We start from the raw sequence: 70,179 nt of genomic DNA on the forward strand, positions 1-70,179 counted from the left end.
TCCCCTTTTCAGTAGAATCACAACCATCTGGAAGAATCTCAAATACCAGGTCAAACATAAGCTCTCTCAGGCACAGGATAAAAAGAGTGAATCATGTCATATATGAGAGTAGAACAGGTAAACACCAATCTGCCTCTGGGTCCTGAATATCTCTAATATTATTAACATAAAAACATCCAGTTGTCATGACTTTGATGTTTTTATCCAGATGCATATGTTTTATATCTCTGTAACCTAAGCAAAGATTTATCAGTAATGCAAGAAACTTGCATGGAAGGACTATAAATCAGCCCCATGGAGCAGTTGTGGTCTCCAAATCATGTGGTTAATTTAACACAGAGACACACAGTGCCTGGTACAGAGTAGGCACTTGATAATTGTTAAATGTATAAGTCACGTGCTTGGAAGGCAGAGACAGGAGGATTGCGCAGGTTCGAAGCCAGCCTCGCTGGCTTAAGAGACCCTGTTTCCAAATAGAGTATAAAATAGGTCTGGGAGTGTAGCCCAGAGGTAGAAGGGTTTCCAGGAACCCCAGTACAACCAAAAAAATAAATGTATGACCTTTGAGTGTCACAAATCAGAGCTGTGTCTATGCAGCCCAAATGAGCTTTACTATAGATTCAACTCTTATGTTAATAGACAAACCTGATCATGGAGTCCAGATGAAGCATTGCAAAAGGTATTTTTTTTTTTATTATTTATCTACAGAGATGCAGTGAACTCCATCCTGTCCATATTGCCCCTTGCCCCTTTCTTGGAGCTGTGCAGACACTGTCTTTCCTCTGTACCCCTTCACCTCTCAAGGGCATTATAACTGCTATATGCACCCCTTGTGAGACTCTGGCTACAACTGTTAGCATCCTAACTTTCTGGTGGTTAGCTATACTTACGGTGAAAAAGCCTCTGGATTTATGACCAAAGCAAATTAATGTACCAGTAATGGCAATTGTGGTGGACTTATGGGGAAAAATTAGGACTATAATGTTTATGTGTTTATGTGTTTTTAATGTTTATAGGTTTGATGTTACAGTCCTTGTCCTATGAGAATAGGTGTGTCTGGGTTAGCTCATTCTTATGGAGGTTATAGGCATGAAGAGTTTCTGCTAACTACCCAAGCTCATAAATGCCTTCAAATGGCTTTTTCCATTTTTATGGGGCCAATCCTCAGATACCCACACACATAAAAGAGGTGAGAGGGACCCACTAGCCTCAGAGGGACTCCCAGCTCCTGCTCACCCACTCCAGTGATCACCGCTCTGCGCTCACCCAGGAAGCCGTCATGTCCTGCCGCTCCTACCGAGTCAGCTCCGGTTGCCGGGTGGGCAACTTCAGCTCTTGCTCAGCAGTGAACCCCCAGAACCTGAGCCGCTTCCGGGTCAGCTCTGCCTCCTGCAGAAGTGGGCCTGGCTTCTGGGGCCTTGGTGGCTTTGGTAGTCGGAGCGCTGCCAACTTTGGATCGTGCCTACCCCGGAAAGCAGCTGTAGGCCCTCCTCCCACCCGCTGCGGAGCCGGGTTTGGTGCTGGCAGTGGGGTGGCCTTTGGCTTTGGTGACAGGAGCAGCGTTGGTCTGGGGCTTAGGGCCAGCAGTGGCCTTGGCTGTGGTCTCGGTGGCCCTGGTTTTGGCTACAGGATTGGAGGAATCGGAGGCCCAGCAGCCCCGTCTATCACAGCTGTGACTGTAAACCAGAGCCTGCTGACCCCCCTCAACCTGGAGATTGACCCCAATGCCCAGAGGGTGAAGAAGGATGAGAAAGAGCAAATCAAGACCCTCAACAACAAGTTTGCTTCCTTCATTGATAAGGTATCTATGAAAAGCAGATCACGGGTACACTGGGGGCATGGTCTCTTTCTCTTTGAAAGCCATAGTCTAGGTCTGGGGCATTGCCTTCGACCCTGGTTCCTTCTGGTGTCTACTAAAGGCATTGAGGTATGATTTCTGGGAGGCTTCCCTGCATGGGGAGATAGACTAAGAGCTTGGTCCCGGGACCATCCAGACAAAGCTAAGTGATCCAGGACCTACTATCAGGTAACTTAGAAACATTTCCCAAACTAGCCATGAACATTAGGACTTTTCCCAGGTGTTGGATGGTGTATGTTCTAGAGGTGTTATCCTTTGAGATTGCTGTACTCTTTTAATGAGATTTTCAGTTACTGGGGCTGAGTGGCCTCATCTCTCCAGGCTTAGGAAAGTGGGAAATGAGGTTGAGTAATTTTCATTTAAAAAGCAAAGCATCTCGACCCTCCACAGTGAATACTACTATTCAGCCAAGTAGCCCAGGTGGAGGGAAATTGGGGACAGCACCCGTGATGCAGAGGAACAGTGATGTGGAGCATTCAAAGAGCTAACATCCCACGGACCATGTTACCGTGGAGAAAGAGGCCAGGGCCATGTCCGAGAATAGAAAAGAAGCTCCGCATGCTCCAGTTTTTCCATTTCTAATACAGGGAGCTGGAGAGGATGAGCTATAAGTTTTCTCTTCTGGGCCTACACATCTCAGCTACAGAATATCCCAGATGGTGGGGATAGCTTACGACCCCAGAATTCCATCTTCTACTACCATGCCCACCCAAAATGTACTTTCCTCTTTCCTCTGCCCTTGATGCTCTGCCGTGGATGACTGACATCTGTTTTCAGATATAGACAAACTCCAGCTTAGGTAGAATCAGTCTTTCTAACTTCCCAATGAAGTTACACTTCTCTTAGGATGGAAAGGGAAATGGCCTGAAAACACCTTTACTTATAGCCAAGCCTGGCTGAGCTTGAGGAAGGGGCCACAGACACCCTTCCAGTGTCTACGCCACTCAAGGGGGAATGGAAGTCAACGGGGGAGAGAACACTGTCGACACACAGTGGAGAGTCGCCATTAGCCATCTGAAGAACTGGCCAGCGTGTGCTGATGTTCTCAAGCCCTTCCAATGCCATTTCTTTGCCCGTATGAGTTTAGGTGCGGTTCCTAGAGCAACAGAATAAGCTCCTTGAGACCAAGTGGAGCTTCCTTCAGGAGCAGAAATGTGCCAAGAGCAACCTGGACCCTGTCTTGGACAACTACATCCAGAGCCTGGGCAGGCAGCTGGAGGCACTGGCCAGAGACCAGGCCCGGCTGCAGGCTGAGAGGAACCACATGCAAGACGCGGTCGAGGGCTTTAAGAAAAAGTGAGTGGTGCCTGGGCAATACACACCAAGGACAGGTGTGGCTGCTCCCAAAAGTGGCAGCCCTGCTTAAATGAGAGCAGCTGGAAGGATGGAGATAAAATGCCGGTTACACTACCCAGCCTGGAGGTGGGACTGGGGACAGGAATATGTGAAGGGGGAGGAAGATGACCTCCATAGGTCTTGAGGAAAAAGAAATACTGAATTTGGACATGGTTTGTCTCTAATACTGCCAGTGAGAAGGGTAAGTTTTCCAGGTAAAGGAGTAGCTCCAAAAGAAAGGAGCCCTCTGGTTTTGAAAACAATGTTTACATTCAGCTTTGACTTGGTTGGACCCTACTTCCTCTAGAGTCAGGTGCAATGACCCTAAGTCAATTCTAATGGAAGAGCATAGCAATGGTTCATGTCTTCAGAACCCAAATCCAAGTTGAAAGTAAGAGAGATTTGGAGGAACTGAGGGCCACCTGCTCATAAAAGGTATTAGAGATGGGACCAATAGTACATGGTCTTAAGAGGCTCACTGGGGACGTGGGAGGAGCTGGCTCACTTCAGAGTGGGCACTCAACCCCTTCATCTTTATCATCTCAGGTATGAAGAGGAAGTGGGACTCCGAGCCAATGCTGAAAACGAATTTGTGGCTCTGAAGAAGGTAAGGGAGAAGATAGATCCAGATAAACTTCTCCTCCAGAGGGGCAAGTGTTCTCAAGGTTCCTGGAAATGGCCCAGGCAGCCCTGTGATGTCTGGGACTATTCACACAAAGACAGCAGGACTGCCAAAGATCACATCACATTCCTGTCAAATCTCTGATCTTGCCTAGATTATTAGATTATTTAACATTGGTTGCATGAGAGCAGAGGTCTGAACAGATGATCTCTTAAGTGTCTCAAATTATCTAGATTTTTCTTTACTTTCAAATAAACCCTGGACTGCCAGATGTGGTGGCACACGCTTGCAATCCTAGTACTTGGGAGGTTGAGACAGGAGGATCACAGGTTCTGAGACAGCCTCAGCTACTTAGTGAGGCCCTCTGAAACTTAGTGAGACCCTATTTCAAAAATAAGAAGAATAAAAAATAGGAATGGAGGTGTATCTTAGAATGCTCTTGAGTTCAATCCCCAGTACCACAAAAAAAGGGGGAAAAAAATAAATAAAGCAAGCAAGCTAGCACAGGACCATTTCCATCAGCCACTGGAAAGTCGCCATGTTGTGATGAGGAGAAATAATAATCACTAAGCCTCACTTCCCACCGTTCCCAAAAGCCCGTGAGGACTGGCCCTGTGGGAACTGACTAGACCTTCCCACCCATCCCCAGACCCTGTCTAGATGGGAAAGGAAAACATCCCATAGATAATGAGTAACCATTCTCTCTTTTATGCAGGATGTGGACGCAGCTTTCTTGAATAGATCTGATTTGGAAGCCAATGCGGACACCCTAACTCAGGAAATTGAGTTCCTGAAAGCCCTGTATGCGGAGGTGAGGGTTAATCTTGTTTAAGGCCTCCAGGGGATCAGTGCTCTGACTCAACTCTTTGGTGGCTTAGTCTGAGCTGGTGTGTTCCAAACATTGGTACCAAACATCTTTGCTCTTATCAAATCTATGTGCTCACTCTGTCAATGTATCTGCAAGTGGAGCAGGCCAGGAAAAGAGGCTTCCCAGCAGCCTGGCTCAAGCCCACTAAGGACTCCCTTGCATCTATAACTCAGATCTTCATGGATCGATATAAGGACTAGAGTGTAGAAATGTCACTTCCTATCTACTGACTCTGGGACTCTGGAAAATTTACTTGCTAGGAGTTGTAAGAAAGATTGTGTTTGATCTACTTAGCCAATTAGCTATCTTTTGCTTCATAAGTGCCTGTTTGGCCTGGAGTCATGATCTGTTTGGCCAGAGCTGAGTTTCAAGCCCAAAGAAAGAGTGAAAGTTCCCGTTGAGGTCCCACCTTGTGGGCCAGCTCTGGCCTCCCAGTTCTGTGAAGGACTTGGGATACTGTGTTTTATAAAATCGTTAGCTCTCATTGGACCCTGACCAGCACAACCACTTTGTGGATGAATCAAAGAAAGCCTTACACCTCAGCATGGCTCCCACTCCTCCCAACAAGTCTCTAGACCCCAGGGCTTTAATATTTACTAAGCAAGATAGGGCACTGGAGGGATGTCTTCAAGCATGGGTTCCAAAGTCAATCTATATGGTTCCCAGACATGTCTCTTTCCTCCTCTTATATCCACAGAATCTTTCTTTGTCCTAAGCCAATAAGCATTGCTTTCTTCCCTTGGAGCCATATCTTTTTTTAAATTGTATTTATACATCATAATGAAGGATAAAAAAACTTGTGTAGACATAAATGCACACATCACCCAGCCAGCCCCCACCCAGTCCCCACCTCACTCCCTCCCGTTCCCTCCCACCCATGCTTGGCTTAGTGGTTGACTACGATATGAATAAGTACATCGTGTGTTTTAAAGAGTTTCCTTCTCCCCCAATTCCATCTCCACAGTTAGGTTGTCTTATTTGCTCCTCTACAGGATCTCCTTTTTCACCTGGAGCTCCTCCTATGACCCCTTTCTCCTTAGCTTTCACATATTAGGGAAAGCATCTGATTCCTTACTTTTTGTGACTGACTAATCTCGCTCAGCATAATGTCCTCAAGATCCATCCATTTCCCTGTAAATGCTGCAATTGTGTGTTTTTTATGGCTGAGTAAAATTCCATTGTGTACATATCCCACAGTTTTGTAATCCATTCATCTGTTGATGGACATCTTGGCTGGTTCCATAGTTTGACTATGGTGAATTGTGCAGCTATGAACATAGATACACATGCATTAGTTTGGTAGTTTGGTTTCTTTCTTTTGGGTAGATACCCAGAAGTGGTATTACTGGATCGAATGGTAAATTTGTTCCCATTCTTCTGAGGATCCTCCATACTGTTTTCCAAAGTAGTTGCACTAATTTGCAATCCCACCAACAACGTCTTAGAGTCCCCACTTCTCCACATCCTCACCAGCATCTGTTGTTGTTAGTGTTTTGAATGGTTGCCATTCTAGTTGGAGTTAGGTGAAATCTCAGGATAGTTTTGATTTGCATCTCTCTGATTGCCAGTGATGTTGAGCATTTTTTTCATGCATTTTTTGCCATTTGAATGTCTTCTTTAATGAAGTGTCTATTTAGTTCTCTTACCTTGGCGCCATATCTTGAGGAAGCTGTGTCAGTGTCTGAGCCACTGTTGGGACTCTTGAGCCCATCTGTCTCCCTGCTCCTCCCACACAGGAGATCCAGTTGCTGCAGTCACACATCTCAGAAACATCAGTCATCGTGCAGATGGACAACAGCCGGGAACTGAACCTTGACGGGATCATCGCTGAAGTCAAGGCCCAGTATGAGGAAGTGGCCAGGCGTAGCCGTGCTGATGCTGAGACCTGGTACCAGAACAAGGTGGGCAAGAGGAGGCTGGGATGGGATGCAGGCAGCCCGGGGGTGGGAGGAGGGGCTCATGTACAATGGATTATGCCCAGGGGAGGTCTGAGGCCCCTAGTCTTGACCTGCCCTTTGAATCTCCAAAACCCACCCTGATGACCCCAGTATGAGGAGATGCGGGTCACGGCTGGCCAACACTGCGACAACCTACGCAACACCAGGGACGAGATCAATGACCTAACCCGGCTGATCCAGAGGCTGAAGGCCGAGATTGAGCATGCCAAGGCTCAGGTGGGTAAAGGAAATGAGAGAAACACAGAGGGAGACAAGGCAGAGCCCCTCCCCACTTGAGGGAAGCCCAAGTCCAATGAGATAAGGGACACACTGAGACCCAGAAACAGAGGAATGGAGGCGGGGAATACAGAAGTGAGAGAGAGCACCTCCCATATAGAAGGAAAGGCCCGGGGCAGACTCAGAGCAGGAGGGGAGGGAGAGGACCCCAGGGTCTCAGGGCAGCACCATCAGGAAGGGCAAAGCTGGGGATGGGGGGTGTGGACACTTAGGTGAAACATCCCGCCCCCTGGTGGCAGCAAACTACAGGATCACCCTTTCTGGGACAGCAGCTACCAGAGGCCCCATCCCAGGCTGGGCATCAGGCTATATCACCATCAACAGGAGACAGTGTTTCTAACCCCACATGGGGTCCCTGGGCCCTTGCAAAACCACCTGCAAATTGCCCTCCCCACAGCGTGCCAAACTGGAGGAAGCGGTGGCCGAGGCAGAGCAGCAGGGCGAGGCGGCCCTCAGCGATGCCAAGTGCAAGCTGGCAGATCTGGAGGGCGCCCTGCAGCAGGCAAAGCAGGACATGGCGCGGCAGCTTCGTGAGTACCAGGAGCTCATGAACGCCAAGCTGGGACTGGACATCGAGATCGCCACCTACAGGCGGCTGCTGGAGGGCGAGGAGATCCGGTGAGTGTGCTCAGAGGAGGGGTGAGGCCAGACTTCTGCACCTAGAAAGATTAACCAAGTGCTTGTACTCCTAGCGCTTGGGAAGCTGAGACAGGAGAATCACACAGGTTTGAAACCAGCCTCAGCTACTCAGAGAGGCTCTCAGCAACTTAGTGAGACCTTGTTTCCAAATAAAGTATAAAATAGGTCTGGGAACAGATGGGGTTGGGGAAAAAAAAAAACAACCCACAATTGCAGCATTTACAGGGAAATAGATGGAACTGGAAGAAATTATGCTAAGTGAGATTAGTCAGTGGCAAAAAGTAAGAAACCGGATGCTTCCCCTAATATGTGGAAGCTAAGGTGAAATGGGTCTTCGGAGGAGCTCCAGGTGAAACAGGAGATCCTATAGAGGAGCAAATAAGGCAACCTGACTGTGGGGATGGGAGGGGGAAGAAGGAAGCTCTTTAAAGCACACGATGTACTTATTCATATCACAGTCATCCACTAAGCCAAGCATGGGAGGGAGGGGTGGGGAGGGAGTAGGGTGGGGACTGGGCGGGGGCTGGCTGGTGATGTGTGCATTTGTGTCTACACAAGTTTTTTTACCCCATTATGATGTATAAATAAATACATGAACCAATAAAAAGTTTAAAACATAGGTCTGGGAGTGTAGCCCAGAGATAGAAAAGCCCCTGGGTTCCACCCCCAATAACACACACACACACACACACACACACACACACACACACACACACACGACCACAAAAAAGAAAGATTAACCAAGGAGGGGGAGGGAACAGTGGAGGAATGCTGGCATGAGCAGTCTCTAGAGGTGACAGGACAGTTTCTGCAAACATGAGTGGGTGAAATGGGTCTTTGGGTCTTCGGAGGAACTTGTCTAGGGATTAGAAGAAGGCTCCAGATCTGTGCTGTCAAATATAAAGTTTGTAGACTAGCTGTACCATGTCTTAGGGAGTTTCACTTGGTTGGTTTGTTAAAACTAACAATAATAACACATATCCTCAAAAAAATTTTTTTGCAGTACTGAGGATTGAACCCAGGAACATTCTACCTCTGAGCTACACCCCCAGCCCTATTTTTTATTCTTTATTTTGAAACAGGGCCTCACTGAGTTGCAAAAGCCTCCCTAAATGGGTGAGGCTGTCCGTGAACCTAGGATCCTCCTGTCTCAGCCTCCTAAGTACTGGGATTAAAAGAGTGCACACCACGTCTGGCCCTCAAATGTTTTAATTTAATAGTTTTGGGGTAGGCTCTAGGATGTGTGGGGTTTTTAAGTTCCTTAGATGCTGTACAGCCAGGGCTGAGAAACTCTGGTCCTCTGGTCCACTCAGAAGAGTGGTCTTTGCAGAGCAAGCAGGTTTGGGGGACAGGTGCCTATGAACTGATTTCTTTCTTTCTCTCTCCAGGATCTGTGAAGGTGTTGGACCAGTAAACATATGTAAGTGCCTTAAGTCTTTGCCTCTTCATATGTCTCTCCCCTCCAGGTTTCCTTTAAATAGTCTCACACTGGGGCCAGGGGCTCCTGAGAAGACTGGAGTGGCCAGGACAGTCAGGCTAGCAGGGGCCATCTGACCCTTGGACTGGGAGCATGTACTCAGCTGAGGTCAGAGGTCACCCCAGAGCCCAGATCTTCTCTAGAGCAAAGTACTGACAAGGACTTGCGGGGCCTTCGAGGTGGGAGAGGATTCTAGAAGACAGACTTTTTGCCTTGAGTGTCTTCATCCTTTAAGGGAACCCTCTCAGAGAGAGAAAGAAAGAAAAGGCAGTGCCAGGGAGGTCTCTCATTTCCCCATGGCAGGGATGGGACAAGGCCCAGTGGAAGTCCCCTTCCTGCCAGATAGCCAGGCATCGGCTATACCCAAAGCACACAGGACACTGCGCTGGGTGCCATGGGTGGAGCAGGGCCAGCCCCTGCTCCTTAGAACTTCAATCTCCATGAGAAAGGGAGTCCTAGCCACTGCCACTCTAGTCCTAGAAGAACCCTGCAAGGAAGAGCTGGCATTGGCATAACAGCTTTGCTCACTCAGAGAAAATGTGATTTACTGGATGTCACAAGACTCGGCAGAAGAATCCAAACCCAGATTTCTGATTCCCAAATCACAGATGTACATTGATGGGTACCTGGTGGGTCAGATGCTCAGAGCTACCTATGCTCTGAAGAGGGTGCCCAAGGAGGCTGGACAAGTTTCAATAAGTGATAGCCTTCTGGAGGAGGCCAAGCTTGAGTGAGGATCACAGATGGCAGGAAGGACTCTGGGGAGAGGAGACGGCAGAAAAGAGCATCGTGTGCATGGGTGAGGGCTGGTCTAATCAAGGGGTAGTTGGGTTCAAGTCCTGGGGCATACCCAGAGGACCCAGTGGAGCCACCTTGGGGCAGAAGAGATCTGGAAAGAGATTCATGTTGACAAAGTTTCTTGTGTGCAGGTTCAGGGAAAATGTGGGGGCTAGCAAGGGCACCGCATAACGGAAGAGAAAAACCCACGACTTTATGAGACTACTGATCCAGTTGCCTGGGCCATGCAGCCCTCCACCCCACCCACGCGGACCACATATAATTAACAGTCAACTGATAAATATATGCAAACATCCAGGGGAACTGACTGCATTCTTCCACTTAATCTGGATGTTTGGATTTAGTGTAGTCAGAATCTTTGGAACACCCAGGCAAGAGAAAGAAGGTGGACTGTGGTGGGAGCCGGCCCCTCTGATGGTTTCTTCTCTCGCAGCTGTGAGCAGCACCAGGGGCGGTGTGCTGTGTGGCCCAGAGACCTTGTTCTCCGGCTCCACCCTTTCCCGCTGCGGAGTCTCCTTCTCTGGTGGCAGCAGCAGTCGTGCCACGCCCACTGGAGGGATCCAGACTTCCTGCGGCTCCAGCCTGGGTGGGGCCTGCACCCCCAATGTCTCCTGCCAGCTGCCCCCTGAGAGTGGCTTCAGCAGCTGCAGTGGTGGCCGTGGCCACCGCAGCTCCAGCGTCCGCTTCTCGTCCACCACCACCTGCCACCGAACCAAGTACTGAGAGCCGGGCCCAGGTGTCGCCCCCACCCAGAGGAAAATCCAGCTCAAGAATGTCCCCTGCTTCTGTCCCCTGAGACGCGGGCTCTGGGTCTGAGGGGTCTCCAGCCTCCCTCCTGCTAAGTTGCCAACCCTTGGCTCTCCCCCAGGGCTGCTGGGCCTGGGCCACTCTTCTTGGAAGATTTTGCACTGTGTAGATGTCTTATCCACAGCCAGAGCCAGGCTGGCTTCTCTCTGACTCTCAGCATCCTTCCTTGGGCTCCATCCTCACACTCAGCTGTGGCCTGGGCACATGCAGATTCAGCACCATTACAGAAAGCAGTGCACTTGGGGAGGGAAGGGGCATTAAAACCAAAAGCAGGAGCCTGGGCTCCCTGGGCACCTGCATCTTGCAAGGAACTGGATGGAGACTACAGAGGGGACCGTGCTCTGCCCCCTCTACCCCCACTTCCTTCCTCTTCCCTTCCCTGGCAGCAGCCACTCTTTCCCTCTCTTCCCTGGCCCAGAAAGACATAGTCGTTGCTGGCCCAGGAACCCCCAAGGCCCCACAGTGGCTCTTCTCAGTTTCTTTTCCTGGCTTGTTGGTTTACCTCCTGCTGTGAGTTGGCCAGGTGGTGGGTGCAGGCAGAGAGGCGGGCTGTGGGCCCCTGCAGGGTTTGTGTTCACAAGCTCCGGGGAGGCCTGGCGGAGGGGGGAGGGGGCTGTTTGTACCGCTCTTTGTGTTCCTGGATTTTCAATAAACTTACCAAGTTAACTTCATGAGGACTCTGGCTTCTCTATCTGGTTCACACTGGGGATGGGGAGGCCACCAGCCCACCCTACTGAGGACTTGCCCATCTGACTGTGCTGGGCACGGGCAGGGCAGTGGGGAAGAGGGCATGGACTTTCCAGGAACAGGCTCACTGTTCTGCCAGGCAGAGGGGACGGGAGCTACCACCCTGGAAACAAGCGCCAAGTAGCCTGCCGGGAGTATGGCCTTACAGCTCCGGATGCCTCCTTCTGACAAGGTGAGCCCTTCCACCTACTCACCTCTTCCACAGCCCCCCCCCAACTGCCAGTGTTCTGGGATCACTGCAGGGACCTCCTAGTTCATCTCAGCTCCTGTCCCTATCCGATTATTAAAGAAGTCTTTCTCACAAAGAAGACTGATGATAGCTCTCCCCCACTGGTAGCCCTCAGTGGTTCCTCACTGCCTTCAGAAGTAGCCCATGCTCCTTAACTGGCATTCAAGCCCTGCATGATCTGCCCGCCCACTACCAAACCCTCCCACCCTCACTTTCAACCTGTTACCTCTCCTTCATTCACTCAACAAGCCTTTGATAAAGGTCTACTACATATTAGGCATGCTGCTGGGAAAACAAGGAAGAGCAAACTTAAATCCTTGCACCCAAAGAGCTTCCAGTCCAGTCTGATAGATGACAGGCTCACAAGCAGTTGACTCAGTATGCCAGATGCTCTGTGAGAGTACAGCCAGTGCTGCCAGGCCCAGGGGGGAGGCCCAGCGCAGGCCTGGGCATCATCGACACTTCCTAGCTGGATGAGGTGGCACATATTTGTAATCCCAGTACTCGAGAAGCTGAGATAGGAGAATCACAGGTTCGAGGACAGCCTCAGCAAGTAGTGGGACTCTCATCAACCTAGTGAGACCCTATTTCAAAATAAAAATAAAAGGGTTAGGGGTATAGCTCGGAGGTAGAATGCCCCTGGGTTGAATCTTTAGTGCCAAAAAATAAAATGCTTCCTGAATGATGTGAGATTCCAGCAGAGATTAAAAAAAAAAAAAGTGATGAACCAGCCCACTAAAAAAGAGCTGTTTCAACCAGAACACTTGTTTTGCCATATTGTGTGCAAAAACCAAGAGGTTCTAGAAGCATGGAAAGTTTGAGATTTGCCTGGCATTGAGTATAACTAACCATAGAGGGAAAGACAGCCCACACGGAGACAGGCTCAGCCCCCACAGATCAGGACCAGGAGGCAGGACAAAGCTCCGTCAGGGTCCATATCTCAGAGAAGGAATGGTTTGCTGGCTAGCCTCAGCCCAAAACAGTCCTTCTTAAAGAGCAGAAAGCCCATCTTTATAAACTCTGCCTCACCCAGGCCCCAGCCAGAAACTTGAGTCTATACAGGGTGCCCTGTTCACAGCTTCAAGCCTGCCCGGCTCTGGATTCACCAACCCCTGCCCAGGGCTCCCAGGGGCTCCTGACTCCTGACTTCCGGACTCACCTTTCATGTGCAGAGCTGCACGCACCCTTGGGGGAGGGCGGCAGCATTAGGCTTCTCCCATGTGGCCTAGGTGCCTCTCTCAGGCAGACCCACTTCTACCCTGTGCCTGTGGCCGATTCACTGCCTCAACATCAAGTTCAGCCTTGGCTACTTACTCTGTGAAAATGAATCTGAGCCCCTTAAGTATTTTCTTACGCAGCTGGCACCGTGGTATGCCTTGTCAGGAGGCATCTCAGCAAGCACTGGGGAGACACAGCAGGAGTGAAGGACTTCCCTTCCACATGCTTTCAGCAGGCCCCTGTTGGGTTTCTCCGGGGGAAGCTGCTGAGTGTTGTGTCCTCGCTACGCAGATGGCTTCTAGGGCGTCAGCACTCAGTGGCCAGCAGCACCCAGCACCCAGCAGCTTCACCCCAGGGAACCAACCTAGGCAGTTTCAAAGTCAAATGCCTCCATCCAGCAAGATGCCTCTTTCCGAAAAGCCTTCCCTAGCACCCAAGAACATGAATTTCAGGTGTACTCTAGATGGGAGGATGGAAGATTTTCCAGCAAGTCTCGCTGGTGTAGCCCCACAGTGACTTCTCTGGCCAGCGAGCAGCTGCTGTGCTCTTTCCAGCGAGGTCTGGATCCCAGCTGGGCACTCTCTTAGACCTTCCTGCATGGCCCTAGGGATGATAGCTGTTCCCTCAATATGCTGATTCTATACTTTGAGGTTTACTTCCTACTAGCCAGTCCCTCAGGACTCCAGTATTAAATCAACAGGTCCTAAGATCTCAGGACTTGGCATGCATGCAGGAAAGACCCGAGGCAACATTCCAAAGGCTTTGAGGACTGAAGTCAAACTTAAGCCTTTGCCCAAGTTTCAGACAAACTCCTGGGTGGCAAAGACACAAGGCAGACACAGAACAGCAGAACACGGGCTTGGGAAAGTGAACAGGGTGTGGAATCATGGCTCCCAAGAGAAGCAAAGCTTTTTATCTGAAACTAACAAGGCTGACTCCCTGCTAAAACCAAAGGAAGAAAAGCATGAAACTCAGCAGATTTTAGCAGAACCCAGAGTCTTGCAAAGTGGTCCTGCATCCTGATATTCAAATTTTCCAGTACAGACTAAAATTATTTTGACAACCTAGGAATCGGGAATATATAACCAGTTCTCAAAGGGAAAGAAAATCTAACAAAGATGTTAGAGTCATCATATAGAAGCTTATTCTTTTTTTTTTTTTTTTTTTTGTGCGTGTGGGTCTGGGGATGGAACCCAGGGGCATTCGACCTCTGAGCTACACCCCCTGCCCTATTTTTTATTCTTTATTTTGAGAACGGGTCTCACTGAGTTGCAGAGGGCCTCACTATGTAGCTGAAGCTGTCCGCGAACCGCGATCCTCCGATCTCAGCCTCCCAAATGCTGGGATTACAAACGTGTGCCACCACGCCCGGCTAGAAGTTTAAAGTGCTACTGTAACTGTACCTATCAGATAAAGGGAAACACAGTTGAAATGAATAAAAAGGTAGATGTTATCAGCAGAAAACAAAAACTATTAAAAAAAAAAACAAAATGTAATTTTTTGTGTGGTACTGGGGATGGAATCCAGGGGCATTCTACCTCCAAGCTACACCCCCAGCTCTATTTTTTATTCTTTATTTTGAAACAGGGTCTCACTGAGTTGCAAAGGGCCTCACTAAGTAGTAGCTGAGGCTGACCTTGAATCACGATCCTCCTGTCTCAGCCTCCCAATTTCTGGAATTACCAAGTGTGCACCACCATGCCCAGCTCAAAATGTAAATTTTAGAAATGAAAAATACAATATTTATAATTTAAAAAGAAAACATTGATGAGATCTATAGCAACAAGAAGTGGAAAAGGAAAGAGTTGATAACTTGAAGACAGATTAATAGAAATTCCTCAATTCAGATAACGAAAAGAAAAGAGAATATGGGCGTGGTGGCACATGCCTATAATCCTTGTACTTGGGAGGCTGAGACAGGAAGATCAGAGGTTCGAAGACAGCCTTAGCAAGTAGTGAGACTCTCATCAACCTAGTGAGATCCTGGTTTCAAAATAAAATAGGGCTGGGGGGGGATAGCTTAGAGGTAGAATGCCCCTGGGTTCAGTCCCCAGTACCAGAAAGCTGGAAAAATTTTAAGCTAGATAAAAACGACATGTTACATATAGAGGAATAGCGATTAGAATTGCCATAGATTTCTCATCAGAAAAATCAGAAATCACAGAGTGTAGAAAACAGTGGGCAAGGTAAACTGAATTTTTTTTTTTTTTTTCTGTTCTGGGGCTCGAACCTAGGCCTCATACGTGTAGGGGAACAAGCACTTTACCACTGAGTCTCGCCTCCAGCCCATATATACAGAAGTCTATAATAGCAAAAATATCCCGCAAAAGCAAAAAGAAAATGAAACAAAAGCAGACGCTTCCTTCTCAGATGAAGAAAATCTAACAAATGTGTCACCTGAAGACCTTCTCTGAAAGCGAGGCCAGGGTTCTTCAGAATGAAGGAGAGTGAAATTCTAAATGAGGGAGCGTGGGCAATTCTAGGAATGAAAGAGAACAACAGAAGTAGGAAATACCTGGAGAAATGTAAGTCTATTTTGCTCCTCTTGTATTCTTTTTTTTATTATTTGTACCTCTGAGCTACACCCCTGGCCCTTCTCAGTTTTTATTTTGAAACAGGGTCTCACTAAGTTGCTGAGGCTGGCCTCGAACCTAGGGTCCTCCTGTCTCAGCCTCCCAAGTACATTACAGGTGTGCACCACCACTCCTGGCAGCTTCTCTTATATTCTTTATAACATATGTGACTAGGCCGGGTTTGTAATCCCAGCATTCGGGAGGCGGACACCGGAGGATCGCCGTTCGCGGACAGCCTCAGATACTTAGTGAGGCCCTTCGCAATTCAGTGAGACCCTATTTAAAAATAAACAATAAAAAGACTAAAAAATAGGACCAGGGGTGCAGCTTGGAGGTAGAATGCCCTGGGTTCTATCCCCATTACCGCCAATATAGATGATGATGATGATGATGATAGATAGATAGATAGATAGATAGATGATAGATATAGATAGATATATAGATATGACTATTGAAAACGAAAGTGATAACTTCATCAGGTGAGGATTTAGTTAATGTAGATGCATTATTTATGACAAATATAACACAAAGGATGATAAATATAAGTGATAAAATACTAGTTTTAAGTAGATTGGAGAACATTAGTTTATGTACTTTGTACCACTAAAAAACAGTACGGAATACACTCAAAAGTCAATAGACAAGCTAAAAGGAATGTTTTAAATTAAAGTAATTCAAAGAAAATAAGAAAGGGTATAGAAAAACAAATATCAGAAAGACCAAAAAGAAAACAAATGATTAAATAGCACATCTTGCCGGGCGTGATGGCGTACGCTTGTCATCCCCGCGCTTGGGAGGCGGAGACAGGAGGATCGTGCAGGTTCTAAGCCAGCAGCGCTGGCTTAAGAGACCCTATTTCCAAATAAAAATATAAAAATTGGTCTGGGAGTGTAGCCCAGAGATAGAAGGGTTTCCAGGAACCCTAGTACCACCAAAATAAATAAATAAATAAATAAATAAATAAATAAATAAATATCACATCTAAGTAGTGCCATACTAAAAATTACCCCTGCTATAGCCGGGCAAAGCACAAATCAAGGAATAAAATTTCCCTTATTTTCTCATTTGACAAATGACGAAACTGAGGCCCAGAGGGTTAAACAAGTGAAGCATAGTCCCCATCCCTCGGTACCTTTGCTCCTCGCCCGTGCCATCGTGCCCAGCACTTAGTCTCAGTAAGCCTTTGGTCTCGTCTGTAGAAATGGAAAAAAATATTTCCTACTGCAAAGAGTCATTGTGGAGATGGTGTATGCACAGTGCTTAACCCGAGCCTGGCACACAGTAGGCGCACAGTGAACATTGGCTATGGTGTGGGTGAGGGTGATGGTTTGTATCGCTCGTGGAGGATGGTCAGCAGACCAACCGCTCCCCGCCAGCCTGGATCAGGAGTCAGTGGGCGACCGTGGGGCTCAGCTGCCAGGAGGCTGGGCTGCCAGCGGCCCTTCCTGCTCCTGCCGCAGAGCCTCTGCCAGGCCAGCCGTGGAGGTTTGCTGCCCTCTGCTGGCTGCCAACCTCAGAGGAGCTGGTACAGGAGATTTCCAAGTACACAGGTCGGTGACTGCAAGACCCACTGTGTGACATAGTGTGTCGCGTGAGGAGAGGGGGCGGCTTAGAGTCTTTTTAATACTTTTCCGCCAAAGAAATTGCATTTTGACACAAACATTACAACTATTAGTAGAAACTTTCTCACCAGCCCTCTTTAACCGTCCTTTCTGTCTTTGTTTTTAAGGGTGTTTAAAAAAAACCATAGCCCTGAGTCAAGAAAGAGTTGGGAGGGAGTAAGTCCCATGGTTTCCAAGCTGGGCATGCTCCTTGGGGCTCAAGGGCTAAGGCTTCCTACAGGGTGGCATTTTGCCAAATCTTAAATATCTAAAGACTCTGAGATAGCCACTCACTTATACATGTAGACATTCAATCAGTCAACAAGTATTTACTAAGCACCTACTCTATTCCCAACACTGTTGTATGTTTACGATCCATCGAGGAACAAAGCAGACAAAACTCCTGTTCCCCTGGAGTTTATTTTTGGGGTGAGAGACGGACAATGATGGAAGAATAAAGAAGCAACTTCTAGCCGGGCGTGGTGGCGCACACTTGAAATCCCTGTGCTTGGGAGGCGGAGACAGGAGGATCGCGCAGGTTCGAAGCCAGCCTCACTGGCTTAAGAGACCCTGTTTCCAAAATATATATATATAATAGGTCTGGGAGTATAGCCCGGAAGTAGAAGGGTCTCCAGGAACCCCAGTACCACCAAAAAATAAAAAGTTAAAGAAGTAGATCAGAGCAAGATAGAACAGATGGAGACCGTCTTGGGGTCGGAAGGCAGATTCCCATTTGAAAAGAAGGTGAGAAAGACAATATTTGAGCAAAAACTTGCAGAAGGCAGCAGAGCGAGCCCTGTGGGTGAGAGGAGAAAGCAGCCCAGAAGAGGCAGCCGGTACCAAGGCCGAGATGGGAGGTTGTTTGAGGAGTAGGGTGGATGCTGAGAGCAGGGGACCAGAGCAAGGTGAGGAAGTGAGAATGGCAGCAACGAGGGCAGGCAGAGCGAGGTCGCACGGCCATGATCAGGACTCCGGTGAAAGGAGTGTCCCTGGGGCACCGAACAACCCGACCGAGCATGGTGAGGGCTCACTCTGCTGTGCTGAGAATGGAAGCCAGGGGCAAGGACAAGCTGCCAGCAGGGAGGCCTGTGAGACCATCTCATCTGTTTGGCAACTAAACACATATGCAGACACGGGCACCCATCGTGCTCCTGCTTCCACACATATAGACTCCATCCAAAGCAGAAGGGAGAGACTGCATTGGTACAGAGCATCACAGACTTATTTTCCTTAGCATTATTCCCTAAGTGCACAGAATAACTACTTAAAATTCATCTATTGATGACTTATAAGTATGTAGAATTGCATAAGTTATATGCAATTTTATAAAAAATTATATAATTATAAAATATATAATTTTTTTTAATTGCTACACCATTTTATAAAAGGGACTTGAGCATCTTCAATTTTTTTTTTCTGTACTGGGGATGGAGCCCAGGGGCATTCTTCCTTCGAGCAACACCCCCAGCCCTATTTTTTATTCTTTATGTTAAAACAGGGTCTCACTGAGTTGCAAAGGGCCTCACTAAGTAGCTGAAGCTGTCCTCAAACTGCGACCCTCCAGTCTCAGCCTCCCGGATGCTGAGATTACAAGCAGCCACCATGAGCATCTTCAAATTTTGATGTCCTCAGGCACCCTGGAACCAATTCCCCGTGGGCACCCAAGGGTGATTTTATGGCTTTATATGGCTACTGCTAAAATGAAAAGAAGAAAAGTTTCAAGATCATGAACACAAGTGCAATTCTGAAATCAGAGGCTGTGTTGACTGAGCATCTTCTCAGAGTAGGCAGAGGAACAACAAAGCCACTGGGGGAAACTACCCACAGGACGGTGCGTGGACAGAGTTGGGAGAAAAGTTCAGAGTTTCATGGAGTTCCTAGTGGGGAGGCCATGAGGGAAAAGGGGACACAGGCCAGGGAATGGTTGACCAGTTGGAAGAGGGACCAGCATGAGACACCCTGAAGAGGGGACAGCCATTCATCCAGCTCCAACCCTCATTCCTCCCACATGGGGTCTCTGAATCATGCCTGAGTCTCTAAAAGCCAAAGAAAGGGTCATGGGTCTAAAAAGTCCCTTTAAGTGTCATGTCCCTCCGCTGGCAATTGGCATAGATTTTCATATATAATGAAAGTGTGGCCCACAGAGCTAAAGGGCCGTGTACAACATGAATCTGCTGTGGGAGCTGCCGCCAACACCCTGAGTGGGACAGGCCCTGTCCATGGGGTCAACTCAAGAGATCCGGCCAGCCATCGAGGATGTAAAAGCCCAGGCAAATACAAATACGAAACTGGGAGAGTGAGCAGTCAGCGCTAAAGACGGGTGGGGCAGGGCCAGGAAGGTATCAGTGCTCTCCTACCTTTCACAAGTCCAGGAGGCCTCCCTGGAAGCAGAAGGGGCAGGTTGAGCACAGACAAAAGAGCAGAAGGGAAACCAGGCAGTGAGCCCCTGCTGGGGGGAGGACCTAGCTTCCCCAAAGCATCTGGCTTATGAAATGCAGGGGAAGATGGACCAGCCGGGAGTGGGACTGAGGCATGAGGACAAGGCCTCTGGGACCCTCTGGAGTGTGCTATGTGAAGGGGGCGGGGCAATTCAGAGGGGTCTTAGAAGTTGCCAGGGGCTCCCGGGTGAGGGAAGGAGCCTCTCTCTCCCAATTAGCCTTTGAAGACTTCCTGGGAGAAGCAGCCTCTTGGGAGCACTTTAAATTACAGGAGGATCATGGAGTCAGTAGACATTGGGTGGGGCTTCAAACGGTGCGAGGCCATCAGGGGACAGGATCAAAAGGGATGATGAGTGACAGCTCCCATTCAGAGTGTGTGGAAGGCGATGGTTGGAGTTACCCTGAAAGCCCCAGAGAGAGTGTTTTATGAGACATGAGGAGGAGAAGTCTCAGCTTCCCTCTGGCTGGTTTGTAGGCTTCCTGGAAAGGCAGCTATTTGGGGATATTCCAGGCAAAGGTGTGACTGGGGAGAAGGCATGGATGTAGAGAGAGGGGGTGCAGCACAGGGAGTTAGCCAGACACGAGGGGGAGGGGACAATAAAGGCAGACAAGACCCCCACTCCAGTCCCCAAAAGATCCTGGCCCTCAGGACAAGGGCTGGATCCCCAGCAGAGTGTCTGGGTGATAGGTAGTCATGGGCATGGGCTACAGGTCCCTTCACCATCCTAGGGGTAGAACCATACAGCAAAGACCCAGGTCCTTCCAGGACAGAGGTTCCAGACCACCTGACCTATGAGTTTCCCACTTATTCCCAGCCACCAGGGACCAGCCAGGAGGAGTGAGCCACCCTCTCCCCTTTGCCTCAGCCAGCCATCTCACCCAGAGACCTATCGGGACAGCCGTCCCAGGCAGCCATCAGCCCTGCGTTCAGCGCTGAGGCTGCAGCGAGGCCAGCTTCACCCAGCTCCCTCTGAAAACACCAGAAACGGGCTGGTCCTCACGCCCCACACACACTGTGGCTGCCTGCACCCTTGTTCCGAGCAGCCCTGCTGGTCCTGGATATGTGGCTTAGCCCTGACAGCAGCAGGGCTGCCCCCAGGTCTCCTGAACCCCCAGTTTCCCTTCCCCAGCCTCAGTGACCAGGTCCAGTTCCAGGAGGGATTGGGGTGGGAGAGAGAGAGGGAGATGGGGTTTAGGGGGAAGCTGACACAGCACCTCTATCCAAAGCCTCCCCTTCCTATTGTCCCTGTGGAGAGAGCAGTAGGGTCTGGTGCCATCATCTTCAGAAACTGGGAGGGTGGGGGCTTCTAGGAATTGGGGTCCTGGCTTTCAAGGTTTCCCTCCTTCCCATGCGAACCCCACCCACCTCCCCAATCCCTCTCGCCCTCAGCTGTCCTCAACTCGCTGTCCAAAGCACCTGCTGCCCAGAGTGAAGGCTGGGGGTCACTCCCCACATCCCCCAATATAGCCTTCTCCCTCTGCCCCCAGACTCCACCCCAAATTTTTATATGAGTGAAATCAGGCTAAAGAAGACATTAAACACAGCCTTGAAAGGGTAAAGGAGTCCTTGTAAATGTGCGGAGGAGGCAAAGACCATGGGTGGGCCGGAAGCAGACCCACTGTCCGGTGAGGGGGTGGAGGGGAAGCTTCTGGCCGGAAGCAATGGTTCCTTTCCTTATATAGAGTTTATGGCCCCCAAAGCACATTCTCATGTATTATTCACTTAAACCTCCCCACAACCCTGGAAGGTACGAAAGGATCCCACTTAACAGTCAAAGAACTCGCTCTGAGAGGTTAAGAACTGCCCCAAAGCCACAGAGTTAGGAAGAGTGCAAGCTAGAATTTGAATCGGGCCTTCAGCTTTGATTTCACTGCCCAGGTTGCTGAGCCCAGCTGCTTCCCAATGGGTGAAAGTCATCTAAATATACCAGGCAGCTGATGAGACGACCTGCTTGTCCCCCACCAGCTGCCCACAGTCTCACTGCCTTCCCTGAGGAACAGACATGGGGTGGGGGCTAGAACCCGATCAGCCTGGTCCTAGAAGAGGAGCCGAGGTCAGCTGGCCATGAAGGTGAGGACAGACCCATGACAATGCAGGGCACCTTCCAGAGCACTGGAGGGAGGGGTAAGGCTCGCATTTGGTTCTGGAAGGCTCCCTGGAGAAAGAGTTCCCCCATCAGCTCTTCTTCCCTAAGTTTTTGACACCTCAGGTGTCTGGCTTATCCTACCTGGGGGGCAGAGACCATGGCCCCAAGGTTTTGCTCAATAAACATGAAGTGTATAGCAATCATTATCCTAATAAGTGGCCCCAAGGACACACAGAGAAGGAGAGACGCCAGAAGTCCAAGGTTCCCAGAGGTCCCAGGAGCCAGGAACCATAACGTCTTCAGGCAAGTGTGAGCCAGAGTCCCGTTCCCATCTCTTCTCTGCACATTTCCCTAGGGTGACAAGTCGGCCTGGTGCACACAGTCAGCTCCTCCTTGGGCTGGTGGGCTTGGAAGGAAGAGGGACTCACAGGACCGGTTTCTCCCTAGAGTAAAAGGGAAGGTGCCCAGGACAAGTTTACAGCCACCAGGTAATTCCAAGATCAGGCTCTCCAATCCATTTGGCCTCACTGGAAGAAAGTGACTGAAGGAGAGTCTTCCCATTATCCACAAGTGGTCATTATTGTGGCCACTGAGAGTCCAGTGGTTTGCACTTTTGCTTGGTGAGAAACACAGGCTCTGAAACAGAGCCCTCTGGGCTGGAACCTAGAGGGTCCAAGGGGCCACCCACCCCAGCCTCCACCCTGGAGGGCATGTGGTCCAAATGGCCCCTCTGGTCCTGAGCAGCCTGGTGCATGTGGGTGCCTGTGGACGCACCCAACCAATCGGCTTCGGAGACGGTGGTGACTTACTCCTGAGTGTGTGCTACATGTAGCCATGTGGACAGAAGCCATGACCTCCCAGGCTCCCCCAGTCTGGGACCCCAGAGCCCCTCCCTGCGCTCATGGCCCCCACCCACATCCCACATCCAGCCACCCCCAGGCTGTTGTGGAGTTCGGATCCATCTCTGAGTGTGGGTTGGGGCCATCTCACAGAGAGACTGCGAGAAAATTAATTACTTAATGTGTGTAAACGAGCTTTGAAGATGAAAAGTGCAAACGCAGTGTCCCTAATAACATCTTCAACACTTTTACGGAGCCTGAGTCGCTGCTGAGCTCACCTTTAAGACGAGTCCTTGGGGAGTTGCTGGCAAACTCCCCAAGCCAATAAACAACATAAAATGACTTTTCACTCCTTTTATGCAGCCAACCCCAGCTCTCCCCACCAATAAAAGGACCAGGGAGGATCAGAGAGACCAGAAGGATCCTAACCTCTTACTCTACAGCCCACACCGACCTCCAAACACCAGAGCCGGTCAGACTCTGCTCAGACCCGCACGATGTCCTGCCGCTCCTACAGGATCAACTCAGGATGTGGGGTCACCAGGAACTTCAGCTCCTGCTCGGCCGTGGCCCCCAAAACTGGCAACCGCTGCTGCATCAGCGCCGCCCCCTACCGAGGGGTATCTTGCTACCGGGGGCTGACTGGTTTCAGCAGCCGCAGCCTCTGTAACCCAAGCTCCTGTGGGCCCCGCATGGCTGTGGGGGCCTTCCGCTCCGGCTCCTGCGGGCGCAGCTTCGGCTACCGCTCCGGCGGCGTGTGCGGCCCCAGCCCGCCCTGCATCACCACCGTGTCGGTCAATGAGAGCCTGCTGGCGCCCCTCAACCTGGACATCGACCCCAACGCGCAGTGCGTGAAGCATGAGGAGAAGGAGCAGATCAAGTGCCTCAACAGCAGGTTCGCCGCCTTCATCGACAAGGTCAGTGAGGCCTCTTAGAGTCCGGAGAAGACCTCAGCCCCGCCAGCCCACAGAATGCCCCACTCTGTTGGGGAGACAGGCTGCTGGCTGTGAGAGACCAGAAGGAAAGATGTGCAGACAGATGCAGGTGGCAGGATCCATTTAATTCCAGCAAAGTTTATTGAGGTCCAGGTGTGGTCTGGAAACTGAGTTCATGATCTTAAGTATGCGTGCGCGTCTGCAGCCAAGACAACCTTGCAGTCTCCGAGTTGTCCCTAGAAAACAGACTGGGCACTGGGTGTGGGAAGATGGGAGATGATGGGATGAGAAGTCACTGAGGCTCACGGTCCAGGCAGCTCAGAAGTTGGGGGGAACACAGGGCACATTGCCTCCCCCAAGTTCTCGCTTCAAGTCAGCAGCGTGAGAGCCAGAGCGGGTCAGCAGCGTGAGAGCCAGAGCGGGTCACGTGCCTGGGTAACGGGACCTGTCTCACAGCTGGCCGTGGGAACTAACACAGGAAAAGTGCTGACAGACAGTAAGTGCTCACTAAATGTTAGCTGTTCCTGTCCAAAGGCTGTGTGGCTGAGGAGGTGTGACTGTTAATAACCCAGGGTTGACAGTCTCTTCATGAATGGAGGGCTAGAATGTAGACAGGAAGGTGGCCTGGCCAGCAGGAGACCCACCGATGCAGCCACAAGTGTGGAAAAACAGCTGGGAGGTGCCTTCCAAGGAGGCGCGGGGAGGGAGCCAGGAGCCACCCGCTAGCCCAGGAGAAGGACCAGGTTTGGGTTCTGGGATTATGGTTGGGGACAAGGGAGTGAACTTTCTGTTGTCACTTTTTCTCTAGTGATTTTAGATAAGACTCAAAACGGCCTGATAGTAGGTATCATCATGTCAGTTTTTAAAATCACACATTGGAGCTGAGAAAGTTAAGCTGTTCAGACACACTCTGGTGGGCAGGAGAAGGCGCTGGATGAGAGCTGGAGGGACCTTGAATCTTCACTCCACCTCTTTCCACACCTGGCCACTTCACACATTGGGGGGCTCAGTTTCTCCATGGGCAATATGGGACAGGCAATATTTACTCCCCACAGGACTGTGATGATTGAATAAGATTTATAAACCAGGTGTGCCTATAATCCCAATATTTGGGAGGCTGAGACAGAAGGATCACAGATTTGAGGACAACCTCGGCAAATGGTGAGGATCTCAGTGAGGAAGTAGCAAGCATCCTACCTCCAAGTGACACCCCCAGCACTATTTTTTATTCTTTATTTTGAAACAGGGTCTCACGGAGTTGCAGAGGGCCTCGCTAAGTAGCTGAGGCTGTTCACGAACCGCGATCCTCCAGTCTCAGCCTCCCGTATGCTGGGATTACAAGTGTGGCCGTGCATGTTTGTAATCCTATTTCTAAATAAGAAATAAAACTGGGAAGTCGGGCATGGTGGCACATGCTTTGTAATCCCAGCATTCAGGAGGCTGAGACAGGAGGATTGCGGTTTGCAGCCAGCCTCAGATACTTAATGAGGCCCTTTGCAACTCTGTGAGACCCTGTTTCAAAACAAAGAATAAAAGAAATAGGGCTGAAGGTGTAGCTCAGAGGTAGAATGCCTCGGGGTTCCATCCCCAGTATCAGGAAGGAAGGAAGGAAGGAAGGAAGGAAGGAAGGAAGGAAGGAAAAGAAAGAGAGATGGGCTGGGGTGTAGCTTAAAGGTGGAATGTCTTTGGATTCAACCCTAGTATCACACACAAAAATTATAGATAGATGACATAGAGACAGAGACATATGCATGCATTCAGGCTCGGCACAACATAGTGAACATTCAGTAAGTGTTTATTGGATAAACAAATGAGGGAAGACCAGTAATTATAACAGTTAGATTGACTGAGCACTTGCTGCAAGTCAGGGACTGTTCTAAGCACTTACATGTATTAACTGGTTCCATCCTCATAGTTCGGTCGCTATGATCTCCACTTCACAAATGAAAACCTAGCTCTGACAAGTGAAACAACTTGCCCACTTAAAACAGCAGAGCTGGAACTTGAACCAGACCTTCGGCTTTGAGCCGAGCCTGGGTCACTTTCCTCCCTGGAGGGAGTGGAAATGGGGCCCCTTGAGCCCCAAACATCCAACCCCATGGTTCAGCTCCATTCAGACAGTATCCAGGGGGAGAGATCTCCGAGGCATCTCTCCAGACTCCCCCCGAGACTCTCTCCTCCACCCCGAATGGCAGGTGCGCTTCCTGGAGCAGCAGAACAAGCTGCTGGAGACCAAGTGGCAGTTCTACCAGAACCAGCGCTGCTGCGAGAGCAACCTGGAGCCGCTCTTCAGTGGCTACATCGAGGCTCTGAGGCGGGAGGCCGAGTGTGTGGAGGCCGACAGCGGGAGGCTGGCCTCCGAGCTCAACCACGTGCAAGAGGTGCTGGAGGGCTACAAGAAGAAGTGAGTGCACATGTCCAGGGGCAACCCAGAGGGATGCCTGGAAGGTCTTCACACACCCTGTGCAGCAGGGTTTAAGATTCCTTTAACAGGACTTCCTGGGACCCAGAGGGGCTGTCCAGTGGGACCTAGATTTCCTCAGATTCCTGGGCTCCCTCTCGTCCCTCGGAGGCCCTGTGAGTCTTGGAGCAGTTTCCAGAGAAGTGAACAGGACTCTTCACCTACAACTGACTCTGGTGCCTTCCTGATGTGAGCTCTGTCTGTGCTCTTCCTGCCATGAGCACTCACTGTCTTTAATCTAGGCTGCCCAGATGATGTTAGACTTGGGCGTGGGATGTGCTTTCTCAGTCCCATCCCAGAAGGACTTGGGTAGAGTAAGGCCAGACTGGGACAAGGGCTAGCCCATGAGTAATGCACAAATAGATCGCAGAGAAGACAAGGTAGCACGTGAAGAGAGTTCAGCCCTTACCAATCCTTGGAAGAACGTGGCCCAGAGCTGGGATGGGATTAAGGTCCGAGTTTTCAGCCCTGGCCCTTCTCTCTCCCACACCCAGGTATGAAGAGGAAGTGGCTCTGAGAGCCACGGCAGAAAACGAGTTTGTGGTTCTAAAGAAGGTGAGGGGGGCGGATGGAGGGCAGGAGGGTGGGACCCCTCTGTATGTCCTGATCTCCGGCAGGGGCAGTCACCGCACTGACCAGAGAACCTTCCTCGGGCCCCTCCCGCACACATGCCCTCCTCTTTGTCCAATGTCAGGATGTGGACTGCGCCTACCTGCGGAAATCAGACCTGGAGGCCAATGTGGAGGCCCTGGTGGAGGAATCCAGCTTCCTGAAGCGCCTCTACGAGGAGGTGAGCAGCACCTGCCAGCCAGCCGGGGCTGGCGGAGGGGAGGGCGAGCTGGGCTGCCTGAGTGAGCGTGTGCCGTGTGGGTTGTGTGTGTCTGGGCTCACGTGAGTGGAATGAGGCAGCGTGCGTGTGCTTGGCTCTCTGGGTCTGCAGGCCTCCATGTACACAGGGCATGTCTATGGGCTGGTCTGCGGAGCGTAGGTCTACAGATGGGTATGTAAGTGAATACGTGGGTAGGACTCGTAAATAGTGGGCTACACCCTCCTCCTGGCATTTACACTCACCTCCTTGCTGCTTGGCACTAGGTCAGTCCTGTTTGACACTCTGGGCCTCAGTTTGATGTCTAGGCCCCCTTCTAGCTCTGCTGTTTTACACATGCCGGTGTGCTAATGAAGGTAGGGCATAGGAGGCAGGTGGCATTCCTGACCAGCCCCCTCACACACACCAAAAGTGAGGATTGTCCCCAGGGGCAGAGCACATGGCCCATGTCAGGCACTAGATCCAAATACTCTGGCTGTTTGCCCCGCAGGAGATCCGTGTTCTCCAAGCCCACATCTCAGACACCTCGGTCATCGTCAAGATGGACAACAGCCGGGACCTGAACATGGACTGTGTCGTTGCTGAGATCAAGGCTCAGTATGATGATGTTGCCAGCCGCAGTCGGGCTGAGGCTGAGTCCTGGTACCGCACCAAGGTGAGCGGCTCAGGACACCTTCTCCTGCATGTGGCAGTGGGCACTGGGAGCAGTGGTGAGGTATCCATTAGAAAAGGCTTCTTTTACCCTAAGGATGGTAGAGAGAGGCCCAAGCTGCCTGGCCGGGGCAGGGCAGGGCTGCCATGTGTGGTCTCAGAGGCTGAGCTCTGCACGACCTGCACAGTCATCAGTGTGCCCTGAATGGTGGGCTGGCCCATGTTGAGCCTCTCTGCCTCCCCCAGTGCGAGGAGATGAAGGCCACGGTGATCCGGCATGGGGAGACCCTGCGCCGCACCAGGGAGGAGATCAACGAGCTGAACCGCATCATCCAGAGGCTGACGGCCGAGATTGAGAACGCCAAGTGCCAGGTAGGTCACAGGGGGGGTTCAAACACCCAGCACAGGCCAGCTGCAGCACCAGGCCCTTTGCCCCCAATAGCGCCAAGGCCTGCCTCAACTCAGCCCTCACAGTGTGCCTGCAAAGGAACAGGGACCCAGATAGAAGACAGGGGCTCCCCCATACAACACCTGGACTGGGATGAGTGATAGCACTGACTTCCAAAAGAAGGGTCTAGCTTCTTTCTTGGCCACCGAGCACCTGAAGGAGAGAGGGTGAAAAGGCACCCCCTCCTTCAGGTTTGCAGTCCTCTGAACCACCTGGCCCTGGCATTTTCTCCTGGACTCTCCTTTCCCTGCCCCAACTGCACTGTTGGCTGATAGACCAGACTGTGCCTTCTCTCATTTTGTCCGCACATCTCCACCCCCATAGCGTGCCAAGCTGGAGGCCGCAGTGGCTGAGGCAGAGCAGCAGGGCGAGGCGGCCCTGAGCGATGCGCGCTGCAAGCTGGCCGAGCTGGAGGGCGCCCTGCAGAAGGCCAAGCAGGACATGGCCTGCCTGCTCAAGGAGTACCAGGAGGTGATGAACTCCAAGCTGGGCCTGGACATCGAGATCGCCACCTACAGGCGCCTGCTGGAGGGCGAGGAGCACAGGTGAGGCTAAGGACTTCCTTGGGGTTAGAGGGGGAGGCCCAGTCTACAGCCACATGGCCCTGAATACGCCCAGTCCTGGAGGGTAAGCCAGGTTGGGCCTGGTCAGTACTTGGATGGGAGAAGATGGAGGCCCTGGTCCTCCCACGGTGAACTATCTTGAGCCCAAGTGTGATCTATAACTCTGCTCATACTAGTAGAAATCCAGCTCCAATAATGATAATATCTACCAAATGCTTATTCTATGCTGAGTGCTCATTTTACAGTCCTCACAAGTCAATGAGGTATGATTCTGCCCATCCAAAGATAAAGGAATAGGCTTAGAGCCCGGTGCCTTTCCCACGGCTACACAGTTGCTAAGCAGAAGAGCTGGGGCCTAACCCAAGCCATGTGCCTCTAAAACGCAGTCTCGCCGCAGAGCTTCCTCTCGAGGCTGTAGTGCAGCCTGCCATGTGGGCTTGTGCACAGTAATGACGACGCGCCCCATAGGCATGCAGCTCTGCGTCCTCCCCAAAGCCCTTTCCCACACACTGGGCCCCTGCGCTACCTGAGCCCTTGACTCTACTCTCTATGTTGTGAGCTCCATTGGCAGTATCCAGGGTGGGCCTGGGAAGCTCAGAGTAGAGGCAGTATAAGGAGGTCACAGTCTCTCCCACCGCTGCTAAAATTCAGAAGGACTGGTCTCCATGAAGGGAGAACCATTAAAGAAAGTGAGCGTTGGATGCAGTTGAGGGGAGCCCTTCCTTACCTCTCAGGAGGTAGACTCTATGTCAGGGCACAAAATGACCCTCTATCCCCCAGCAACCTTCTGTCTCAGGGACTTCAGCTGTGCCAGGAACTAACAGAGTTTCTTTCTTCCTAGGCTGTGCGAGGGTGTGGGCTCTGTGAATGTCTGTAAGTATCTGTTTGAAATCCCCCTAGAAAAATGGCTTGGATGGGCAAAGATGAACTCCCTCTTCCCAGAAAGTTAGAGGATGCAGGGTGGAGCGCCCCCTATGGGTGGCCACAATGAGCGCAGGCTATGAAGGGGCCAGCGTCCTGTTCCTTCCAGATGGGTGGTGAATCTGAGAGGAACCTGCTTGCATTATTGACCCTTGAGGGGGAGGCAGCTCCTGCACTGGGATTTCCTGTGGGACCTGTCACTGAGTGGGCTAGACCACCACAAGCCCCTCACCCCTCCATCTCTCCTTCTCCTGCAGGTGTCAGCAGCTCCCGCGGAGGGGTCACTTGTGGGGGCCTCACTTACAGCACCACCCCAGGGCGCCAGATTGCCTCTGGACCCTCCGCCACTGGGGGCAGCATCACAGTGATGGCCCCCGACTCCTGCAGCCCTTGCCAGCCCCGCTCCTCCAGCTTCAGCTGCGGGAGCAGCCGGTCAGTGCGATTTGCGTAGCGTGGGGGCCTCCTGCCTGGCTACCTTCCGCACCTGTGCCCGCCCCAACACTGAGTGGCGTGTGAATGGAAAATGAGTGCTTGCTTCCGGAGTCTTCCAGATGTTCCTAGAGGGGGAAAACTCACAGGCTGCCCTCCGCCTTCATGTTTCAGGGAGCTGTTTCCTAGTTCTCCTCTTGGCTTCGGTTAGAGGGTCATTCCCAGCCCTTCTCTTTTCTCCAACATGGCTCTAAATACCTGCGGCCAATCTGTATAATTCACCAAGCTCTCTGGGACACTGCCAGTCACCCAGGGTGGCTGGGAAGCATGGAACCTTCCTCTGGGTCAAGGCATGATCCTAACCACTCAGCCAAACCTCCCACTGCCCAAGAATCAGAGAGAGGTCCTCCTGGGCAGCTTCCAGCTCCCACTGGGCAGGTGGGCCTTGGCAAGCCTGCCTATTTATTCTTGGCTTGCTTTGCTTGTCTCTGTAATTGACTGTGTTCTTTTGAGTTAACCTGCCCCAGCTGGATTCCTTAAGTGACCTCCCAGCAGAGAGGCCTATTGAGAATCCTTTTGCCTACAGCCCTCTGGTTAGGGGACTTTGGACAGGTCTTGCTATTCAGCGCACCTATATACATTTCAGAGACTCCACAGGTGCTCCAGATCTCCCCCTGCAGGGTGTAGGGGGGACTGTCCAGTGCAGAGCTGGTGGGATGGAGAGGGCCAGGCCACTTCCTGGGTCCCCCTCTGGTGATGACTGTCTGTGGGTGCCTTGCCTTCTGGGTTGTCTCAATCTGTGTTTCAATAAATGCTGCTGCGACGCAAGGGCACATGATCTTGTGAACTACAGAGTCTTTGCTCCTGTCTTGTCCTGCCACCAGCCAACCACCCTGGTCCAGCCCCAGGAACATTTCCCCAGTCACACCCCTGGCTCCACCTCTTCCTGTCTGCTCCCACAGCCTGATTCCACTTGGTCCTCTTCAGTCCCCGCAGGCCTGGACCACAGCTCCAGCTCTCGCCAGAACCTCTCCTCTCCCTCACAGCTCAACAGCCAGAATCCCACCCCAAATCCATGTCGCATCCCCGCCCGCAAGACTCAAATCCCTTTCCACACAGGCCTGGGCTTCTTACGCCAGGGCTGGGTCCTTCATCCCTTTTTTCTTTCCCCACCGACTCCTTAGCCCTGTCTAACCCTTCCACACAGTGCAGATCCCCCAGCCCAATGAGACAAGTCTACCCTCTGAGGTTCCCAGGACCACTTCCTCTCCCTTCCCATGTGGGCACATGCCCACACCCCTCCTTCCCACTGGCCTGTGCTCAGTGCTCTCCTCTGCTCTCCCTACCTGCCAGACCCCCACTGCCACACACATTCCCTACCCCACCCCACCCCACCCCACAGAACCCAAAACCCTGAGGATCTCTGGTTCTGTCTCTGTGGCTTCAGGCCAGGGATATCTGGAACCTGGGTAAGGTTGGAAGTTTCTTGAGGGCAGGAAGAGTCTCTGCCTAGCTCTGAGCCTCTGCTAGATCTCAGCATGGGGCTCCAGGACACAGCAGACTGGGATGTGCTGGAGGAACGCAGACACCTGGAGAGCAGGAGCTGTGGACATCTAGCTCTTCATGCAGAGAACAAATGAGCTGTTGCTATCGACAGGCAGGTGTCTGCCCACAGCCCCTCAGCTGCCCCACCTCCTCGCCTCCCCAGCCTCCTTCCCTGGAAGAAGTTAAGGCCCTATGCCTCCTGCCAGGTCCTTACTTCAGGTTCATAGAGTTGGGGCCTCTAACAGCTGCTGGCTGCCTCTGAGCACTCGGCTGCTCCTCTATTAGAGTCTGCAGTCTCCCTAGGCAGGCCTCCTAAGTCTCTTGCTGCCCCCGTCTTTGCTCCTGGCTCTCCAAGCCCTGCAGGCATGCTTATAATCACAGTAGGCCAATATTCAATTTAGGGCATGTCATTTCTCTACAGGAAAGGCTTAATCTCAGGAGGTAAAAAAAAGTCAGGAGAAATGAAGATTTGAGCCAAATTCTGCCAAGTCAGCCAGGTTTCGGTGATGTCTTGAACAAAAGTGGCCTCTGATTTGGGCATCTGTCTGGGGGCCTGAGAAATGAGATGAGATGAGCCCTTTCCAGCCCTGCCACTTCCTATGGGTCTGGAATGCTGAAGAAGTCCATGCTTGGAGAAAGCAACTTGATGCCACCATGGATCTGGGCCAAGAAAACCAAAATGCCAAATATGGTACCCCAAAATATGACACCATGCACTGAAAAGCCAAATAGCCAGGAGCTGGGAGTTTTTAATAAGCTTTTAACGCATTTCCAAACACCATTCAACCAGTTCAGCCACCAAGGGGTGTGTCTGGCTTTCGAGGACATAAACCTCTACGCCAGGCCCTGTACATGCAATAGCAAAGATACAGAGCGAGCTCTTCTGGTTCAAAGGACCCTGGGCTCCTGCGGCCTTCTCCTGATAAAAGTTCTATTCTCCAAGGAAGGCAACAGAAATGATCCAAGTAACTGAGGATTGAAGTTTTATCAGAAAGTCAAGTGATCTGAAATTGAGAAATCAAGGAAAGGTAGGGAGAGAAAGCAATCCAAACAGTAAGGGGATCTATGGGAGTGATTCCAACATCTTTCCTAGGCTTCCTTTTCCTTTGAAACATCAGAAATAGGCTACCATCATCATCAGAGAAAATCAGAATTTTATCTGTAGTGAATTCTTCTTTAAATACTCAATGTTTTCCCCAAACACAAAGTTTCTAAAGGATTTGAAAGTATGGATCATACCTCTTCCAAAACAACAGATAAGCTTGGGGTCGGTCATCTTTTTCTTTCCCTTCTGAAGCCACTAAACTCTCCCCAACTAAGTCTCAAGTCCCCTCTGCTTCTGGTCATCTTCACAAATACCCCCAAGATGGCTCCTTCTCCTGGCCCCAGGGTCTTTTACTGTTCCCTGCTTCAGTCTTTGAGATCTCAGGAAATACACATTTGTGTTATTATCTTAGCTAACCATAGTGAGAAACACAAATGAACAACCTTATCAAGATAATTACTAAGTGTCTTTTACATGGACACGAAAATGACCATCTGGAAATTATCTCCTATCTAAATTATTCACACCCTGACGCTCTCTGGGAATGCAGATATTATAAGGTGACTGGACTATTGTTTTGTTCACTGAACATTACAGCAACTCGGCCATCAGCACCAAGTTCTGCTTTCCTTGGATGTGGAGACCTGCCTAGAAGAACCAGCAGTGGGGAAAGGCCTAGTTACAATTGCCTCATGCTACTCTCTGCCTCCTCTGAACTTCACTAGACACATCTGTGCCCCTGGAAAATCCCTGAATATTTCTGCTTTGTTAAAAAAAAAAAAGACTCCCCCAATGTAGCCACCATAATTCCCTAAGTGCTACTGGGCAGTGATTGGTGAAAGGTAAGCACCCAGAGAATGAAGTAGGGCAGAGGAAGCACACAGGATGAGTTTAAGCATTAAAAATGAAGCAAATGCCCAAAGGAAAAATTAGTAAATATGCATCTTCCATCACCACTGCTACCACAGTCACCACCACCACCAGCACCACCACCATCACCACCACCACCACCACCACCACTAACACTGTCAGATCACCATCACCATCATCATCCCTACCACCATAATCACCCCATCACCAGCACAACCAATACCACCTGCATCATCACTGTACTAGTATTGTGAAGAGGTTTTAAAATGTATTAATGTACCAGTATTGGGAAAGATTTCCAATTTTAAAAATATATTGTTTATACTAAGAAAGCCAGGGCTAGCAGAAAGGAGGGACTTGTAATTTACATTTCTAAAGGGAAGGAAGAAAGCTGGAGCCAGGGATGGGAGGAAATCCCAGATCCCGGAGAAACAATTTCACACATCTTGGGGGACCGGAACAAGAGGTGTAGAGGGCTGTGTTTGGAGGCAGGACAGCCCCCCCTTCCAGGGCAAATCTGGCTGGAGACAACAGAACTGGGCTAGAGATATCTACAGATCAAAGGACCTGCCGAGGACTTGGTCAGGATAAAAACACTCAGTAAACTGGAGTTCTTTGGTATTTTCATTCAAATTGCCCCCCTGGGCCGCTTTCTGGCACAGGGCTGTAACTATCTCTGTATTTCTATCTTTTAATAAACTTCTTTAAATCTTCAGCAACTGTCCAAGCTATGCATATTTATTCTTAGCTTAGGACAAGAATCCACGGGGGTTTTGTTTTTTTTTTCTGTTTTTGGTCGTTTTGGGTTTTGTTATGGGTTGGGGGAAAGTGTGTCCAGGACCCTAGCAGGGGTTCCCGGGGGGAACAGTTTCCCCACAACCATATTCTCCCAATCTGTAACAATCACTACCATCACCACCATCACCACCATCACCACTATTGCTGAGGAGGTAGAAAGGAAATAGGCAGATAGGGAAAAGGCCTCGGTAGAAAAAAGTTAATTTCCTGAGTTTCCTGAGTTTCCTGAGGGGCAACAAATGCCTGAAACTCCAAAGGCTCAGAGATAAGAGGGCCAGAGCTTCACAAAGCCATCTGTTACTAATCAACAAACCCAGGAGCCAGCACAGACCAAGTGGACACTCCTACTGAATGAAAGGAGATGAGACCCTTCAAAGGACTTGCAATTACCCTATGCAAATTCTCCTTGGAATCCCAAAGTCACCCTAACCAAAAGCGGACCCTTGCCTGACCGGATGACAAATTGGGGCCTTTCCCTCTCGGGAGCCCCGCCCCTTTGGGGGAGCTGTTCTCTCTCTCGCAGGTCGTGTTGGCCCTGAGAGAAGGCAGAGTGCATCTGAGGGCACGTGGCTCGGGCGACTCTCGAGTAGTGACCTGAAGGCAGCTACTGGACCCCGGAGTTCCAACCACTCCTCGGGGTGTTCGGCCACTTTTCTCTATTCCCTTCTGGCAGATCACAGGGACTCTGGAAGAAAGCAGCCTGCACCTGAAGGCAATTCGGCTAGGGCTACTCTCAAGTATTGTCGTGAAGGCAGCTGCTGGACCCAGAGTCCCAGCCCCTTTGGGGGTGTTCAGCCACCCTTGCCCCATTCCCTGCTGCTTCCAATAAACCTTTTACTCCCCTTCCTGAGGTCTGTGGGTGTCATTCTTCACTCATCGTAGACAAGAGCTCGCCGGGTTTTCTCTCAAGAAACCCCCATTTCATTGCCACAACCAAATCACCAATGCCAGCATCATTCCTACCATCAGCACCAGCACTATCACTACCATAACTACCACCACCATCACCAACAACATCATTAAAAAAGAAATTCAGACCTTCCTCTAGTTCACCTTCCCCTACTCCAGGGCAGCAGGTGCTCTTTAGGACTCAGAGCCACTCTGGTGGTCCTTACAACCTCATTTTACCCCTGCTCTAGCTTGGTGGGATCCATGCATCAAGTGCCCAAAAGTAGCCCTCGGTGAGAACTTCTTGATCCAGGGGTGGAAGGCAAGGGGAGCACTACACTGTCAAGAAAGACAGTTGTTCTCTTGACCATTGTGTTGGGACTCAGAAAACAGTACTCCAGCATGTGGCACTTGATGTGCTGAGCTGAAGAAACAGTCTTAGAATTAAAGTCTCTCTATCCTTCCTCCATCCCTGCCATCTCTAAATTATCTTTCTCTCCCTTATCTGGATGAGGAAAGTTCTTTTTAAAAGTGCAACTTTAGAAATCTTGTTAAATTACCAGGAAAGATTTGCCACCAAAGAAGAGAAGAAACTAAAAGTCACCAATGTCCAGACAGACATTATATCTCTGAAATTAGTTCTGAGAGATTACCTGGGAGGTTTATCCTTCACTTTCCCATAACTTGTGCCCAGGAGCCTCAAGTCCCTTTTTCTTTCTGTAGCTCAAAATGCTGTTTAAGCTTCAACCATGTGGTCCTTTTTTTTTTTTTCTTGAGTCTCATACTTTGTGTGTGGTTCCCATGCACATTTGCACATTAAAATTTTTTTCTGCCGGGCGTGGTGGTGCACGCTTGTAATCCCCACGCTTGGGAGGCGGAGACAGGAGGATCTTCCAGGTTCAAAGCCAGCCGTGCTGGCTTAAAAGACCCTGTTTCCAAATAAAAAAGTATAAAAAATAGGTCTGGGAGTGTAGCTCGGAGGTAGAAGGGCTTCCAGGAACCCTAGTACCACCAACAACAAAAATTTTTTTTCTTATTTTCCTCCTGATAATTGGTCTATTGTCAGTTGTCTAGGCAGACTCAACTGGAATCTTCAAAGAGAAGGTGTGAACTTACCTACAATAGCCTCACCAGTGAGGCCCCAGGGATATAATCTAAAGACATCAGAAGGACTGTGAACTGGTGAACTGCTCAAAGGCTTTTCTAGGTCTTGAAATCAAATGTGTATTCTTACAGAAAAGTATCTTTCACTCAGTCAGGTCTTTTTTTAAATCTTTTTTTTTTCTAAACAGACTCAAAATACAATAACATGGAAGAAGTAGGGTCTTTCCTGTACAAGAAGGGAAAGAAAGCTTTCCATAAGGAACCTTCTCTCCATATCCAGGGACACCCTGAGCCAGAGGGGACTCTGAGCAGCTCCCCCAGGTGGGACTTCTGGGAACTGTTGCAGTTCAGAAATGGGCCAGAGGGAGTTCACCCTGGATCTCTGAAATGCCCTCCAACCAGAGGACACGTCCCCCCCACAGAGGCCTGTCTTAACTGCCCCATCATAAGATGCACCTGGGATTCTTGCAGAGTAGAGGCTATGGGGAAATGTTTCTACAATGGCTGTCAGGAGGTTCTCCATGTCACCTTGATCTCTCATCTCTGAAGTGTCCATAACTAGTAAAGTAGGACCAGGTAGATCCCTTTGTCCAGCAACAGATGATGAGCTAGAACGCTGAGTCTTCAGGAACAATTAGGGAATGAGGTGGAAAGATACCAGAACATTAGCATTCTCTACACAAGTTTGGACTCTGGACCAGCTGTGTGACTTAGCCAAGTCACTTCTTTGAGCCTTAATTTCTTTGTCTATAAAATGGAATAACAAAACTATTGCTGTGAGAAATGAATAAAATATGTACATCATGTGTGGATCTTTATCAAGTGCTCCCCGTTTTAGCCTTTGCCCCCCACCTCACCCCAGAGTGTGTGTGGCCCAGGCTGTGGTGCTGGCCTTTCAGTAGAGTCAAAGGAAGAAGGCAAAGGCGCTAACTCATCCCGTCCTGTGAGAATTGGGGAAAGTCACCTCCACGGCCAGAATTATCTGACCCTCCTCTTTCATCTACCCATGTGAACAAGAGGTCCTCACATTTTAGTTAGTACAGAAATCTTCTGGGAGCTTACTAAAATACAGATCCACTCTCTCAGATCAAGTCCTAGGCTCATCTCTAAAGTTGTTGATTCGTGTTCTAGATAGAGCCAGGATATGCATATCTGTCAAGTGCCCCAAGGGGATTCTGACATAAGTAATCAGGCAGGGCCATACCCTGACAAGCACCATAATGAATCAGGACTCTGGGCAGAGGAGAAAAATAATGAAAGAGGCAGGCACTCAGTCAGTAGAAGACAGCATTTGCCATCCGCATTTAATCAAGCACATCAAAAGAAAAAGAGGCCTATGGGAATCATGCATGCAAACACAACACAATTGGAAGCAACTAATAATAAACCTTTCCATTCTGACGTATGAATAGCTGGAGGCTGTATCTAATCTCTCAGATCAAGTGAAGGGCTTCCCTGCAGCTCCAGCCCCTCTGCCCTCACAATCCCTTCAGTGCTGAAGCAGCATCTGCAGCCCCTCTCATTTGAGGGCAGAGCACAGAGGTGTTCCCTCATGCTACACACCCCTCTCCTTAGCTACCTGCACACCCAGGGCTTACACTCCAAGAGTAAATCATAACTCCAATAAGAAGGAAACTGGAGAGTTATGTCCATGTCCCCCAAAAGGGAAAATTATTTAAAAAAATATATATATGGGCCATGAGAGATTTCCCTATCCCACCCGACTGCTGCCCCAGGAGATTCAACCCACCCAGAGTCCTAGCCTGTCTATGCAAACCGCACAGATCGTGCACTGAAGCAGGGCCCCACAACAGAGGGGGAGCACAAGGCACTGCCCATGGCCGTGCCCCCCAGGCCACGATACACAGTGGAACTTAGGTCCCCGCAGACCACGCCGCCCTGGGAACGGCTCACACCTGTGGACAAAGACACAGAGTCAGAACTTTCTTCCATCCCAGACATAGAATGACCCCAGATCTATTAGAACCAATGATTAATTCTCTTCACACTCTGAGATACCAGCAATATGAGTCTTTTAAAACTTCAGGCAACCCGGGCATGGTGGCACAAACTTGTAATCCCAGTATTTGGAAGGCCGAGAAAGCAGATTGGCAGGTTGGAGGACAGCCTCAGCAAGTAGTGAGACTCTAAGGAACCTAGTAAGACCCTGCTTCCAAACAAAAAAATAAAAAGGTCTGAGGGTGTATCTCAGAGATAGAATGCCCCTGGCTTCAATCCTCAGTCACACACACACACACACACACACACACACACACACACACACACCACAGCAAACTTAAGCCCATTGTCATCTGCTTCTTGAAGGAATTTGTTTGCAAACTGGATACCTCACTTTACTTGAAACTTGGTGTTTAGACATGCTCATTCAATATTTGAGCAAAAATCAGTGAATCACACTAGAGGAATCATAGAGATGTGATTGCTAGAAAAGTGAGGGGAACTGAAGGTCAGAAATAGACATCTGGCCTAGGGACAGTGTATATAGTGAAACCCTAAAGATCAAGAGTTATTAGCTGCCTGCAGAGACCCTAGTTGATCAGAATATCAATCTAACATTTCTTCATATGAAAACATGGGACCATGTGAGAAATATTCTGTGTGTAATAGGGAAGCATAGGTTATTTTGCAGAAGCAATTAGTGGATCAGAATTTGCCACATGCATTAACTTGGACTTCATGGTTATTTCAAATGGATCCATGCAGAAGCCAAATATATAAGTCCATTAGTGTGTCCATTTCCCAGAGACTTCAGCCCTGGCCTCCCTCACCCAGTAGTGCCCCATGGACAGAGGCTCAGGCCCAGTTAGACGCAACCTGATATTAAGACTATTAACACCAAACGAGACATGCCCACTCACACCCAACTTACAGATGTTGACTGAGCCCACGCCTTCACACAACCTGCAGGGGAGAGGAGGCAGAGCACCTTCAGAGCAGAGTTCCTCTGCTTTTGCACCAGAGTGCTGTTATCTTAGCTTAGCCACCAACTGGGGGTGGTCTTGGGCAAGCCCCTCCCCACCTCTGGATCTGTTTTCCTGCCTATAAAATGGGGAACTGGCTGAGCTCCGTGATCAGTTTGAACTGATATCAGTTTGAACACTCTCTGCCCACAAGGCACTGCTCCAGCCCTGAGTGGGGATGTGAAGGGACCCAGAGCCCCGTCCTCACCGGCTCTCCTCGCCCTCCAGCAGTTTTCGGTAAGTGGCAATCTCCACATCCAGGCCCAGCTTGGAGTTCATCACCTCCTGGTACTCCTTGAGCAGGCAGGCCATGTCCTGCTTGGCCTTCTGCAGGGCGCCCTCCAGCTCGGCCAGCTTGCAGCGCGCATCGCTCAGGGCCGCTTCGCCCTGCTGCTCAGACTCTGCTATGCCAGCCTCGAGTTTGCAGCGCTTTGGGAAGAAAAAGAGAGGAGTTTGAAAAGGACATGGCCCATGGAGTCACCGGGGCTCTCCAATGGCCTTGGTCATCCTATTTCACCTCCATTTAAAATGACAAACTTATAGAGGAAGGGGTCAGGGGGAGGGAGGCAGGGAGGGATAAGGACGCACTGGGGAGTGAATTTAACCATGTTATGTACATGTATAAGTTTGTCATAATGCGCTTCACTATTATGTATAATTATAATGCACCAATAAAAACTGATTAAATAATCAACTTTTGAACATAATTTTTAAAATAAATAGATGTAAAATTCACTAGACAGAGACACAATAGTTCATTGGGAGTTTTTCCCTTCATTTTGGTACCTTTTCATTGTAAAATTCACTTGAGTTTTACAAGGGAGTCATTAAAGGGGAGAAATGTTCATGCGGAAGAGCACAGATAATAATCAGTGATATTGCACATGTTTGTACACTGCTGTTAGTTTACAAGGCGTTTTCACAGATACGATCTCATTTGACCTTCAAAGTTACTTTGGGGACTTGTCAAAACAGGTATTAGTATTCCCATTATGCAGATGAAGAAATTGAGACTAAGAGAGGCTGTGATTTGTCCCAGGCTGCACAATTAGGTCATGACATGCCCAGGTTTTCAGAGGATGCTGCTCAGAGTTTCATTCTTCAGCCCAGTGATCCAAAAAACAACTCCCAATACCCTGGCTTCCAGCTACTCCCATTCCTCTTCCCCTAGGCCAGAGCACTGGAATGCAAGTGAGGAAGAGAGACATTAAGATGAGGGTAACTTCCAATCTTTTCTCATTTTACTTCTACGGAGTAACCCATTCCTACATTTCATCAGCTCAGCTAGTATTAGAAACCAGGTATTTGTGATACATCTTGAATTGTACTTGAGAACAGCCCCACAGAAGGGAAAGGATAGAACCTAAACCAGGTGTGTGGGTGAACTCAGAATTATGCTAGAGGTAGGGGAGAGAACACATGACATGATGTACTTTCTTATTCTATATAGAAAGATTACATTAGAACTATTTTCACTATATATAGAAGAATAAGGTTCAAATGGAATGAGGAGCTAAATGTGAGAGGTAAAACTATAATCGTAGTAGGGGGGGAATAGGAAAGAACAAGTCTATGATCTCAAAACTTTAAGTATAAGCCCCTAAGGGAAGAACTGATAGACCTGACAACATCCACATTGATTTCTGTTCTGTAAAGGACACGAAACTTAAGCGTGTGCAGAGTGACAGATTAAGAGAAGATAAACTGATTACAACACATACAACGGACAAAGAAGTGCAATTCAGATTGGTGAGGCAATGTTGCCAATCACACACACACACACACACACACACACACACACACACACACACACAAGGAATCCCAGGAGAAAAACTAATAGATGGTACAAGGAGGCAAACTTAGAAGGGGAAATACAAATGACTACTAAGTGTATAAGGAAATAGTTCATATCACTGATTAACCAGAGCAATAGAAAATTAAAAATTAACCATCAGATGCCAGTTCACATCTATCAGACCCACAGAACTGGAAAGTCTGATAACAGCAAGTGCTGGAACAGGAGGATAAAGGGCGAGTTCGCTAGCACAGTTAAAATACAAGCCTCTCCGAAGACAGTGGCATCCGGAGGCCAGGAGGAAAGCAGAAGCCAGTGAGAAGCAGCAGGTGCCGTCAGTGCCCTGACCTGCTGCTTGGCATTCTCCACCTCCACCGTCAGTCTCTGGATCATGCGGTTCAGCTCGCTGAGCTCATCCTTGCTTTTGCGAAGGTTCTCGCCCTGCTGGGTTACCGTGGCTTTCATCTCCTCACACTGCGGGTTGAAAGCAAACACGCCAACCTGGGGCTGGAGCTGGGGCTGGGGCTGGGGCTGGGGCTGGGGCCAGGGTGTGGTGGGATGTCATGGAGTCTGACCAGCCAGCCCACGTTCTGCTGCCCCTTCCCCGCCCTGCTCTGGCAGGCCCTCAGCTGCAGCTCCCTGGAGCACATGGGTGCAGGCCTCAGGGAGCTCCCGGCCATCTTCCTGGCTCGGTGGGGCAGCCCAGTTCTCCCATTTACCTTGGTTTGGTACCAGGACTCCACCTCAGCCCGGCTGCGACTGGCAATATCATCGTACTGAGCCTTGATCTCAGCCACGACCACACCCATGTTGAGGTCCCGGCTGTTGTCCATCTTCACCACCACTGATGTTTCAGAGATTTGTGACTGAAGGATGGAGATTTCCTGTAGGAGACAACCAGTCCCCTCAGCAATGAACCCTATTCTGATCTTACGTAGGCAGGAGAGATAACCAAAACACAATCCCAACTCTGAAACCGTAGGAAAGCAATTAGAAAATAACCGGCAAGTCAGGAAGTTAGGGAAGCATAGCTTTCAGAGGAAAAGACTGGAATTAGCGCCATGACCCAGGGCACTGGTTAAGGGAGAATTCCACTAGTGCCTAGATCAGAGAGGGCAGATGGATGTGTATGAGGTTCAGCTGGGTCACTCCACATGTGAATGAATCGAATCCAACAGGTAACGGCTGGAGTTAAAGTCCTGGATTATCTAATCGGGTTTTACACTACCCAAATGAATAAATTAATTGTCAGACCTCCACGGCTTGTCATGCTGAGTGGACAGGGAATGAACCACAGCCTTTGCATCATTCTGAGGAAGGGCATCACTCACTTGCATTTGAAAGGGGGCCTGAACCAGAGGAAAGTCCTCTCTGGTCACGGAAGAAGAGATGTTCAGGCCCTAGGAAAGTAAGGAATGCACGGCTTTCCTAGATCCCAGGAACAAGGATAGGGCACCCCCAAGAAGGTCCTGCCTGATCTCTTTCTTCCTATGTTACCTCCTCATAGAGGGACCGCAGGAAGCTGGCCTCCTCCCTCAGCGGCTCTACATTGGCCTGCAGGTCCGCCTTGCGCAGGTAGGCACTGTCGATGTCCTGGTAGGGAAGAACAAGAGAGGGTGGGAGGTGGCACATTCCTGAGCCTCCGCAGGCCCCAAGGAGATGGCCCAGTCCCTGCTTCAGCCTGCCCTGCCCCTCCGACCTGTGCTTCTGCTCTAACCTGGACTCATCCTCCCTCTCAGCACCCCTCTTTGTTATTTGCTACTGGCATGAATGTTGTAGACTACCTGGAGGGAGGAAATGAAGAGAATTCAGGGTCCTCCAGCACTGAAGACCCCACCCAAAACCAAGCAGGTGTTGTAGCCCAGAATGGCAGGCCTGGCTGCCTGCAGAGCACAGCACATGGCAGGCCACAGAGCCAGGGCAGACAATGCCCATCGCCACACACTGACTCCGCTGCCCAAGACCAAGGCCACTGCTGACAGCTCTGCTCCCAGCCCTCTCTCCACCATCTAACAAGTAAAGCACCCAGCGAGCACATTGTTTTTTAAACACTGCGTATGTACACTCTCACTCATCAATTTGAAACCGGAAGGAAATCACGAGCAGTTTTTCCCTCCGCTGTTTCTGCATCTTACAAAATCATTAGCAAACTGAGCACTAAAACTTCCCGATCTGGGATGATGAGAGGAGACCACATCCACACGAGGGCGAAAGGAATTTTAAAGTGAACATTTCAGCGAATCAGATTGCACACAAAAAACCCCACAGCGGCACCATGAGGCTTTCCTTTAAAGAAGCCTAAGATCAGCACAATTGGGGTTGCTTCATGGAGGACAAGGTGGTTTCTGACGCCAAAGCCACTGCCATCGGTCAGGGGGCTGAGGGGCCTTGTCGCCAATGGTGGGCAGGGGGAACATGGCGAAACGCCCAGCATCAGAATCTCCAGTGTGCAAGATCTAATTCTGCCCCAAGGAACCAGAATAGCTCACCTTCTTCAGTAGCACGAACTCGTTCTCAGCTGTGGCCCTGAGGCCCAGCTCCTCTTCATACCTGAGGAGAAGACGCAGTAAGAGAAGAGCCAGGCCAGAGCCTGGGGCTGCGCACTCCCTGCTCTTCCCCCTACTTCCCGTGTACCCTTGGAGAAGAGGCTTGATTCCTCTGGATTTCTATATCCCAGCTCAAAAAAATCCACCGAAAAGACACTGCACTCTGGCCCCAGACTGGACTGAAGTCACTACAAAGTCCAAGTTTAGCCACTCAATTTCTCTACAACTCAGCTTAAATCAACTGCTATGCCTCGAGGCACAGGTACACATCTGGAGGGTGTGTAAAAGGCACACAGATGTTCCCCTGAGCTTTTCAACTCTAAAATTGTACAAAGCATGAAGCTCTCTGAACCCATCCCTGTGAGGTTCTGCCCCTGCCCCCGGACCACAGGCCCTGGACCCCCACCAGTATCTAGTATCCTAGGACTAGAATTTCTGGAAGCAACCTGTGGTCCAGGGCCATTTCCCCAGGCCTCCTCCACCAGTCTCCTCCTTCCCCTTGCCAGTGAGGACCAACCCTGGGCAGCCCAGCCCCCTCTGACAAGGAAAGTAGAGTTCCCAGAGTTTGGTTTCCACAACTTCTTAATTACAGGGAAATTTGGACTGCAATAAACCATCAGCTCTGTAATTACCAGCTTTCATATGCCGACCGTGGGAGACAGACCATGTCACCTGCCCACTGCAAATCAAATCCCTAGGAAAAGTAAAGACCTTCTGCTGTGCCCATCTGGATGATAGATTCCCAAAGTCAGTGATACTGCCCCTGGGGGTGCGGAGATGTCCAGGGGGACAGTAGTAACCTTGGATGCAGCTAAGGGATATTAAATGAAAATAAGGGAGCAATGGGAACACCTGAGAGGGTGAGTAACTTTTTGTGAAAAGGTGGAAGTCAGCCAATGAGTTTGGGAATCTGCGTAAAGCCTGATCTTCCAAGACAGAATTCCAAGAAGGGTTAGGATTAGAATGACCAGGACTGATTAATTACCTTTCACTCTGTTCATGTCTACAAGGCAGGGGGGTGGGCATATTAACAGGAACCTTGTGACTATCGCCCAGGTAATGACCAAACTCGCCAACTTGAGCTAAAAACAAAAGACAGGGCCTAGAGTTTGAACTGTGGGGGCCGGTGTAAGGAGAGCTTGATGTGGTCTTCAGAGTAAAGAAAGGAACAATTCAAGGTCCTCTGATACTCTGAGCAGCACCAGCCAGATCAGATGCCTCTTCCAGGGCACCCCGGCCCACCACACTGGGCCAGCTGCTCCAGGGCCTGCTCTGCCTGGGAGAACAGAGCAGGCTGTATCATTTGTTCTTCTGCCCCATCTCTGTGCCAGTCCGTGCCCTTGATAGCATATTTCACCCACCCAGTCTGGTAACTCTTCTTCTCTCCTCATCCTTCCCCAGTTCCCAGGATGGGGTCATGAAAGCTGGGAGCTGAGGCAAGACACCACAGACTGGCCAGCAGACCTAGCTGACAGGCAGTCAGGGGGACCCGCCCAGAGGATCGCATGGCCTCAGCTGCAGTCTACTCTACAACCTATAACTGGCCCCAGCCTTAAAGCACTCACTTCTTCTTGTAGCCCTCCAGCACCTCCTGCACACGGTTGAGCTCAGAGGCCAGCCTCCCGCTGTCAGCCTCCACGCACTCGGCCTCCCGCCTCAGCGTCTCGATGTAGCCACTGAACAGCGGCTCCAGGTTGCTCTCGCAGCACTTGCGGTTCTGGTAGAACTGCCACTTGGTCTCCAGCAGCTTGTTCTGCTGCTCCAGGAAGCGCACCTGCCGTTGAGGGTGGAGGAAAGAGACTCAGGGGGTGGGGGGCCCTCCAGAACTGTGTCCTTGGGGAAACCCCTGCCCTGCAGCAGCCTGTGACCTTCCAAAGGAGGCCAAACCATTGGCAAAGCCTGAAGGTGTGGGTCAGAATCTTTCTCCAAGTAACTTCTCTCTACTCGTCCCAGAAAGCACACACAATCTGTTATCATCTGTTCATTCTGTACAGAATGAAATGGCATCCGATTCTGCAGATCCTGCACCATGGGCCCAGTGATGACTCCTCAAAATGTGCATGCCTTTATCCCAAGGACCTGTGGATGTGTTATGTTACATAGCAAAGAGGACCTTGCCTCTGGAATTAAGGTTATGGACCTGAAAATAGGGAGATTTTCCTAGATCATCCAGGTGGGCCTTCAAAGTGGAAGAGGGAGGCCAAAGAGTGAGAGATTCAGAGGTGGCCAAAGAAACATAAGAGTCAACTCATTATCATTGGCGTTGAAGATAGAGAAAGAAGGGGCTACTAGCCAAGGACTACGGACAGCCACTAGAAGCTGAGAACCCCTGACGGCCAGCCAGCAAGGAATAGGGACCTCAGTCCTGCAACCACATAGAACTCAATTCTGCCAAAAAGCCTGAGCTACCTGGAACAGATGCTATTGCCCTCTCTGCTTCCCAGTCCTTGAGGTGAGCAAGGTTTTATATCCTTCATCATGTCCTAAAGGGTTGCCACTGTGCAGTTCCTGCCTTGAAATCAGCTGATCGTGGACTGACCTCTAAAATCATGAACCCCACGTAAACATTTCTTCCTCTAAGTTGTGCTTGTTGGGCTTCTTTGTCATAGCAATGAAAAAGCTGACTAAAACAGACCTCAAGAAAGAAATGCAGGCCTCTGACACATGAGTGTTGGCCTTCTGAGAAAGCAAATTTGTGTTGTGTCGTTTTAAGCTGCTAAGTTAGTGTGCATTCGTATGGCCTCAATTTAAAAGTGCACCCACCGTGACTCTCAATCAATCTGCTCCTGAGGCACTGCAGCCCAGGAAGGGGCCCTACAACCAGGAATTAGGAGACCCCAGCTACCTGGCTGTCATCCATCAGGCTACTTTGCCTCACTCTCTCACTGTAAACTGAACCCATAGAAACGTTAGCAGTTGAACACATGAAGCTGCCCAGGCATTTCGGGCACAGACAAGGCCCACTGGGCTACACGGTTTTATAGAAACATGATTCATTGCCAACATTTAGTAACTGAGTGAATCCAGGCACGAACTGGTATCTCTCTGACCTTCTGGCAACCCTAGGCCTGTAATAGTACCTGCCACCCCCCCAGCCCCCTACCCTGGCAAGCATGCCTCTCTTTCACATAACCCGCCATGCCTCCACCTGGGTGCTGTTATCCAAGCCTAACCTCCTAGGAATACAAGCCTAGTACAAAGCTCTCTCTGCCATCCATGCCTGTGGAAAAGAAACCCCAAACCTGACTTTCTGAAGGGTGTCTCCCTTGGGATTCAGCATGCAGGGCAGGGCAGGGGGCAGCCTTCAGACTTGCTGCTTTGCAGGAAGAACCCCCCCCCCCCACCACGTCGATGTAGTTTGGAGCCTGAAGGAAGAACACTGGAGAGAGGGGGAAATGGTCTGGTGCAGTGGCACCAGTCTCTGCCCAGACCAGGAACTGACCCCTTTCAACAGAGAATGCAGCATCCGTGCGCGATGCCCAAAAGGCCACGTGCAAAAACCCCTTGGCGTCTGTGTGCTCAGGACTCGCCCCCTGCTTTGAGCCAACTAGGAAAAGCTGTTCCCTCCAGGCACAAACAGCCTCCTGCGAGGGCCCACAGCCCAGCAAGCAAACCATGGGCTGGATTTCAACCTCCTCCACTCTGGATGGGTGTCCCTGTGCGATGAACAACCTGCACATGTCTATGGTTCACGTCTCTGTACCAATGAAAGAGAAGAGTGGTTTGGACAGCCAGTAGCCAGTGTTCTGGACAGACTCTGCACCTGGGCCTGCAGGCACCTCCTTTTCAAGGGTGGCATTTGTCTGAGAGCAGCTCTCCCATCATCACCCTGGGGGGGCCTTCTTATGCAGTCCTGAGCATAGACACGCACCACTCAGCCTTGGGCAAGGAGTCTTTCCTCCCTCAGACTCCAGTGGCTACTCTCCCCCAAGCTGTGAGCTCTCGGAGGGGAAAATGTTAGGTCAAGGGAAACGAGAGGCATCTACCAACCCGGCGGGCTCAGAATCTGCGACATCAGAAAGTGTGGTTCAACAGTTCCTCCAGGGCCCGCCCCATGTGTCTTAGTCTGTGCACATGCTCGGGTTGGAAGGTGCCTTGGGCAGACATACAAAGGACTCATAGCCTCTCTGCATGACCCCACAGAAGGAAGAGGAAAGCAGCCACTGGCCCTGCTCGCTCCTGCTCCCCTCTCAGTGCCGGGACGACCCACCTTGTCGATGAAGGCGGCGAACCTATTGTTGAGGCACTTGATCTGCTCCTTCTCCTCCTGCTTCACGCACTGTGCGCTGGGGTCGATGTCCAGGTTGAGAGGCGCCAGCAGGCTCTCGTTGACCGACACGGTGGTGATGCAGGGCGGGCTGAACCCACAGAGGCCCCCCGCCCGGTAGCCAAAGCTGCCCCCACCACACAGGGGGCGCCTGCAACTAACTGCAATCCGGGGGGACCCCACTGCACTCAGGCTCCGGCTGCCAAAGCCCCCCAGATGTCTATAGCCCGGTCCCCCGGGACTGCTCCCACGGTGGGCCACGGCACTGACGCAGCTGCGAGGCCCAGGCTTGGGCACAACGGCAGAGCGGGAGCTGAAGCTCCTCACCCTGCAGCCAGAGCTGATGCGGTAAGAGCGGCTGGCCATGCCTCCGCTGCGCAGGACAGGTCAGGGAGGCCGAGAGGACTGAAGGGCCCAGGGTCTCACGCCAAGACCTGCTGCTGCTCTTACCTTTTATGGGGCAGAGGACAGGCCTCTTGACCACATGAAAGGCAGGAGAAAGTTATTAATGCCGTTTATGAGCGTGGGAATCTCCCACTAGGCAGCCTGAGAGAGCTGAAACCTGCCTTTTTTTTTTTTTTTTTTGTACTGGGATTGAACCCAGGAATGCCCTACCTCAGGGCTACACCTCAAGTTCTATATTATTTATTTATTTATTTATGATATTGGGAATGGAACCCAGGGGATTTCTACCTCTGGACTATACTCCCAGACCTATTTTTATATATATTTTATTGGAAACAGGGTCTCACTAAGTTGCTGAGAGCCTCACTAAGTAGCTGAGGCTGGCTTTGAACCTGTGCGATCCTCCTGTCTCAGCCTCCCAAGTGCTGACATTACAAGCATGCGCCACCACGCCTGGCTTATTTTTCTTTTTTTTGAAACAGGGTCCCACTAAGTTTCTAAGGGTCTCACTAAATTGCTGAGGTTGGGCTTAAATTTGTGATCCTCCTGCCTCAGCCTCCTAAGTATTGAGATTGTAGGTGTACGCTGCTACACCACACTTATGTCTGGCTATTTCTTGTCTCCCCTACTTCTCTGCCCCTTACCCTGCTTCCCTGAGGGAAACTTCAGAAGACTTTTCTTATTCCTGTCTTCATACGTAGAGAACTTTATTCAGGGGCCCAGGGAGCCGTGTGTCTTGGTATAATTACAGTTGGGGCTGCACTGTGCTCTCTCCCAAGGCAGGCCTCCCCCATGCATCCATCTCCACGCTGTGCTAGGTGTGACCACAGGATCCTGGGAGGCGGGGAGGCTGGTGGGGTGAGCAGCCCTGGCCAAGGGCCTTGTCTTTGTGAGGGTGCTTTCACCTGGAATCGGGCCTGTCATGGCTCCACTTGGCAGCTCTGAACCCCCGCTTCTGCTCTGCTGCTAAATCTTACCATCCTCTAGGACCAGGCTGTGGTCTTACCTGCTCCATGGCCCTACTTTGAAAGCCCAGAGCATACCCTTGGGTCCTCTATCAGCTCCTCATCTTCTTCACCCTGCTGTAGTGGACTCTTCCCATCTCTGTCTGGTCTCCCCAGAGGGACCCAAGTCTGGTGGGGCCTCAGCACTTGCTGCTCTGGGGGCAGCTGCTGGCCTGGCCCATGGCAGAGGCTCCGTCAGCATCTGAGGATGAGATGGGTCTCTCCAGCTGTCAGACTCCCCCCGCCCCACCCAGGGTGGAGTCCATTGGATCAACAAGGTTTCCTGAAGATCCTTTAGGAGATGCTCAGGAAGAGTGCCTCACTAGGTAGTAGCTGGCCGCGAACTTGCAATCCTCCTGTCTCAGCCTCCCAAGTACTGGGATTACAAGCATGTGCCACCATCCCCGGATATCCTGCCTCTTTTTTTTTTTTTTTTTTTTTTTTGCAGGTCTGGGGATGGAAACCAGGGGCATTCTTCCTCTGAGCTACACCCCAGCCCTATTTTTCATTCTTTATTTTGAAAAAGGGTCTCACTGAGTTCAAAGGACCTCACTAAGTAACTGAGGCTGGCTGTGAACCACGATCCTCCTGTCTCAGCCTCCCAAATGCTGGGATTATAAGCGTGCGCCACCACATCCAGCTCCTGCCACTTTTAATAGGCAAATCAAGGAGCCCCTGAGGAAGGAAGGAAGGAAGGAAGGAAGGAAGGAAGGAAGGAAGGAAGGGGCAGCTCACAAGAGGAAGGCTCCTTCTGGTCTCTTTCTCTTACACACACAGGCTCATACACACCTACACACACCTACACACACACCTCCCAGGAAGAAGCATGGAGAACTGAACCACTCTAGGAGGAGAATGCAGGCAGGATCCAGAGGGAGCAGGACTTTCCCGGCCCCTGCCCCACACCACCCAGGGAGCACCAGCCTGAGCTGAAGGCCATGTTGCTGAGTCTGCAGGACAGAGCTCTGAAGGTGAACCAAGTCGGCAGAGCAGAGCCAGGAGCTGCCCTACAAATGGAATTCGAAGAGGGTGGAGGACCAGGGAGGATTCTACTGCCTTGGAGAGCAGTGCGGAGCTTTGGAGGGTTTTGTGCAGAGAAGCGGCAGGCCTGACACCTTAACAGAGCCACACTGACGGCTGCCATGGAAACAGATGGTGGGCTGGGCAACAGTGAAAGGAGGGAGAGGGGTCCAGGGTCTGGCCACAGTCCCAGGAGATGGTGGAGGCTCCTCCCTGGGAGGAAGTGCTGAAGGGTAGGAGAAATGGCCAGCCATGAACAGCTATGATGTGAAGGAAACAGCCAACTGGAGGTGCTGTTTGTGCTGTGTTATGTTGTGTTTTGTTTGTTTGGGGTACCGAAAATTGAACCCAGAGGCATTCTAGCTCTGAGCTACACACCCTTTTTTATTATTTTCAAACAGGATCTCACTAGATTGCTGAGAGTCTTACTATTGCTGAGGCTGGTCTCGAACCCGCCATCCTCCTGCCTCAGCCTCCCAAGTACTGGGATTACAGGCACGCACCACCATGCCTAGTTCCAACTGGAGTTCTTAACCAATTAGGGTTCAATTAGAGAAAGGGAAACACCAAGGATGGCCCCACGCCCTCTTGTGGGTTAAACTTGTCTCTGTGACAAAAAGAGCAATAGTGCAGTGAGACAAACGCCACAGCCGAGTGTCACAGAGGCTGGGCCTGGCTCTGTGACTTGCCACCTACACTAGCTGGGCCCCAGGCTTCTCAGCTGTACATGCAGAGGTCAGGCCAGACGACTCTCAGCACTTCCCAGGGAAGCCAGCCAGTCTCCTCTTGGCTAAAACCATTTCGAGTTCCTCACTCCACTGGGTGCAGGCTAAGTACCATAGATGATGATGGTAGATGGGGGGGGGGGGAGAGAGAGAGAGAGAGAGAGAGAGAGAGAGAGAGAGAGAGAGAGAGAGAAAGGATAGAGACAGCCAGTCATAGGCAGATATGCATCACTTCAGCTTCTCACCTTTTTCTATCTTCTCTTTTTTAGGAATTTTGACACACTCACTACCCTCCACCAGCCAACCCAGATATGGCAACGTCTGACAGGGAGCTGTGATTGTATGAGAAAGTTTTCACCAGGCATGGTGGCGCACGCTTGTAATCCCAGCATTTGGGAGGCTGAGACCAGAGGATCGCGATTCACGGACAGCCTCAGCTACTTAGTGAGGCTCTATGCAACTCAATGAGACCCGGTTTCAAAATAAAGAATAAAAAATAGGGCAGGGGGCGTAGCTCAGAGGTCGAATGTCCCTGAGTTCCATCCCCAGACTCACTAAATAAATAAATAAATAAATAAATAAATAAATAAATAAATAAATAAAGTTTTCTTGTGTACATCTCTGCTGAAGGATACCATGGAGATGTGATGATTCTAGTGAGAGTGAATTAATTTGATAGGAGTGGGATTTGGCCAAGAATGGATGGGGTGAGCGGGAAGTGATGAGGAAATATTAGGGTAACTTTGATCTGCACAAAAATAATCTAGACGTCAAATTCTTGCTGTCATTGTCACGTCTGATTAATGACCTATTTTGCTATACCATCTCTGTCTACAGAGACTCACTGTCCTGGGCACAGAGGTGGATGGCCAAGATGAAACCACGCTTCCCTCCCTGTGCTCATCGCCCTGGCTGAAGCCACCTGCTGCAGGGTCGGCCTTCCTACATCAGTGGGCCTTTCTATTGTTCACAAAACTGTCCTCTTCCCAGGTTTGAAAATCAGCAGATCAGTACCTCTCCTACCTCAGAGCCTCTCTTTTGTTTTCTGAGAACAAACATTTCTTTTGTTTTGTTTATTGGTTGTTTGTTTTTGTGTGTTTTGAATCACTTTAATAAGATGTGATTTTCATACAAAAAGCTATACATACTTAATGTATAAAACATGATGAGTGTGGAGATAAGTGCACATTCATGAAATCATTACCACATTCTATACCATAAACCAACCCATCATAAGTAAAAGTTTCCCACCCTCTTTACATTATTATTATTATTATTATTATTATTATTATTATTTTGTGATAAAAACACTTGAGAGAAGATTTACCTTCTGAAAAAATTTCTCAGTATACAATCCTGTGCAGTAGTTCTTAGAACTTACTCCTCTGGATAACCCAATCTTCTAACAGTTCGTTCTAAGCTGATAACTTCAATTGCCCATAAAAACTTTATATTTTTACTCCTCCCCAACACTTGATGTTATTAATGTCAAAACTTATTTGTTTTTATTGTGAATCTCTTAACCAATTTTTGTGGTTTATTTTCATCTAACTTGTGTATTAGAGTGAAAAGTGACTTATGCACCACTATTCCAACAGTACACGATTCTGTTTGCGTGTCTATCTTTACCAGTGAGGCACACACTGTCCTGTTGCTATTTAGCATCTTTTGTTTAGACTCCCGTCAGCATGTCTTGCAAGGCAGGTCTAGTGGGTCAAAATACCTAAATTTTTGCTTTCCTGGGAAAGTCTTTACATTCCCTTCATTTAAAAGAACAGTTTTGCCACGGGTTAGTTTTCTTGATTGGTGAGGCTTTTTCTTTCCACACTTTGAATATATCTTCCCACTATTTCCTGGCTTGCCAGGTTTCTGCTGAGAAACCCACCAATAGTCTCGGCTGAGGAGGAGGAAGCCCCTTAAATGTGATGAGTCACTTTTCCCTGGCCTTCAAAGTTCTTTTTGTCTTTGACTTTAAACAATTTAATTAGAACCATTCTCCGTATAGATTTCTTTAGGGTCAATCTGTTTTGGATCCTTTGGGTGTCATGAATCTGAATCTCCACTTCTCTCTCCACATCTGGAAAGCTTTCAGCTGTTTGTTTACTTACTTACTTACTTACTTACTTACTTACTTACTTACTTACTTGTTTTGGTACTGGGGTTAAACCCAGGGTCATACCACCTCTGACCTGCATCTCCAGTCCTATTTTTTTTAACAGGGTCTCACTAAATTGCTGACGCTAGCCTTGAGCCTGCAATTCTTCTGTTTCAGCCTCTAAATCCTGGGATTACAGGCATGTGCCACCATCAGTTCTTCAAATAAACTTTTTTTTTTTTTTTGCAGTACTAGGGATGGAACTCAGGGGCATTCTACCTTTGAGCTACACCCCCAGCCATATTTTTTATTCTTTATTTTGAAACAGGGTCTCACTGAGTTGCAGAGGACCTCACTAAGTAGCTGAGGCTGTCTGCGAACCGTGATCCTCCTGTCTCAGCCTTTGGAATGCTGGGATTACAAGTGTGCACCACCACGCCTTCATAGTTTTTGTACATTTTTCTTTCTCCTTCTTAAATTCCCTTCATCAGTATATTGGTTTGATTATAGTACCCTATAAATTCTACAAGCTTTTTCCATTATTTTTTTTCTTCTTTTTGTTCCTCTGGCTGACTAATTTCAAATGAAATGCCTCTGAGCTTTGAGAGGCTATCACAGGCACCCAGGGACCCGTGCCCCTACCCTGTGAGGAGTCCTGAGGACAGTGGGCTGGGTGTGTGTCTGGAATGGAGTAGCATGAAGAGTGGAGTCTACTGGGGGAGAGGAACATATATCATGGGATATATCCAAAGAGGTGGCAGGTGACCAGTGTGCTAAAATGCCAGGGACCTGGCTTTGGGCTCCACATAAGGCCCACTTCCAGCTGCCCATACAGACCAGAGTCTCCCGGTCCCTGGAGGGATCTTGCAGGGGCCGTGCTGGTGGGAGGGTGGGATGGGGCCCGATGCTCTCCAGAGCCCCCCACTCCCAGAGCTCTGAGATTTGCCAGAGCAGAAGCTCTTTCAGGAGATGTGCAGAAAGAACAACTGGACCCAGAAATGCTTGTAATAACTCCTTCCTCGTCTTCCTCAAAGGAGCGCCCCAGTTGCGTCACTGTGTGACTCGTGTCCATTTCACAGACCAAAATCCTGAGCTCTGTGGCTCAGAGAAACCCTGTGAGTCATTGTTCTGCCTTGGGGGCCTCAGGAAAGATGCTCTGGGTCTGCCAGGACTGCGTCGACATCTCCACTAGAGGGCAGCCTCGCCCGGCATCAGAAGAGCCCAAAGCTGCCTTCCAGAAAGCCTTTTTCCTACAGGGAGCTCTCCCAGCTTGGTCCCAGCTTGGTCCCAGCTTGGAGTGTAGTGTGGCTTCCTGACTCTTCCCTGCTTGGATTTTTCACTGTCCCGGGTTTATTTACAAGTGCTCAGTGCTCTGGAGTGTACCCCTCCCCAAGCAGCCCACAGCCACCCCTCCACACAGTAGGTCTGTACCCAGGCTTCCTTCCTCTGGCTCATTTTACTCTTTGACAGACTTATCTTTCCAAAATTCAGTTCCAAGATTTATCGCCCCAGGCACCAAAGGCTCAAGGGAAGATTTTCAAGGGCCCCAAGCCTGCTTCTCTGGCTGCCCCACCTGTTCACCTCCAGGGCTCTTCCCGCTTGATGTTCAACTCTCCTTTAGAAATCCGTATTATAGACTGGAATGCGAAAGGCAGAAATGACCAAGTTGATATACTTACATGGTGTTGAGATTAAAAAAAAAAAAAGAGGGAGTAAATACCAGAGCAAGTATGTGGGCACCATAGCATTTTTATAGATACAATATATACACTTTAGAAGCATTACAACTTACTTTGAAAATAAATCTGGGGACTACATCACTAATGTTACAGTGGGTTTCTTTGTGGGGTGAGGAGAGGGAGAAAAGACAAAAGAAATGAGGGGGATGCGTGCCGGGGTCCAGCCCTAGCCAGAGTCGAGGTTCGTGTGCTGGTGAGAAGAGAGTCGGGGTCGTGAGAGAGAAGACACTGACACACGAGACCAGACGGCAGCTTCTCGAATTTTATTCTGATGGAAGTTTCTCCAGCTTCTTTCTTACTTCTCTCCTTTCAGGCTTCATTACAATCTTAATAGTCATGCAAACAGGAACTTCAAGGACAGAAAAAGTCTTTAGCAGACTTCAGGGCAGGGTGCCAGACACTTAAATAATCATAGAAAGTATGCTTTGTCTCAGCCTCAGCACAAGGCCAGCTTGAACTTAATTTTATATATTGGCCCAAACTAAGGTCAGTTTGAACTTAATCTTTGGCCCAAACTTTATCCTTGGGGAAAAAAAGTCTTTGCTGCCTGAGTTTCTCACAAGCCGCTGCCCATTAATTTTAGTTATAATGCTTATACATAAAATTCCAATTATACATATTGATCCAAATAATCCTAAAATAATTTTTTGAAGAAGGAAATGCTAGACATACTTCATGGGGGATTTGTGCCCTTGAGAGTCCCCTGACCGAGCTTTCTCAAGGTCTGCATGAGATGCTGTAGCAGATGTGTGGGGACTCTGCAGAGTGGGCGGTGTGCTGACTGGGCTCTCTGCCTGAGCCGCCCAAAGGAAAGCCTGAATACGTCACTTCCCAGGACATCCGTACCAGCCCCGGAGGACGAGGGTTCCCATCTTCCCACCTTTCCACTTGTGGTTAACATCCATCCACCCTTTTCCTGCTCCTTGCCATTGTGATGGCAGAAAGGTGTCCCATGGTTCTAACCCAGGGACTGGGCACGGGCATCCTTTCCTCACACCCTCATTTGCCATTCATTTTCCCCTTTTGTCAACCAACTATCCAGATCCTTGGTAGCTTTCTGCTAGGTTTCCTGTCTCTCATTTGTTGATGAGTAAGAATTCCTCATGTTATTTTATATATTAAGATTCTGCTAGGCTCTCTGTTGTCAATTTTGTTTTACAAGGAAGTCTTTTATTGAACTACAATTCTTTATTTTAATGTAGTCAGGTCATTTGTTTTTGTTGTTTTTTTAACCTTTTGGTTTTGACATGTGTATGTGTTGCTGGGGATAAACCTGGAGCATTAACCTCCCAGCTACACTCCCAGACAGACCTTTTGTTTTTATTTCTTGAAATAGGGTCTTACTACGTTGTGGAAAGTCTCCGTTAATTGCTGAGGCTACTCTAGAACCTGCCATCCTCCTGTCTCAGCTTCCCAAGCACTAGTGTTACAGATGAGTGCCATACCCAGAGTGGGTTTAACTTCTTTTTTTTTTTTTTTTTTGGCCTTCTTTTTTTTTTTAATTTTATTTTATTGGTGCACTGTATTCATACATCATAGTGGGATACAAACTTTTGTAGACATACATGCACACATCGCCCAGTCAGCCCCCACCCGATCCCCACCCCATTCTCTCCCCATCCCTCCTTCCCATGCTTGGCTTAGTGGTTGACATCTAGTATTATAGCAATTTATCCAAAATTAAAAATGATAATCTCACATAACAGTTTCATTTGTCTGATACCAAGCGTTTGATGATTTAAAGATAGCATTTCAATATTTCTTTTTGCTTACTTTCTTACTAGAGCATATTTTTTTCTGTTTTTTTAGGTGAAACTATCACATATTTATATATTTATTTTTCAGAAAAAAATCTATCCTAATATGGAATATGAATTCTAGATACCCAAAACGATCTTGAAAAAGAACAAAGCTAGCAGATATATATTTTCTGATTTCAAACCATATAAAGCTACAAAAATTGAAACAGTGTAGTACTGTTCTAAAGGCAGATATATAGACCATTGGAGTTAAATACAAGCCTAGAGCTAAATTCTTCCCTATATTGTCAAGTTATTTTTGACAAGGTTTCCACGAACATTTGGTGGTGGAAATAATAATCTTTTAACTAAATATTGTTGAAAAATAATAATTACATGGAAAAGAATAAAATTGGACCTTTACCTAATCCCATATACAAGTATTAACTCAAAATAGATAAAAGACCTAAATATAAATCTTAAGACTATAAACTTTTAGGAGAAAATCTGGGTCATAAAACCTCACAACATTGAAATTGGCAGTGATTTCTTGGATATGATTTCAATGGCACAGGCAACAGAAGAATATACAAACTCCCTAAAAAATAAAAGAAAATATTGTATATCCAAAGACAATGTAAACAGAGTTAAAAGTTACTAATAGAATTGGATAAAATATTTCCAAATGCTATATCTGAAGGTATATTAATATTCCAACTAGAAATCCTAAAAATTAACAACAATAAAGGCAAACAATACAACTTGGAGATAGGTAAAAGACTAACATAAATAATGAATCTCCACAGATAACCAATCTTAGTTGTCTGTTGGATGGAAACTCTTGTTTCTCTGGTTCTGGTGAGTGTTACCTATTTCTTCTTTGTAGTTAATCTCTTTGAGTATTTTCTCTAGCGCTGGTTTTGAAGACATAAATTCCTTCAGTTTCTGTTTGTCATGGAAGCTTCTTATTTCTCTATCTAATTTGATAGAAAGTTTTGCTGGATAGGAAATTTTTGGCTGGAAGTTGTTTTCTTTCAGAGTTTGGAATATGTTACTCCAAGCCCTTCTGGCTCTCATGACTTGGTTTGGGAAGTCTGGAGTGATTCTAATTGGTTTGCCTCTGAATGTCAGTTGGCCCTTTGTTTTTGTTGCCTTTAAGATTCTCTGCTTGGCTTCCACATTGGTCATTTTGACAATTATATGGCGTGGGGATCCTCTTCTCCGATCCTGTCTAAAGGGAGTTCTATAAGTTTCCTGGATCTGTGTATCAACCTCTTGCTCTATATTTGGAAAATTTTCTGCTATTACTTCCTTGAAGAGATTGTTGATCCCTTTGGTATCACTTTCTTTTCCCTCCTCTATTCCAATTATTCTTAGGTTAGCTCTCTTAAGATGGGCCCATATTTCTTCAATGTCAGATTCCTGCTGTTGGATATTTTTTTCTAGATTAGAAACTATGCATTCATTTTTGGATTGCTCATCTTCTAAGAGCGAGATTCTGTTCCCCATGTGGTCTAATCAGTTGTTTGTGCTTTGAATTGAGGCCTTTACTTCATTAATTGCATCCTTTATCTCTTTTTGGCTCTCTCTGAGTTCTTTTCGAAGCACCTCTATTATTTCTACAGTTATTTTCCTGATTTGATCTTCTAGAAATCTCTGATTTTCTGTTTTATCAGGTTCTGATGTTGTGGGGTTGTGCACATTCATTACTCCAGTGTTATTCCTCTTTCCCATGATTTCGGAGGTTTGTGCCTTCTCTGGGTTCTTCCCTTGGGTCACTATGGCTTCACTTAAGGTGCTCTGAATCTCGAGTCTGTATTATCTCAGACCCCACTACTCCTTTACTGGGTTGTATAACAGAGTCTCCGACCCAGGGAGTCGATAGAGGCTGCTTTAAACTATGGGGGGTGCCAGGTTGCACGTTCTCCTATGGTGTGATATCTCTGCCACCACCACTCCCTCACTGGGTCAAGTCCCAGGAGGCCCAATACTGCAATTTCTCCTCTGTGGCCCAGAATTTGACTCACTGTTCTTGAGTACGCAGATGTAGCTGTACTGGACTCGGTGAATTCACTGCTGCTGCCGCCGCCGGTGGCAATATGACGCCTCTGCCACGCCCTCGGCCATGAGGCTGGCGTATTTTTTCTTCTCTGGTTTTGATTTCCACTCTGAATCCCTGCAGCGTGTGCTGAGCTCAGCCACCTGGAGCTTTAAATGCTGTCTGCGCCGAAAGATCCCGCCTGGCTGTTCCGCAGCGGCTCACCTGGCTTGCTGTAGCCGTCCGTTGAGTTCGCTGCTGCCGCCGGCAGTATGGCGCTGCTGCCACGTCCTCGGGCGCGTGTGTCTCCTCTGTGGCCCTGAGCTCTGTTCTCAGTCCGCTTTCTCTCTGGAGCCTGGTGGTTTTTTTTGTTTTTCTGGTGATGGTGCTTTCTGGCTATGAAAGGCGCTCTTTTTGTGGTAATGGAGATTGGTTGTTAGCGGGACTCTTAAGCCCCGCTTTTCTCGGTCGCCATCTTCCCGGAAGTCTGATCTGGGTTTAACTTCTAAGGCATGCTTATGTGGTCTTTCCTGCCCCTAAATTACAAGGACAGTCTCTAGTGTGCTGTCCAGCAGCTTTTCAATTTTCTCTTTCATGCCCAGGCCTTTAGCTGATTTGAGGTCTCCCTGATGCATGGTGTTAACTGGACACCGGCTCTATGCTTCCCACATGGTGAGAATGTTTTTTACAAATGTCATCAGTAAATAAGTGAACCTTTGCTTGTTGCCACCTTCATCAAATACAAAATTTACATTATAGGAAGGGGCGCGTTTCGACCTCTGTGTTCTGATCCATTAGTCCATTGTCTGCCGCTGCCCAGCACTGTCCTTTTTCATTCCTACAGCTCTCTGGTCCTCAGAAACCTCTCCTCTTAGTTCCCTTTGTTCATGTAACTGATTTGACTATAAATTAACCTTATCCTTTAAAAAAAATAAAAACTTTTAGATTGACTTTTACCAAGTTCCTCAAAAGAACACCCAGCTGGGATTTTGTTGGGCGTGCTTGCCTTGCCCTGACTTCACCAGACAAGCCTGGGGCACATCCTCTAGCAGTGACGGCCTCGAAACTTCACCCAGTACATCTACCCCCTGTGAACCTGTCCACGCTTTGCTGCTGTTGGCTGCTTGGCATTGCCTCCCCACTTCAGACCTTTCCAACTCTCCCCTTCCCCCATCCAGCTCAGCCCTGGTTCTCCTGCAGAGCCTCTGTGCCAGCAGCACCCCCACAGGCTTCCCTCTGAGCGCCTGGGACAGAGTGTGCCCATCAGTCAATGAGCCTTAAGTCATGAACTGCCTTGAAGAGCTGCTTCATCGTGTTTACACTTAACTACTGCATATTTGTAAATCTGCACAACTAAGCAGCTGGACCCCTGAGAACAAAGAGTGCATTAACTCCCTCTCCATTCCTGCAGTACTCAGCACTCACACAAGCAGCTGCTGAACAGGTAGTAGTGCTACCTGTCATCAGCTCAAGCCCACAGCCTCTGGGTGTTGTGAGTTCAAGGCCAGTGGGCAAAATCCAGAGGCATCAAGGTTGGAAGAAAGAAGGCAAGTGGGGGTGCAGAGCTCCTCCTGCCCAGGCCGGGGAGCTGGGTGCAGATTCAGACCTCTTTGATTGGACACTTCTCTCTGTGCTTTCACAAAAGTCTAGAGACTAATATTATAATCCAGTTTTACACATGAATGTGGTACCTTGCCTCGGCATAGAAAAGGGGGACTTGTGTGCCATATACCAAGAGGGGGTGAGAAATAAGAGAAATAAAAGAACTAGGTAGAAAGGAGGCAGTCACAGCAGAAAATGGGGGTTGTAGCTTTAAATCTAAAAACTCTATGACCGTCTCTCCTGTTTTCCTCCAAGCCTAAATTCCTAAAAGGTCCAATAAATCTTGGAGCATTAAAAATCCAGTTACTTGGTGCCTATATATCTTGTTAACTTACAGAATATATCTTAGACTAATCAAAGAAGTCCAGAGAAAGATGTACTTAGAATTCAAATGTCATCCATAAAGTAGGTAAGGTACACCTGAAAGTTCTAAGCACTGTCCATCAAACAGATACCATCAGCCTAGAGATGCTGAGAAGACCACTGTTGCTGCTCTGAGCTACACCATCAAAGGAATCAAGCGCAACCCCTCCCGTGCTCACCGTTTGCCCACCCTATTCACTCAGCACTTACAAAATTTCCCATTAAAGACTCATGTGCCCCCAGAGGCCAGTCTCTGTCCTCTCTAGATGGCTCACATTCTCTCGTGAATGTGTGTTTCTGCTTCCCCTAAATAAACCTGTCTGTAGCTTTGTTCTTTTCCTGGAAATTCTTTTCCAACCCACATCTGTGCCACACAGTGAAGAAACAAGGCTTACATGGATTAACTAACTTTTCACACCATGTCAGAAGTAGGACTTGCATCTACCTTTCCTGACTCCAAAGCCTACTGCTCTCCTGCAGCAGCTCCCCATAGATACACCCCTGCCACAGCCAGCCAGGCAACGGGCAGGCATGGGACCAGGACGACCCCTTTGTCCCAATGAGTCCTCCTCTAGGAAATCACTTGGAGCGAATTAGTAGGACTGTGAACAAGATGTACTCACTAATGTTCCTCACAGGATTGTCCATCAAAATTCCACAGAGAAAAGACCAAAAAAAAAAAAAAAAAACCCTGAAGCCTGAAAGATATGAAGGCAAGAAAAAATGGTAAAATCAGAGCATCTGTGGGTCAGAAGCCAAGAAAAGAGGCAGACAAGCAAACAGTGCAGTTAGAGATGAGGCCAGGTGCTGGTCTTGAGCCCAGCAAGGTAGGCAGGAATCAGAGGTTCAGGCAAAAGGAGGAGTAGCCATTCCAAGCAGCCGGGACAAGTTAATCCATGGGCCCTCCCAGGCTGCCACAGAGCACAGGCTTTGGAGACTAGACCGGCCTGAGACTCAACAGAGCCTTTATAGGCCTTTGTCAGGGCAACAGCCAATCCCATCCCGAGCCCAGATGAAAGAACCCGCCCTCGGGCCTGCTGGGACCCTTGGTCAGCTTCCAGTCTGTCTGTTCTCCAGGGGCTGCCTGGTCTGCAGTCCTCTTTGTTCTGGGCCATTTACTAACAGGGGCTCTAATTTAGGCTTTTGGAGGTGGTGAGGACTGCCTCGTAAAGCTGTCGCCTGCTTTCTGCTGACCCAGACACAGCGCTTGGCATCTCATTACTGGTGGCTCTGTCCCTTTGCAAGGCCCTGCTGGCTACGTGCAACCAACACCCAGGCAGTGCGTGGCACGGAGTGGGGTGGACTAACTCCCAGTGCTCAGCCAGGTGAGGACTGCCATTTCCAGGTAACAAGTAAGAAACCAGGAAAACAGCCTGAGCCTTGTCACCAAGCTGGTGAGTGGCCCAGCTGGTGTTGGAACTGTCTTTTTAAATCTCCAGCTCCAATCCAGATGGGGAGGGGGCTGTCATGGCTCCTCCGACCCTAGGAGGTACAAGTGTTCCCCACAGCGCCTCAGTGAGGGGTTCAGCTTGTTCCCAAGCCCACTGGATTGGGACAGATGAACAGGTCAGGGAAGGGTGGCGCCCTTACCAGGACGGTCCTGGAGCAGTGGTACATGAGAGTGTCACACCGTTCTGCATTTCACCAAGGATCAAGTCCACAAGATCCTTAGATACATACTGAGACCCTTCAGGTGCTCACCCCCCAGCATGGGGGAGAAGGACCTGGCTCTTTCTTGGATGTCTGGAAGATGTGATCCAGCAAAGGCTTAGTACCAGCCAGCCAAGGCCCTGAGAGGTCCTCCCCAAATCCTGGCAGCCACTGCAGCTGGACTCAGCCACCCCAAGCCCCGCCCGAGAGTTCCCACCCGGGGCAAGCCTGGAAGCCTATGTGCAGGCCCCAGCAGGGGGCTGAGGAGATCCTGCTTTGAGACCCAGGGCCAGTGCTGCCGCCTCCCTGACACATTTGCACAGCACCATCTCCCGCCCGCCCTCAGACCCCGAGAAGGATGGGGCCCTCTGCTGTCTCCCCAGAATCTCCATGCACCCTGAGTTGCAAAGGAGGGCAAAAGGGAAGGGCCCCAGAGGACGCGTGGAGGGTTATTTTTAGCCCAGACTGGGTCAGCGTTTGGTTGCAGCGAGGTCAGGACATGGCTCCATCAAAAGACTCATCCTCAAAGGTCCAGAGACCTGTGCTGGAGGATTTATGGGTCAGATCCAAAAGTTAGGGGGAACCTCCCGGCTTGGTCCCTCTGTCCACCCATCAAAGCCATCGCCTGACCTAGCCCTAGGGATGAGGGACCAATTAGGAGAGCACGGCCACAAGAGCCACTTGAGTACCCAGCCCTCTTCATCCACTGGGTCCTCTGAGGGGAGGAGCTGATCCCATTTCAGGACCCTGATGACCCCCTACTCCCACAATACCTCTCATCTTTCCTGGGGGGTGCGTGCACCCAAATATTCCATCACCAAGTCTCCCTTCTGGGAACCTAAAGGATTCCTGTCAGACCCTGCTTTCTCAGGCTGGATGTTGCAGTGACCTTCCCTCCACTTGCCACTCCTCCCCTCCAAATGGCCAAATGTTGGTGCCCCTGATACAGGCCACTGGCTCCTACCCCCAAACACCCATATATCTGCTAGACTCCCAGAACCCCGTGCTGTGGCCGACGCTGAGTCAGTGGACAACCAGTAAGCATTTCCCAAAGAGAAATGAATTAACATAGTCTAGTCTCCATATCAGAGCTGGACTCCTTTCTCATCTCCTCTCAACCCTGTGCCACTTCACCCCAAACCCAGATCTCCAGTCTCCCCAAAGATGCCTTCCCTGATTGAGTCCTGGGGCTCGAGGGAATATCACACCCCATCTCTGCTCCTGATCCTACCAGCAGTGCTGCCCAGAACTCAGAAGAACAACCCTGGTTCTGTTCCAAACTCTCTGACTTGCTTTCTCCCATGTCCCAGCTGGTAGCACTGCACTGGGAATGCTCAAAATGCAAAGACCATGCCCCACTCCCCAAGCCTCTACCCTCACTCCTCTCCCTGAGTAGGCTCTGGGCAGGAAGGGGCTAAGAGAGCCTGGCCTTGACAATCAGGAAAGGGCCCTGCCTCAGAGATGGAGGGGAGGCAGGGAAGCCTAGAACATGAGGTTCTTCAGGGCACAGCCCCCTCCCTAGGAGAGACAGGCCACCCTCCACCCGGAGGCCATAGACTGGGGGCTCACAGCCCGGCCACGAGAGCGGGCTCCACCCAGGTCCATGCATCCAGGAGCGTGGATGCCTTCAAGAGCCCCTCTCCCTTCTCTGCAGCACCAATGGGTGGGGCAGAGGCGGTGAGGAAGCTCGTAAAGGGCTTTGAAGATGAAACAGGACAGGGCCTGTGGCCGGGGATTGTTGACACAGCCACACTGAATAGGCAAGCGGGTTGGTGCTTAAGAGGCCGGGGTGATGCCAAGCCAATAAAATCAGCTATTGTCTCTTTGCTGCCCCTTTTAATGCCAGCTGCTCCTGGCACATAAAAAGGCCAGCCACGACCCAGGAGCACCGGCCCTTGGTTCTGTCCTCTGCCAACCTCTCCACTGTTCAGATATCTCCGTACCTCCATCATGACCTGTGGCTTCAACACTGCGGGCTGTGGATTCGGCCCTGGAAACTTCAGCTGCGCCTCGGCCTGCGGGCCCCGGCCCGGCCGCTGCTGCATCACCGCCGCCCCCTACCGCGGCATCTCCTGCTACCGCGGCATCGCAGGGGGCTTCGGCAGCCGCAGCGTCTGCGGGGCCTTCCGCTCCGGCTCCTGCGGGCGCAGCTTCGGCTACCGCTCCGGCGGCGTGTGCGGCCCCAGCCCGCCCTGCATCACCACCGTGTCGGTCAACGAGAGCCTGCTGGCGCCCCTCAACCTGGACATCGACCCCAACGCGCAGTGCGTGAAGCATGAGGAGAAGGAGCAGATCAAGTGCCTCAACAGCAGGTTCGCCGCCTTCATCGACAAGGTGGGTGTCCTCACCGCGCCCTCCTGAGCCCACAGTCATGTCCACAGACAGGGCTGGGCACTGAGGGGAGAGGCAGAGGTGAATACCTGCTCATGAAGGTTTCCATGCCAAAGGAAATGGTAGTCATCCTTCTAGAACACTGACACAAGGAGAATTAGGGGCAGAGCAGTCAGCACTGGAAGATAACATCACCTGTGAGTAGAGGGCCGCCATGGGTGTTCAGTGCATTCAAAGCCAGGCAGCCACTAACGTGAACAAGCGATGCTCCCTATGGAAAGGCTGGTGACCGTGATCCGGAAGAGCTCCTGGGAGGGGATCTCGGGGGCCATCTTCACAGAACCCAGGCCCCCAATGTGTGGTGGTGGCTTGCAGGCTGGGAGGAAAGTCTGCAATTAGGAACTAGGAGCCCTCCAGAGCCAGCCTCAAGTCATACCAGAGACTTGGTATGCCAGGAAGGAAGCATTAAAATTTTAAAAATATATCAGCCAGGCATGGTGGTGTACCTTATAATCCCAGGATTTGGGAGGCTGAGACAGGAGGATTGCAGGTTGGCAGCAGGCCTCCGCGACTTAGTGAGGCCCTCCGCGACTTAGTGAGACCTTGTTTCAAAGTAAAGAATAAAAAATAGGACTAGGGGTGTGGCTAAGAGGTAGAATGCCCCTGGGTTCAATCCCCAGTACCGCAAAAATAAATAAATAAATAAATAAATATTTAAAATTCTAAAGGCAAGAGAGGCACAAAAAACTAACAATATGAGAGACAAAAGAGAGGATGAGAAAGGACTTGCTATAGATGTGGCAATTTGTCAGATTAAAAAAATCTAGTGGGGTAGTGGACCAACCTGGTGGTAGGGAGACAGTCATTAAGTTTTGCTAGGAGCCTGACAATCTATAAGTATTATAGTGAGAGAAGACCCCTGCAGAACGGAGCTCTTCCTCACCCTGGTGACAGCTCTCTGGCCTCCCATCCCCCTGGGGGAATTCAGGGGTGGAGCAGAGGCTATTCCTAGGCGACTATTACTGTAATTGCACTGTTGTTGTAGGGTTTCAATAATTGGCACGTGCTTTATTTTTGAGCTTTTATAGCGTCCTATCTAAAGAGAGACACCTACCCATTTGCCCACCGCGGGCCGCGCCTGCCTGGCTGCGGCAGCTATTCTTCGCCGGGGCTCGAGCAACCCTCGCAGCGAGTTGTGCTTTAACCTGAGTGCTTCATCCAAAGTCACAGTGTCAACAAGTCGAACAGTCTGGACTTAGCTTCCTTTACGCACTTCCCACAATACCAGGTGAACTTCTTAGAGGAGACTGAGGTTAGCTCTCAGGAAGGACTTTCAGGTGGCAAACGGATTAAGCTGTGGTGTGATTTTTTGAGAGAGAGGATATCCCCAACAAGGCGTTCTGGGAGCCAGAGAGCTGAGGGCTCTTGGAGGTCCTGATGCTGGGACCCCCTCCTCCCTTCAATCCTGCAAGAAGAGGTCTCAGGCTGTTTCTCTGGGCGGCAGGTGCGCTTCCTGGAGCAGCAGAACAAGCTGCTGGAGACCAAGTGGCAGTTCTACCAGAACCGCAAGTGCTGCGAGAGCAACCTGGAGCCGCTGTTCGAGGGCTACATCGAGACTCTGAGGCGGGAGGCCGAGTGCGTGGAGGCCGACAGCGGGAGGCTGGCCTCCGAGCTCAACCACGTGCAGGAGGTGCTGGAGGGCTACAAGAAGAAGTGAGTGTGGCCGGCACAGCTCGGGAAAGGGCTTGGTGGGAGCTCCCGAGCCCAGGGGAGCGTCTGGTCTGTGGCTATCTCTGCTGAGAGTGGGAAGGAGCCGCACTCCCGGCTCTTCCTCCAGGCACGGGTGTCTTCGGGGGTCCTGATGGTGGAGACTCACTTGTCTTCCCACCAACAGTTCAGAACAATGTTGCTCTCTCCCCTGCTTCATCTACCACACTCTTCAGAAGAATCCATATTCTGGCCCTTCCGCGTCCAGCTCTCAAAGTCCTGAACACTTTTCCTCAGTTTACCTCCTCACCCCACCCACCAGGCCTCCCGTGTGCCAGCCGGGTGTTGGGCTGGGCACTGGCAGTCCAAGAACAAGCAGTAGGCCTGGTCCCTGTCCTTGAGGGATTTCAGTCTGCTGGGAAGCAAACGTGGCACAGGGATCCGGGCCTGGGGTTATAACGTGTGGCGTGTGATGTGAAGGGCGGGCTGCCAGCTTCCTTCAGGGCCATTCTCAGTGTGGTCTCTCCAGGCCCCAGGCACCTCCCTTTCTCCTGGAGCTGCCTTCTCACACCGGGAGGAGGGGCAGGCTGGGCTTCTCTTGGCTTGTCCAGGAGGGGCACAGGGGCGGGGGGCTCCCATGCCCTGCCACCAGGTCTGCCTGCTGCCTTCAGGAGGGGGTGCACTGGAGCGTGGGGGGCCAGGTATCTGTAAGTGTGCTACACCCACAGCACCCCCTTCTCCCTCCCATCTCAGGTACGAAGAAGAAGTTGCCCTTCGGGCCACAGCGGAGAACGAGTTTGTGGCTCTAAAGAAGGTGAGTGTCTGAAACTTGCCCACCCTGAGTCCCCAAAACCCTGCCCCCTCTGGTCTGCCCGGGAGAGCTGGCCTCATGGTCCCTTGCCACCCACACAGGACGTGGACTGCGCCTACCTGCGCAAGTCAGACCTGGAGGCCAATGCCGAGGCACTGACCCAGGAGATCGACTTCCTGAGGAGACTGTACGAGGAGGTGAGGGGCTCTGAGGGGCCCCTGTGCAGACCCCCTCCCCAGGCAGGAAGTGGCCTGACACGTAAGCCCAGGTTGCGGGTGAGAGGTTTGGAGGGAACAAGACGAGAAAAGGACAGGCACGGAGAGCCCAAACCTGACCAATGCAGCAGGACAAGAGAATGAGTGCCAGTTCGCTGTGCCCAGGAGGCGCCTGCATCCTCCCCTGAGCCAGAGGGACCACAAGAGCAAGGGCAGCTGCTGCACATCTCTCTGGCCCAGGGTTTTCTCTGGCCACCAATAGCCTCCCTCGATGAGCTGGTCTAGAAGCATGTAATCAGGCCCCAGCACAGGGTCTGTCCCCGTGGAGCATCCAGGACGCGCTGGCTGGAGGAGCAGCCAGGCTTCACCTGGACCCAAATGATTCTAAAAGAAAGAGTTAAGGAGTGATTATTGTATCCCTGGGGGAACGAGGGCTTCTGGTTTTTTAAAAAATGATAAAATTTCAGTAGAGGGGAGTTCTGTTCCACTTAGGAGGTTGGCTCCAGGTGAGCAAAAGGGTGGGCATTAGTCTGTGAGGAAAGCTCAGATAACTTATCTTTACACTCCCCGTCCTCCTACAGGAGATCCGCGTCCTCCACGCCCACATCTCAGACACCTCGGTCATTGTCAAGATGGACAACAGCCGGGACCTGAACATGGACTGCATTGTTGCTGAGATCAAGGCTCAGTATGATGACATCGCCACCCGGAGCCGAGCTGAGGCCGAGGCCTGGTACCGCACCAAGGTGAGCAGCTCAGGACACCTGCCCCCTCCACGGGCCACTGGGAGGATGCCAGCTGCTGGCTAGAAGCCAGGCTCCTCCCGTCTGGCCTCTCATCCCTAAGGATGGTAGACAGAGACCCAAGCTGTCTGCCCAAGCTGGCTCAAGGGTAGGGCTGCCATGTGTGGTCTCAGAGGCTGAGCTCTGCACGACCTGCACAGTCAGTCATCAGTGTGCCCTGAATGGTGGGCTGGCCCATGTTGAGCCTCTCTGCCTCCCCCAGTGCGAGGAGATGAAGGCCACGGTGATCCGGCATGGGGAGACCCTGCGCCGCACCAGGGAGGAGATCAATGAGCTGAACCGCATCATCCAGAGGCTGACGGCCGAGGTGGAGAACGCCAAGTGCCAGGTAAGGGGCCCTCCCATGCGGGCAGAGAGTGCGGTCAGCCTGCGGCAGAGGGATTTAAGTTAGACTCTGGGCAAGTCTTCCCAGAGACTAAGGTCAATGCAGTCTCCCGGGTGAGAGCAGGGAATGCTAGACAGTCCTCATTGTCTTGGCCAGAGGAGGGAAGGGAGGGTCAGAAGCTGAGAGGGGTAGTGGTCCAGGACAGAAACTTAATGATCCTATTGGAGTCTGGGAAGGGTTGGGGGACACTAAGATTCCCTGTTCCTCCCTGCATCCCCCCCCCACATCCTCAGAACACCAAGCTGGAGACCGCAGTGACCCAGTCTGAGCAGCAGGGTGAGGCGGCCCTGAGCGATGCGCGCTGCAAGCTGGCCGAGCTGGAGGGCGCCCTGCAGAAGGCCAAGCAGGACATGGCCTGCCTGCTCAAGGAGTACCAGGAGGTGATGAACTCCAAGCTGGGCCTGGACATCGAGATCGCCACCTACAGGCGCCTGCTGGAGGGCGAGGAGCAGAGGTGAGGCTTGCCCTAGCTGCTCTTAATCCCAAGAACTGGTCCTAAACTGGACTTTTGGCTGACTGGATTCCAGATCTCACAGGCCTGGAACTTGGGCATGTTCCCTTATCATACAGGGCCAGTGCCAGGGTGATGTCCAGAGCCCCAGGGAAGCCAGGACCCAGCCAGGATTAGAGCCTTGACACCCTGCCTCGCAGTTTATAACCTTTTCAAGTTCTTCCAATCTCAATCCAGTCTTCCAAGATCTGCACACTGCCTGGTTTCTAGGAGGTCACTTACCCTAGAGTTGCTGATCAAACTCTGAACATGGCCTTGTGTGTCCAAGAGGACCCTGCCCTTCCTAAAGCTGAGCCTGTCCAAGTCTGCCAGGCATGGTTATTCAGGCTGTACCCTGCACAAAGGCAGCCACATGAGGGCAAATGAGAATTGAAATCTAGCCCATAATCTCCTTCCTGAATATTGTGCCCAGTGCTGCTGCAAGTGCCAGAAAGGCACCTTTCCCTAAGCCCCACCAGGGCGTAAGTGCAGAGCAGGAAGAGCCCTGAGAGGAGCCACTCCAGCACCCACATTGCCCTGATGATCTCACTCTGATTTCCTTTCTCTTTCTCTCCCCACCTTCTCCTCGCCCAGGTTGTGTGAAGGTGTTGGAGCTGTGAATGTCTGTAAGTATCCTGAGCTCTAAAATGGAACTTTTTAGGTTGAGCAACAAGAATTTCCTAACTATGGGTCTGGAAACCTGGGAAGGAGTTTTTCTGGTAATCCCCCCAGTGAAGGAACTAGGTTGGCCATGTAGCTGGAGAGACTGAGGTCAGCTTGCAAGACCCTAACAGCATAAGTGAGGGTGGGAAGGAAAGAAGGTGTCTTTGCAGTAAGGGACCTCTTCTGCCACTCAGTATAGCTGCTGCTCATATACAGGAGGAAGCCCAGTGGGGGCGAGTGGGGGAGGGGACTTGCCTAAGGCTGCAAAGCCGAATGAGGACCAGAAGCCAGGTCTCCTGCCTCCCAGGCTAGGGTTCCATCCACAGCTTCAGAACTAAAACGCACTGCTTTCTGTGGCCTTCCCTGGAGAGCTGGACCAATTAGACCAACCAGAGGAAGATGGCCGGGTGGGGTTCTCACCAGCCAAGCCTCCAGACCCCGCCCTTGTACCTGCAGGCGTCAGCAGCTCCCGGGGCGGAGTTGTGTGCGGGGACCTCTGTGTGTCCGGCTCCCGGCCGGTGATTGGCAGCGCCTGCAGCGCCCCCTGCAGTGGAAACCTAGCAGTGAGCACCGGGATGTGTGCACCCTGCGGCCAGGGGAGGTGCTAATGGCCCCAGGGAGAGCTGGGGAAGCCGCTCCTGCCTGCCCATGTGCCACTACCTCCACCTCCAGCGAGGACAGCCACACACCAGGGCTTCCTTTGTGTTCTGAGAATGCTCCACATGGCTCGTGCCCACCAGCCACCTCTCTGCCCATCCCATCCTGCTGAACAGTGGCCACCTCGGCCTCCAGCCCCTACCGGGAGAAGGGCTCTCCCTTCCTGGAAGGAGCCCAGGGGCACGGCTTCCCTCACCTCTCTGGCCCCTCATCGCCCATTTTCCAATAAATTGGGGGACCCACCCTCTGTGTTGTGATGTCTTGCTTTCTTGGAGTGAGCCCATGTCCCTCAAC

General features: G+C 50.3%; 4 protein-coding genes across 4 annotated transcripts; 3 read left to right on the forward strand and 1 right to left on the reverse strand.

Moving 5' to 3' along the window:
• Positions 1-1,152: 1,152 nt before the first annotated feature.
• On the forward strand, positions 1,153-10,554 carry KRT84 (keratin 84; the record flags this gene model as incomplete). The annotated part of the gene is made up of 9 exons (XM_080705888.1): positions 1,153-1,801; positions 2,946-3,154; positions 3,740-3,800; positions 4,531-4,626; positions 6,420-6,584; positions 6,732-6,857; positions 7,315-7,535; positions 8,945-8,976; positions 10,265-10,554. Exons 1-9 carry the CDS (start codon positions 1,280-1,282, stop codon positions 10,552-10,554), a joined length of 1,722 nt encoding a protein of 573 aa, XP_080562014.1. The 5' UTR covers positions 1,153-1,279.
• Positions 10,555-22,867: 12,313 nt separating this feature from the next.
• On the forward strand, positions 22,868-29,626 carry LOC308270144 (keratin, type II cuticular Hb5; the record flags this gene model as incomplete). Its single annotated transcript, XM_080705871.1, has 9 exons — positions 22,868-23,287; positions 25,501-25,709; positions 26,261-26,321; positions 26,461-26,556; positions 27,083-27,247; positions 27,490-27,615; positions 28,016-28,236; positions 29,096-29,127; positions 29,433-29,626. The coding sequence occupies 9 exons, from the start codon at positions 22,868-22,870 to the stop codon at positions 29,624-29,626; spliced, it is 1,524 nt and encodes a 507-aa protein (XP_080561997.1).
• A 7,995-nt stretch (positions 29,627-37,621) lies between these two features.
• LOC308270147 (keratin, type II cuticular Hb5-like) lies at positions 37,622-47,809 on the reverse strand (the record flags this gene model as incomplete). Its single annotated transcript, XM_080705881.1, has 9 exons — positions 37,622-37,770; positions 38,745-38,776; positions 39,044-39,264; positions 40,979-41,104; positions 41,350-41,514; positions 42,128-42,223; positions 43,120-43,180; positions 44,742-44,950; positions 47,387-47,809. 9 exons carry the CDS (start codon positions 47,807-47,809, stop codon positions 37,622-37,624), a joined length of 1,482 nt encoding a protein of 493 aa, XP_080562007.1.
• A 15,861-nt stretch (positions 47,810-63,670) lies between these two features.
• LOC308270157 (keratin, type II cuticular Hb3) lies at positions 63,671-69,836 on the forward strand (the record flags this gene model as incomplete). The annotated part of the gene is made up of 9 exons (XM_080705890.1): positions 63,671-64,157; positions 65,659-65,867; positions 66,615-66,675; positions 66,774-66,869; positions 67,469-67,633; positions 67,893-68,018; positions 68,309-68,529; positions 69,160-69,191; positions 69,685-69,836. Exons 1-9 carry the CDS (start codon positions 63,774-63,776, stop codon positions 69,834-69,836), a joined length of 1,446 nt encoding a protein of 481 aa, XP_080562016.1. The 5' UTR covers positions 63,671-63,773.
• Between the last annotated feature and the right edge of the window lie 343 nt (positions 69,837-70,179).

Source organism: Muscardinus avellanarius (genome assembly GCF_963383645.1).
Source record: "Muscardinus avellanarius genome assembly, chromosome: 11".
Taxonomy (NCBI): Eukaryota; Metazoa; Chordata; class Mammalia; order Rodentia; family Gliridae; genus Muscardinus; species Muscardinus avellanarius.